This window comes from Rhipicephalus sanguineus, chromosome 11 (assembly GCF_013339695.2).
Source record: "Rhipicephalus sanguineus isolate Rsan-2018 chromosome 11, BIME_Rsan_1.4, whole genome shotgun sequence".
NCBI classification, from domain to species: domain Eukaryota; kingdom Metazoa; phylum Arthropoda; class Arachnida; order Ixodida; family Ixodidae; genus Rhipicephalus; species Rhipicephalus sanguineus.
The window spans coordinates 79,773,414-79,845,502 of record NC_051186.1 but is presented as its reverse complement, the minus strand read 5'-3'; the positions used below and the strand labels follow the sequence as shown (position 1 = coordinate 79,845,502).

Genomic DNA, 72,089 nt, shown 5'->3' with positions numbered 1-72,089 from the left:
AGTGGAGGGGCTCCGGAAATTTCGACCACTTGGGGTTCTCTAACGTTCACCTAAATCCATGTAACACGGGCCTCAAAGATTTCCGCCTCCACCGAAAATGCAGCCGGCGCGACCGGGATTCGATCCCACGACCTCCGGGTCAGTAGTCGAGCGCCATAACCACTAGACCACCGTGGCGGGGCAGAAAACAAACGCAAAAAAGCATGGAAAGACGCTTGAGCTTCGCTTTCAAGAGTAGAACGCGATAACGTAATCGGACCGTGTTCGTATCGCCTTCCCAATCGCTAGTCTTGCTTCGCTTCTCGGTAGACTCCAAAACCGTGCCGCAAGGAAATCCAAAGCGGGAAGCCCTCTGGCTCATATATCCATGCATGCGGCGCGATGAAACACGGCAAAGCAAGCGCGCCCTTGGGCCCTTTGCTGCCATGTCGCGAGTGATATACCGACGACAACTTTTCTTGGCAGTATACTGTGGAAGCTTCAGAACCGATACGCTTGGCTGCGCGCGCGCCATAAAATAGTACCTATTTTTATTTTCCAATTTTCAGAGTTACCTAGCTCAAATAAATACAGCTTTCTTGATTATAAATATAAAACAAGTATGGGAAGCCGTTGGTAGAAAAAAAAAATATTGTTCACTTTAAATCTTTTTCTTACTTATTTCATTTATTGGACGGCTCCACGTCTTTCGCACGCCTGTCTCGCAGTAAACATGACATCCCCAATGCCGGCTGGAGGACCATATGTTGGCGCAAACTCGCCGTTTCGTTCTCCCATAAAGATATACTTGACATGTGACCGAAAGTGGCTGTAAAAATAGACCAAGCAAGTTATCTGCCACGCGTATGCTGGGGTAAGCTACCGTCAGACTGAGTTGTCGACGAATGCGGCTAGCAGATAAGACCAAAGGTGCAACTGATATTAGCTGCAAGCTGCCGGACTACTTGCGTAGTAACACAAATGTGCGGACGCCCCCGCGTCCGTAGCCTTTGCTCCACTGCCAAGATAATTTGCAAGGCAGATATAAATAGGTCGCGAAGCTTCGGGAGAAAAGTGGTTCAGAATATACTGCTAGCGACATCAGCAAGAGTAGTTATGGGTGGTGCGATTGAAGCGCGACCAAGTGTGGAGGGAAGAAACACTAAAAACGCAAAAACCAAGTTTTATTCAAGGGCGAACCAATCTTTAGCAAATCACATATTTATTTCCCCAACAACATTATACACGTGCAATGTGCAAAGAATTTATGATAATGTTTAATTATTACGGAAAACCTTTTTCTTAGCGCCCTCTGAAGAGAGGCGCAAGCCATTACCATTCAGTGCAGCCCTTGCGGTGCATGGACAGGCGCGCTCGTAAAGTTTGCCCAAGGTTTGTTTACCTGCGACGACACGCCCCTTCACCTGTGTTGGTGTTCCGCACTTGCATGCGTTCTCTGAATTATTGTGCTGAGAATTTAATTTTTGATGTGCGCGGGCTTGTGAGGTGTGCTTCATCGTTGGTCAGCGTGTTCAGCAGTGTCCAACGGGCAAAGGGATGATGCAGATGATGCAGATAACAATTAACGCCGAACGCTTGCCTCGGTATCCGTGGAAACGATGTGCGGTTCGGAGTGCTGTGCTCGCTGGATTATCATGAACCAGCATTTCTGTGGCCCAGTTTCCTTCGTGAACACGCAGGGCCTACTTTTATTCCTGTTATTGGTGAGTATACATCGCTAAGTTGTCTACCGCGCTATAATTCGCATGCCTGTATGCGTTACACGTAGCGATAATTCATCGGAGCATACGCCAAACATGGTGCACATAGCGCCCGCGCACATTTTGTACTTATTACCACGCTTGGAAACGATGCTCATTGTGTGCAGTATAATATTACGTTATTGGGACCAGTGTATAACACTGAAGAAGACGAGCAATGCGTACTTTAACGAACCTGCGTATGTGCGAAGCAAGTACTCAATGCTGCATACATGACAGGTACGCTGCTACATGCTTTAATCCATCTGCGAAAATGCCACGAACGCCGAATCAAAGTTCCAAGAGTAAGTTTCATGGTAAAACCAAGGCGAGTTAAACGGCAGTACACTTAAACACCACTGCCTAGTCATGAGTCGATATTAGTTTTAGCTGGCGTTGACTTGAAGCGCACTCGTCAAGGGCTCGCCGGCTCGCCTTAGCGCGAGTCCTTAGCGATCAGGGGCCTACGAAAACTACATTTAGATAATATTTAGCGCTAGTGCCAACAAAATGACGTAACTTGTTTGCCGGATGTTGCGTCACACCCACTTTATTTTTTTGTTCTGCCGGAAGTGTTCCCTCCTCACATATATGGCGCTAAGCTCCACGGGCAGCTGACGAGCAGCCATTTGCTGAACATATGCTCTTCTATGGAGATTCAGTTGGGCATAGTCGGTGCACCATGGATGCCATCTTAGATCTTGCCACTTATGTGGATCGTGAGAGGAGCTGTTTAAGAATCGTTATTGCAGCATTTTTAGATATAAAGCGTGCATTTGACACAGCCAGCCACATTCATGTACTACATAGCTTGATTCAGTTTGGCATGGGCATAGGTGGCCGAACACTAAGATGGATTGCAGAATTCTTGAGAGACCGGGAGATCTTCATTGAGACTGCTCACGGCAAAATCAAAGAGGATGAAGTTAGTGAAGGAGTTCCGTAGGGTAGCGTACTGAGTCCATTTCTATTTATATGCGTTATGGCTGAATTATCGCATATATTGCCTGCCACTTTGAATTATTCACTATATGCAGACGACCTGTGCATATGGGCATCGGACTCGAGTCTCCAAGCAGTTCAGCAGAAGCTCCAAGCTGGCCTAACAATAATTAATGAGTTTTTGAAGAGCAGAGGCATGATTCTTTCTCACGAAGAAACAGCCGTACTCCCTTTCACAAGAAAATGCCTCAAAAGATTCAAGCTCGAGATAGACTCTCAACGTTTACAACTTGTGCAACAGCACAAATTTTTAGGGGTTATGTTAAATAGACGGCTGTCTTGGGCTCCGCATATATCACTAGGGGAGAAAGTGAACCTATCTAATTAATATTCTTCGTCGATTTGCCGGAGAGAGTGAGATGGGGTAGTTCATGTTCTTCTTTATTACATGTACACTCGGCAGTCCTTCCACAAAAATAGCTTACTCTGTCCTGGTTCTACATGGTATATTCCGTCACTTAGAGGAAAGAATTCAAAGAATGTCGGCCAGAAGATTTCGTATATGTCTTGGAGTATCACGCGCGTTCGCCAGGGCTTTGGTAATTGCCGAGTCTCGTCAGCCAACTTTACATGCCCTGAAATACACAGAAACTTGTCGACATTATTTTCATTTGGCAACTCAACACGCAAACTATCCTCTATACTGAGCTATTCATGAGAGAACCGCCGCAGGGATACATGAAAATATAGCATGATGAAAAAACTTACTGCTTACGCACGAGCACTGGTCTCCATGCGCATCTCATCCCCCATGGCGGCTCTCAATTCCAGAAATTGTAACTTATATTCTGGGATTAGCTCGTAAAAGTAAGGTGCCCATAACTGCGATAAAACAGTTACCCTTATCATGTCTTTATATTAAATGTGTAGAACATGTTCACGTCTACACCGATGATTCATGCTGGAATCAAAGTTCAACGTCGGCATTCTTTATACCTGCCTACGAAGAGAAGAAAAGCTTTTAAGTTCAGCTACTTTACAACATCCACAACGACAGAGCTTTATGCAATACTCTGTGCTTTGCGGTTCGTACGTCGACAGCCAGGTTCTCTTCGCTGGGTAGTTTTCAGTGACTCACAAGCCTCATTAGCTTTTTTTAAAGGAATCAGCTTAGGAAACAAACGTAGCGTGCTCACATACGAAATCCGAAAGACATACACCATAGCGAGAGATTTAAACCATAACATAATGTTCCAGTGGGTTCCAAGCCACTGTTAAAATCATAGGAAACGACACAGCTGATCGCATGGCACAAGCACCACAACAGAAAATTAATTTATCACTGCTACCTCTACTGATCAGTGATGCGCGATGTATGCTAAGTAAGCTGTGCTGTCGATTGTGCAAGGAAACTTGGTTCGCAAATGGTGCACAGAACTGTCATTTGTGTAGCGTTAATCCAGGCGTAGAACTTAATATTCCGATAAAGGTTGGCCGATCTGTAGAAACAGTCATTCATAGGCTTCGGCTTGGCACAGCCTATACAAAGACCTTCCTGTATCGAATAAGAAAATCTGACAGTGCTACATGCTCATTTGGAGAAGCTGAAGAAGACATAGAGCACCTTCTTCTACACTGTAAAAATTATGATGCTCCTCGAAAGAAACATTTACAAAAAAACGCCAGGCCAGCGCTAAAACCGCAGCACAGTCACAGCGAAAGCTGGAAGAGCGGCGTTTCTAGAGCCCGTTAAGCTCTCTTGGGGCTACAATACAAGTACACTAGAAAGGTACCCACTACGCCATAAATCACAATTTTTTTGAAGTTGGGAAGCACCTACTAAGCCATTATTCGTCATTCTGCGGAGAAGCGAGGCACCAGCTGCACGTCTGCAAGGCATTATGTGCACTTTGTTCACGCGACGACTGATGACGATGAAGAATTATGGCTCAGCCCTTTGTAATGGGTTGGAATCTCTAAACGGCCCACCAGTTATGTAATTTGCATAGGGAGACGCCCGGTCGCTATTTCCCTCTCCCGTCATGCTGTATAACATACGTTGACGTAGGAAAGAGACGGGGGGGGGGGGAGCGAAGGACTTTACTGAGACCCCGAGGAAATGGATCACGCGCTTATGGGCTTCCTTGGCAACCAATACAAGTGCCCTTGCGAGGAACCCACTACGCTATAAATCATTGTAATTTTACTGAGACCCAGAGGAAGTGGATCATGCGCTTATGGGCTTCCTTGGCAACCAATCCAAGTGCACTCGCGAGGAACCCACTACGCTATAAATCATTGTAATTTTTGAGAAGTAGGGCAGCAGGCACTCTGCCATTTTTCGTCATTCTACGGAGAGCGTTGGTACCTGCTAAACCCATGTAAGGCATTATGCGCACTTTGTTGATGCCGTGCCTGATGACGATGAAGAATTATGGCAGGGTCCTTTGTAATGGGTTGGAAGCATTGAACAACCTACTCGTTGCGCAATTCGCATTGTGTGACGCCTGGGTACAGAATTCGCGTTGTGCGACGCTTGGTGCTTATTTTACTCTTCTACCACGCTATATTGCATATGCTAATGCGGTTCCTTCCCGACATGAAGCCTTTTAGCAAAGCATTTTCAAGCACCGGCATGGCTCAGAGTTTGAATACTGGGCTCCCACGTAGAGGGCCCAGGTTCGAACCTCGTTCCATCCTGGAATTCTTTTCTCATTTAGCTTTTTTTCTTATTTCGAGCGATACTGGTTACGGACACCGGCGGCGGTGGCGGCGGCGGACAACTACGGCGCCAAAAACGGCCGGTGAAATGATCTCATAACAGCGTTCGCTGTAAAAACTAAATCATTTGGATAAACGGCCCCCATCAATAGCAAAAATCTTGGCCCCATGGCCAAGAGCAAATTCTCAAAACATTGCTGCACGCGCAGTAGTGCAATTTTCGGAGGAATAAGAAATATCACAAAAGTACTAAATCTGATAAAATTATGTTCGCGTTATTGTTAACCGGTATCCTTGGATACAATATTCTTATATTTTTTGTTTTAGCCGAGAATTCTTTGTGAAAACCTCATTGTCGCAGTTACAGTGCGGCATTTAAGAGACAATTCCTAAGTGAATGGTCGGCTATGACAACATTTTAGTGAGCTGTTATGTTTTGTGTGGACATTTCAATGATGTGAATACTCGTGTTTTGTCAACTTTTGTGTTGAATGGACAGAATATTCTATTGAAGAACTCTGTCCAAGAGGTTCAGACGGCTCTACGCTCGACGCCCGACCTTCCTTAAAATAGTCGCTGATGGCAGCATGGTATACCTACAGAACGTCTGGGTTACGCTCGAACTGCTGGAGCTGCCGCTTGAGCCTGGCTTCAGCCACAGTTCCGTTAGTACATCGCGAGATACCTGGCATCTCGACCATCAACGGTACTACGTTGCCTCCTGCGCTCTTGTGTACTGCCCTAGGAAAGGGGATGTGCACCGAGTGCTTGCTACCTTCGTCTTCCTCTTGTCCATCCGTTGTACCGATGGCATCCAACGTCCACTTCTCTGATGGGTTCACAGATCAACCTCAAAATGCCAGTCGTCGGAGCAAGCTGGGAACAATGCACTTGCACTGATGTTACGCGGTGGTGGAGGATGGCAGATGTTATGCGTGCATTCCTTGAATTACCCAGTTAAATATCGTCTCCACATCACATAGGTTGCCGGTAAAACGTTCGACACGTCCTGGAGCTTTGAAGTTGGTCGTCTTGAGGTTCGTGAGGAAATGCCACGTGGCGATTACGCACCATATTAAGAACGGTGCGTTCTATGGCAGGAATCTTTGCGGTACAAACATCTGGCCCCTCCAGAGCTTCAAGATTGACCTCCATCGGCTCAGTGCGGCCATAGAGCGGGACGTTTACCCTTCGGTATTGGGAGTGTCATGGGTAGTTCGACTCAACGAATGTAAAGACGCCTAACTCATTATTTCCAGTGCAATGCAGCGACAGCTGCTGCGACAAGTCTTTTAGGACACACGTTAGTGGGCTGCCGGTGTCAAGCAGCGTGGGCACTGGCGCGTGGCCACGGTTTCCGGACGCCCACACTGTGGATGGTTGAAGCAACACAGATGAGGAGCGCGTGCTGCTTGCACGAGCTGCTGTTGCCTGTTTTTCTCGTTGTGTGGCTGCCTCTCGGAGTTGAGCTCCAACAGGAGTAGTCCACTATGGATTGTGGGATCTATAGAGGGCCCCAAACATCGCACAGAGCAGCAACGTGACGCCCTGGGCATTCGTCGCACTTGAGCCAGGCTGCGGTGCGGAAGCTGCGAGCAATGTACCCCTGCGTTTCGGAAGTGAAGGAGCAGTTCTTGCTATGACTAGGTCTAAGTCATTGAGCAGCAGCCACTACAGTGGGAACGCACGCTAATTCCCGTTCATTCTGCTGACCGTGGATTCTTCTAAGCCTGCGCGGTTTGCGCTGGTTCAGGTCTCTGAGTAGTTTCCGCTATCTGCGCCCTGTGCACTTCATACATATTCGTGTCATCTGCGTACTCATGAGCGTCTCTCTAGAAGCTGCTGCGCTTGCGCTACCTTCGCGCGGAGGAGATATAAATGAATACGCTCTAACTCCAGCATATTTAGCAGCACTCGCTGCAGTGTTAACGCAGGCTGATTGCGGCTACTTCTACTGACCGCAGGTTGATTTTGATTTTTGTGCACGTTTATGTCACGATTCTTCGTGCGGCTGGTGCTCACTGGTATTTGGCTGATTCCCTTTTTTGTGCCCTCCCATGCCTAGTATTGCTGAGGTGTGCAGGACAAATGAAAATATAGAGTCCTCTGACAATTGGGCGAGTTGGTACAGATGCATGGCTTCAGAACGGCGCAACAAGGAAGACGAAAATACGAAAGATCACAGAAGTTCTGAAAAAAGGCCCTAAGTTTGCTACGGAGCCTTCGCTGTCCCCGGCAGAAAAGGTGACAGTTTCCAGGTCGGTTGCTCGACTTGTGCCAGAAGATGTTAGACCTCGGTTCATCGATGAAAGTGTTGATCTTATTGCCAATTCAGGAAAAAGTCGCCGTAGAAAAGTTAATACTAAGCCCGTGGTTGATTTCCTGGTTAAACGTGATCTTAGAGCGCTTGTCTCGGACAAGGAAGGCTTTTTTGTTGTGTTACCTGAAAGCATGTTTTTTGACAAAGCCTTTGTGGCTATAAACAAGAACTTTAAAGCGGTGTCTGTCAAATTGGAGGGGGTTAAGAAGAAGGCTGTTGAACTGTTGGAAGCTAATGGTATTGAAAAAGTAGCCTCTAGTGTGAGGAAGGCAAAAAGTTTGCACTTGAAGGTTTTTTTCATTGTAAAGACACATAAAGACGCTTTGCCGCTCAGAACGGTAGTTTCTGAAAAAGGTTCTTGGCAGTTGTGCTTGTCTCAGTTTCTTCAGAAATGCTTAAACCACTTAAACGTTCAGGATCCGTTCATGGTGTCTAATTCAGAGGAAGTTGTGCATTACTTGAAAAACTGCAAACCAGGCAAATTCCGTATGTTTAGTATTGATGCAGAAGATTTATATTATTCTATACCGCAGAGGGAATTGATAGGATGTGTGCAAAGATGCTTTGATTTGTACAATGATGAGTGTGAATTTGTCAATAAGTGCTGTGTTTCTGTCAGTTCCTTCCTAGAATTATTAAGCTGTTATTTAAGATCCACTGTTATAGGTTTTGAGGGTAGGCTGTACTTGCAAAGAGAGGGTATTTGTATTGGGTCGAGGATTGCCCCGGTTCTGAGCAATATATTTTTGGGTTGCGTTGATGAAGATATTGAACAGGAACTTGGTGGGTGTGGTGTAAAAATTTTTAGGTATGTTGATGACTATCTTGTAATCGTAGATGAAAGTAAAAGCTCCAGAACTTTGGGTGACGTACTTGACGTTTTCAAGAGGGTTGGCAAGGGTCTAAAATTCACGTATGAGGCTCCTCAGCAGAACGAGCTGCGGTTTCTTGATTTGATGTTGTCCGCCTCTCATGATCACATTTGTTGGGAGTTTTGGCCACGTTCTAAAAAAGAAATTTTGAGCTATTCGTCTGGCCATTCAAAAATTGTGAAAGATGGCATTGCTGGCTCTGTTCTACGGTCAGCTATTAATAAGACGTGCCTTCATAAAATAAATGACAGTGTGTCAAGACAGGTCGGTAGGTTAAAAAGTGCGGGGTTCCCGGATCATGTTTTGACACGTACTTGTGAAAAGTTAATTCGAGCAGTAAAACAAGGGGAGGGCAAGGAAGCAAAGAAAGAACAAATCGATGAGAAAAAGAAGAAATGTGTGGCCGTTGTACCGTATGTTCATGCTTTGTCCCATGGTTTGAAAAATGTCGCACGTAGATATGGGGTGGAAGTGGTTTTTTCGGTACCAAACAAATTAGGGGCTATTTGCGAACGTGTAGAGAGACAGGCAGAGGCCAAAAAAGAAAAAGAAAAGAGAGAAGGTTGTGGTGTTAAGCACAAAAATCCGGCTATCAGTTGTGCCACGAATGTGGTTTAGAGTCTGCCGTTGTCTTGCGGCTCTGCTTATGTAGGCCAGACGGGCCGATGTGTTAACGTGAGATTAAGGGAACATGCGGCCAACCTACGTTGTGATAGTTTTTCGCACATTTCTCAGCATTGTCAGAAGTGCGGCTGCGCGCCTCAGTTTAGCCTCACTAGCATCATTTCAAGGCATTATGATAAGACGACTCGGGAAGTAATCGAGGCATGGAACATTCAAAATAAAAAACAGTCTTGTGTCAGCTGTCCCTCGATTGCGCTACAGGATAAAGAAATCTTGTACCTGAATGGTTAACGTGCTTTGGGTTTTGGTTGTTTTTTTGTTTTTTGACGTTGTGTGTGGCCACGTGTGTGTATATATCTGCTCTGTGATATGGAATAAACTTTAGTTGTGAGTCGGCGCTTGTGTTCGTGTGATCTTTCGTATTTTCGTCTTCCTTGTTGCGCCGTTCTGAAGCCATGTATAGAGTCCTCGCTTGAAGGTAAACTTTATTCGGTTGTTGAAGAGCTTGCTGCTAAAAGTGGGTATGTAACTTCTGAAGAGGTCTTTACTGAGATTTCATACTTAAAGAAGACGAGTCCTGGCCTTGATGGAATTTCTGCACTTCATCTAAGGTTTGTTGCCCCTGTCATTTCTTATGCTCTAAGTAACCTAATTAACCTTATGTTCAAGTCTGGTATATTCCCTGGATGTCTAAGAAAGCTACGGTAATTCCTGTTCACGAAAAGGGTGACAAAGCGGAATTCTCTAACTATTGTCCCGTATGTATCTTATCTTCAATTAATTTTTGAAAAGTTATTAACCGTAATAATAGCTGACCTAACAAAATAGTTTGCAGAAACCTTCTAAGCTCGGTTTTTGTTGAGGGAGTTCGATCAACTTTGCTCTGCTTACTTTAACTGGCTGTATTAGACATTCACTTGATCTCGTATACTTTGTTGGCTATGTCTTTTTAGACTTTACTATAGCATTTGATAGAACGAAAAATAAAGCTTTGTTTGCTACACAGCAGTCACTAGGAAATACTGATCTAACACTTGGCTTGTTAGAAAGTTAATTAGTAACGAATTAACAGTGTACAGAGCTGGGGATTTTTCAGAAACTAAAATTATTAACCAAGAAGTGCCTTAGAGCCCCATTCTATGCACATATTGTTTTGCATTTATACGAATTGTATGCGCAACTGTCTTAATTGTACAGTAACTATACTATACGTAGATGATACGACTGTTGTCCTCTTTGATAAATATTTTTTCTTTTACTTTGCAACTAAAAAATGACCTGTCTAAAATTACTGATTGTGCAACGGAAATTGTGGGCTTTTAAATACTGCGAAGACGCAGTTCGTGATATTTAAGTATCATGAGGCGTAGCAATGGGGGGCGGGGCAAAATTTTCAATTTTGCTTGCGTAGATCTACACGCACGAACATACATAAAGTATGGTTGAACCCCCCCCCCCCCCCCGCCGACAAAAAGTTCTGGCAACGCCTTTTGCGACCACAACGCTCAATGGGCATGACATCCCTGCCATAGTTTGTGTGCCGTCCCTCTGTACTTATAGATCCCCGCTCTAAATTTTCTAATTACATTCCGATCAATAAAGAAGCAACAACATTTGGCACACGTGCACTACACATATACGTGCATTTTTTCTAGCCATGCATTACTACTATTAAACTTCGATTTCATTCATAGTCGCATCATTTATGGTATTGCTTCATCGAAAATAATTAGTACTGTCATCTTTAATATATGCAGCACATTGAAGATGAAGCTGTTGACATTATAATACGCTGTCATTGTCTCTCTAACACCTCCTCACAACTATGTAAACGCCACATTCTCCATGTTACTCATTTGTTGAACAGTCATTTAGCAATAATATTTTCCTGTTTTTACAACTTCGTTAGTTATGATTTAGTAGTTAATCGTACTAGCACAAGGTTTGCACGAAATGAAATTCTCTGCTTCATTCATGCCACACTAATAACGATGAAATGGCACCTTTCTTTCGTGCGCCTAAACTTTGGAACAGTCTACCATATTAAATTGTCATGTACTTTGTACTGACTTAAGTACCAACTGAAGACTTCTTTACTGTAAGGTTAACTTTATATAATGTTTTTTTTTTTTGCTAATGAGGAGCTGTGCAATTTTGGCATTGTTGTGCACTTACCTTGACCCTTTGCTTTTTATGTGTTTTCTTAATTTATTACTTTTCTTGCTGATGTCACTTCATTTTCTGGTCTGTATTCCACTTTCCTTGTTTCGACTAATCAAGGGTCCCGCTGCTGTCCCTGACTTTGGGACTCTCGTCTGCATATAACTTCATTGTTGTAAATTTCATGAAGGACAATTTTTTTCAGTGAAAACTGTGACTGAAAGCCGTTAGCACTTTGCCTTCCCTGATAGTGCGGCTCGGCAATCACGCGTCAGCTGCTTTCGTATGCCTCAGAGGGGACACACAGTCTGTCCAGGCGTTGATGTGGCACCTGACATGATGACTGTGCTGCCAGTACAAGGGCGGAAGGTACATAAGGCGATGTCGAGGTGTCCGCCGCCTTGCGATTTTTGATGGTCTCCCCCAAGTGTGTTTCTCGGCGTGAAGCTCGACTCTCTTCTCTACTTTGCACTTCAACTTTAAAGAATTTCAGGATAGCTTTTACTTGCTCTTCTTTCTTCGATTGTACTGCGGAGCCCACCACGTCTGTGCCAGTATTCATCATGCGCGTGCATGATGAATCATGCAGGCACGTCATATGCGTCATATGATGAATCATACGCGCGTCAGTCGTCACGCGCGTCATATGCGCTTATATGATCGCCATATGAGCGCATCAGCGCTAGGTACAAAACAACTGGCTACTCTACAGACGTCATTCCAAGGCTGTCCAGACAGGTGGTCCTGAATTGCATTTTCTCGTACAGGGCCCGCAGCCTCGAAACTTGGGAGGGTGACTCGACCGGTTAAATGGCAAGCAGGCTGTTTATGTGGTCATGAATGACGAGATCTGCTTCGGCCATATCTTTCGCGTAGCACCTTGACGGTGTTATTGAAGTTTCCTTCTGTGAGGCGTATGCCTCCGATGGCCAACTTCGTAGCGCCAGACAAGTAAGCCTTCAAGGGCTTAAACTTTTCAATATTGGTGCGATCAGGGTGCGTGTGAATCGTCAATCCGTAATGCTCCCAAAACACCTGCCACTCACGGTTCTCCTCGCTAAAAACAGGGGTACTTCAAGCTTCGGCAAGGCTACTCATAGGCCCGGTGCTCGTGGTTTTGACCTATAATGAGGATCTGACCAGTGATGTACGGGTGGTCAGCTCCCATGGAGTTGCTGGATCCATCACTAGATCCCGCTAACCTCGACTAATTGGCTTCGATGACGGCAGGATTAGCAGGAAAACGCGCATTCAGCGTGGACCGAAGCCTGCTATCATCCTTGGTGATCTTGTCACACTCAACAGCGCCCTTAATTCCTTTGTCAAAATCTTCACCGTCATGGAGGCCGGTGATCTGTTTGTCCAGTTTGGTGAGAGCTGAGTCTTTGCCGCGAAGCCCGTCGGTTATTTTCTGAAGGTCGATGGAGGATGGTTGCCTGCCATGCAGAAGGATCTCACTGGGCTCAGAAGGAAGACGGGTAATGGCACAACGAATGGAAGAACGCCTCGACGCCCGCGAAATTTCTGCATTCTTGGTATGGTATCAATGCGAAGGATGTCGAACTCCTCCCAGCTTTTCGGCACCAGTAATGTAGAGGCAGCGAAGAGACCGACACCAGCGTTACCCTGATCGAACACTTCTGTCTCTTCTTTTAAGTAGAGTAGAGCAGAGTAGAGCCTGGAAGCTGTGGCTCATACCCACACTGGGGGATTGGCCAAGAACCGGTTAGTTTTTAAAGGAAAAATTGAAATTGAAGTTCAAACTTTGTTTAATTAATACGAAAGAAGTATAAATGAATTAGAGTTAAAATTATACTACTAATAATAATATAGAATAGAACTGAATCAATAAAACCGATAATTTTGGGGGAAAATAGAAATAATATTTTGGAAAGGCAATCTTACAATCTAAATCTTTTTGAACCTTTAAGAAACTCCTGCAATGCATCAGCAATCTTCCCGCCACTGTGGCCCAGAGAAAAAGCCCCGAAAGACAGTACATTTTGTTCATTTAATTCTAATCGAAGCAGACGGAAAACAACACCTAAGGTATTTTTGCGCAAGGTGGAGTACCTCTTGCAGGAAATGAGAAAGTGCTTCGTTGTCTCATGTATTCCACAAAAAGGACAATTAGGCGATGCTGCCAGACCAGCTCTGTGTAGATAAAAATTTATATAGGGGGTTTGACAACGTAGTCTTGTGATTGCGACTTCTATTGCTCGTGATTGACATACTTTACTATTCCACTGATGATTTAAATGCTGGAATTCTAATATGGTCGTTAATGACGGTGCGGAAAATTCTTCTAACATCATTTTCCTCCTAAATCTAGCACCTGTAATGAATTTGGATGCGGGCAATACCTGAATTACCGGGCCATTCAATAATGACCTGGCTAGCGCGTCTGCCATTTCATTCATAAATATGCCCTTATGCCCAGGAACCCACACTAATTTGATGAACTTTATGTGCAGTGGAACTAATGATTTGAACGCATCCAAAACATACGAGTCCTCGTTTGCAGTGAGGGAGGAACATACTGATAGTGAGTCCGTCAAAATTATTGCGGAGCTTATTGATGCTTCTAATTTACGTAAGGCTAGACTGATGGCTAAAAATTCTGCTACAAAGATGGGCACAAAATCTGGAAGGCGAAGTGAAAACGACTAGTCTAGAGTAGGAGAGAAAATCCCAATTCCACATTTTTCTTCATTTTGGGAAGCATCCGTCGCTATCACTGTCTTAATTGGCATATGCTCCAGGTAATCACTTAATATATCGTTTAATAATCGATATGACATTAGTTTTGCATTTTTTGGAAAAATGTCATCAAACTGTATTTTAATAGAGTTGTTACTATTACTGATTATACACAGATCATTAATTTGAACGTTTATTTTGTCAAGAAGGCTTTCTATAACTAAAATTTGGGGCTTATGAAATCGCGGCCAATATAATCCAAAATACAAGTCAGGACGTGCAATAAAAACTGTTTCGGAACGTCTAACGGAGGATTCATACAGCCTTAGAAATGCCTGTACCGCTAACAATTTAAACCGAGTAGCAAGTGAGGGGAGTCTAGCTTCCATATACAGGACCTTTATTGCAACAAATTTAGGAAGACCTAGGCATAATCTCAAAGCTTGTCTCTCGAGAACTACAAGAGGATGAAGCTTGTAAGCAGCAGCCCCAGCGTATAATATGCACCCGAATTCAAGCACTGGACGAACATACATGCAGTATATTGATATAAGTGTATGTCTCCTCATACGTGCGCGCTCACGAGCCCCGTTTTCCGGCAGCTTCACCGTTTTCTTCCCGGATTGTCTTGTGTGCTGCATGGCATTTCCAGCAAACGCTTTTCCGCGGTAGACTCGGGAATGTCGGCCCTATTTCTGGTTTATTTACTACACGAACAAATATTTCCATTTATTAAGTCTAAAAAAGCACCTATCACGCTTGCAGAACTTCCTTACGAAAGTGACACGTTGTGATTGTCCAGAAAAAAAACAGAAGTTCAGGGGAAGATGAAAGCTTGAGGAGATGAAAAATTCTTGAACACGGGGTGTCACTGCAGCCAACGTTTCGACAAGCAGACTCGTGTTCTTCAAGGCTGCCGTTGACTCCAGTGAACAACGTTGACTCCAGTGACACACCATGTTCACGTGTTTTTCACGTTGTAATTGTACATCTCTAACGGCTGTGTGTCTTAACTTGGAACACAGCTGTTTGTGAGAACACCTGTGTTTTAGATGTTCTCATTTTACGTATCTGTTTCTGAGAGCACGAACAGATGTCCCTTCCTGCTATAAATGTCTCATTCATTATTGAATTCCGTGAGGTCAAGGCTGGGTAGCCTCTGTGATATGTGTGAGCTATGTGAGGCTTATGTATTTAAGGGACTTAACGATACTTTAAAGTCATTAGAAGCCGCTAATTTTACCAGGCTAGAAGTGAATATTTTGATGCTAGTAGCCGTGTAGGGTACGCCCAGGGCTGCCGAGAAAGAAATATGACTCTCTTATGGATTAGATGCGGTAAGACGCTTTTGTACGCTCATATTATTCATTTTTTCTTGGTTAAAACTGGACCATTGACTTGTGGTACAAAAACTTGGAGGGAAGGACTTTTGAGCTTCGCCTTCAAGAGTACAACGTGGTAGCGAATAGGACCGTATTCGCACTACCTTCTCAATAGCTAGCCTGAGTTCGGTTCTCGATGCATGCCACAAGGAAACGAAAGTTTGTGCGCGTATCATCCGCCGTTTGAAACTATCCTAGAATGCCTACTGCAAGTACAGTTGCGCAGTACCTACTACGCAATAACTCTTCCTTTTGCGATTCAGCGAAGTGCCCACTACGCGTCCGTAACGCAATACGCGAACCTACGCAGGTGCTCACTTTGTTGATGCTTTTGCAGCTGCTCATGATTAGTAAATATGTCTGAGCATTTTGTAATGGGTGGGCATTTAAAACACGTTCTCGTTGCGCAATTCGCATGCTTTAACACCTGGCGCGATTCTACGCTTCTGCCGCGCAATATTGCACGCGTTATGGAGACTCCTCCCACTACATGACATTCGTATAGTATCTTTTTTTTTTCGAAGGCGTCTCAAGCAATCACGTGGCTCTGTGGTAGAACGCCTGCTTGACACGCAGAAGGCCTGCGGTCGATTCCCGCTCAAATAGAGGACTTTTATTACTGACTTTATTCGCATCTTTCTCGATTTTTCTGTCACGGACAAAGCTGATTTTTCGCGTACAACCAACGACCGCGACACCACATCTTTTTTTTAAACGAGTTTTTCAGCGCTATCGCGTTATTTTTCAATTTCGATTCACTGTGTGCATCCCCAATGAAACAAAAATGATTTGAAATGTCAAAATATTCCTCCTTCAGTTACATGAATTTATTGTTATTGTTTTTCGAGCACGCTCACCTAATTATTAGATATTTACGATAATGACACGCACAAACGTAATAAGCGCCTGTCTGCCTTAGCGCTTAGAGCAGGGGTCTGAAGCTTACCTCAGCTGCAAGGCCGAAGTAACGAAACTTAGTCCCTGCAAGGGCCGATACAATGAAGAAGGTTCAACTAAATGTCTGCTGACTTTGCCGTTTGACAGGTCTTTCCCATATCTCATACATGCGTCATTTCGGAGAGAAATTTGGCGTCAGTATTACGCTACTTTATCTTGGACAGTTTGGACAAAACTATATTGACCTACATTTTACCCTACGCCTAAAGCAGCGCAGTGTAAAAATAATAAAGTGAAGACGTGTAGACGTGCAGTGGCGCTGAAGCCGGTAGCGGCTGTCATCGAAATTAACTGAAGCCGGCCACCATTGTTGCGAGCAACCTGTTCTTCGGCAACCTTGGGTCCCTGCGAAATCACACCGTGAGCCAAAAACGTCCTTTGGCCTTGCCCACGAAGTTCCTTTCTGGTGCGGAGAGCTGTACATTGCGGCTTGATGGCTCAAGAACATACTTACCAAGAAAAAAAATCCACGAATATCCACGAAGTGAATGATGATGAGCGGGCGAAGCACTGGGGATCGTTCGCTAACCGTGGATCTCCCGTGGCATTACCCTCTCGCGCACGTAAATGAGTGATATACAGTGTGTTTAATTGGTCACAACTCGTATGCCGTGTTCATTTGTGGATTCCGTTTTGCCTTCATTATTACTGATTTGTGGTCCGTGAAATGTAGAGTCAATGGTTCTTCGATCGGATCTAACCAGAAGTTGGCAAAGACGAGGTCGCGCGGCGCCACGTCCCCGAACGGTCTATTTTGGAACCATGTGCGCGCTACGCGCGCTCTGTAGATGGTTTTGAGCATGTTGACATCGCTGCGCTTGTTTTTTAGCAGCTTTCGAGCGGCGCGGCGCCGAGTACGGTGTATTTTTAAACCATATGCTCACTATGCTCGCCCTGTGGACGGTTTATGCACAGCTGTTTTGCACATGCGCTTCGACTGTAGACTACGGTGGACGGACGGACATTCTGAGGTCTTAAGGTGCTTGGCCCCTAAAATCTTGGACGAAGACAGTCACGTGAGGGTCGGGACGCCTGCGGCCTGCGGGCCCTGTGTTGGAGACCCCTGAGTTAGGGCGTCGGGACTCGGTATTGGAGGCCCAGAGTTCAAATGAAGCCGTCGTTACGTGGTTATCTAGTCGCATTTAATATACCATGGCCGTAAGCTACCAAGCAGATAGTTGTACTTTCGGCCGCAAAAGCGCGTGATGGAGCGACGGAAATCGGCATTGCTGCGCCATCTGCCACCAGAGAGCGTGGTGTCACGGCTTCCACGCATGGCCCGCTTTGCGCATGCGGGTCCTATCTTTGCTCTCGCACATGTCTCACTGCTCTGTTGCCCCGACGCACATTTCACTCTTGTGGCAGCCGTAGAAGCTCCGCGTCACCATCGCCGCTCGTCTGCTTCGGCACTGCGGTGGTTGACGAAAGCCGCCACGATGGTACAGCGGCTACGGTGCTCGGCTGCTTCGCATCTCTGCTTCTTTCAGGCGACTTCGGATTGTGTCGCATGATGCATGAGTCTCAATCTCTTCGTGAACTTCTGGGGCGCTAATGAACGAATTCACCACGGTCGCGGCAATACTTCGTGCATTATCATCTTCCGTAACCCTGGGTCGTCCATTGCATGGCGCGTAGTAGAAACCATAATAGGGGTAGCCCCAGGGCGACTTTGGTTGCCTTTCTTATCATAGTATTATGTTTTCGATTTCCACGGTTTTCAAAGTCAGTTACGGCCTGCCGTAAGCGATGCGGGTGGTCAGCAGAGCTTGCTTTATTCGTAGCGTGTCGTGTTCCTTCAGCACGATTCGTTGGCTTGGGATCCTCTTGACGAGGTGCGTGAATTGTGGTGGTGTCCGTTGGAGTCTCGGTAGGCTGGTAGCTCCCGTTCCGTCCTTGTGGATGTGAAGTCCAAGTGCTCCTGAGGTCTCAACTTTTGGAATCAATGTCCCATTGAGGATGATGCTAGATTCGGGCTTTTCGTATAACGGGTGGCCTGCCGCTCGTTCTTGCTTTGAGGACAAGGTGCTCGGACTCCTAGGGGCACAGTGGAGGCCGCAGCTTCAGAGATACCTTTTGATGGTATCAGACTTTCAAAAATCTTTATGCAATTGCGTTACGGAACTTGGGTCGCAGAAAATGCAAATCAGGTGTCGGCAGCGTTGTCGGTGAAGGAAAAATCAGATGGACGGAAAGGTAAAAATCACTGTTAGAGCCGTACTCAAACTCAGGCATTCTGCGTGGCAGTCAAGTATTCTACCAAAGAGCTACGCCAGTGCTTGAAGGTACTTAAAAAAAAAAAAAACACGTAATCGTGTCATATCGCGGCAACGCCAAATGTGGTTGCAGTGGTCGCTATCGGTTTTTATAACAATGTAATAAACATTAGGCAGCTTTAGAATAGCGTACTCTAAGTTGGCGGTCCTTGCGGTCGCCCACTATTTCCGTCACTTAATGGGGGCTCGTAAGAGGATAGCGTATAACGCACGCGCAGTGGTGACAAACCCTAACGCAAAGCTTTGCGTACGCTATTTTAAATCTTCCTATTAAATGTCCGCCGCTGTGGGGTAACGGTTACGGTGCTCGGCTGCTGACCCGAAGGTCGTGGGTTCGATTCCGGCCTCGGCGGTCGCGTTTCAATGGAGGCGATATGCTAGAGGTGCGTGCACTGCGCGATGTCAGTGCACGTTAAAGAACACCGGATGACCGAAACCTCGGGAACCCGCCCCTACGGCGTCCCTCATAATATTATCGTGGTTTTGGGTCGTAATGCTCCAAATATTAGTAATAAAGATTACATATTAGCTTCTATGACTCGCCGTGCTATGATGAACCATTGGTCAAACCGGAGGAATACGGCGGCACCGCTTCTTATAGTATGCACATGATCGCACCGTAGCGCGCAGTTCATTTCGATAAAACTGGCATCTGTGCTCTAACGTGAGTACCGACGTTACGTCGGACCATAGGATACTCTTAGTCACGTGGCTAAAATCACACTTTAGGTAACACTAGCCACGTGGCGTGTCCCTGACATAAACCATGTAAGTACTCACGTGACTAAGACCACGTAACATCACGTAATAGCTAGTCAAGTGACATGTTCCCGCCAAAACCATGTAACAGCTATTTATGTGACATGCAGGTTTGTACACTTTACTGAAAATAAGTAACCAATTTCAATTACTTCCTTTAAAATATAATTGATTACAGGGATAAGTTACAAGCCCATAAAGGTAACTGAGCAATTACAGAAGTGTAACCGATTACTTTTGCATTACTCTCCTTCAAACACTGGTTTGAGCAGCGAAATTTAAAACGAGGGACAAAAAGAAACAGACTAGGACGTCGCTGTACTAACAGCTGAAATTTTATTTCTATGCGCAGGGTTAAATAGACAACCGAAACACGCACTGTCACCAGCAAGTATTTAACAGTGATTGGTGCCTGGTGTCGTTTACACGAACTAGTTTTTCAAACGCCAGAGAGAAATCAAATCATAATCACAATAAAATGTAAGTGAATTACCTAGAACGTTACACTTTCCGAAAACGATCGATTATATTGCAAAATTGCATGAAAGCGTGATTAATCACAAGTAATCGATTACTTGTAATTAATTACACTTTCACGTAACTTTGCAATATAATTAATCGATTGCTTTTCCGACGTAAGTAACGCGTCACGTAAACTGTGTTGACATGTTCCCACCAAAAACCACGTAACAGCTAGACACGGGACTACAATTACGTAACATGTAGTCACGTGACTGAAATCACGTAACTACTCACGTGCCTAAAATCACGTAACGTCATGTAATTAGTAACGTGACATGTTCTCGCCAAAACTCCCTAAAAGCTAGTCACGTGACGAAAATGAAAACATCGCGCAACAGCTAGTTACGTGACATATTCCCCCCACAAACCGCGTTACTAGTCATGTGACTAAAATCACGTAACGCCACGTAACGGCTAGTCACGTGACATCTTCCCTCCAAAACCACGCAACATCTAGTCACGTGACATGTTCCCGCCAAAACAACCTAAAGCTAGACGCGTGACCAAAATCACTTGACATCACGTAACTGGTCACGTGACATGTCGCCGCCCAAACTAAGTAAAAACTAGTAACGCGAAATGTTCCCGCCAAAACAAAGTGACACGTGCGTAGTGTGGGGAACCGACCGAAACCGGAGAAAAATAGCCGAATCTAGCCATAGTTAGTACTACCAGCAAAAACTTAGCGTCTCTAGCAACCGCTTGGCATTTCTAGCAAAACTTAGCTAGGTCGAACTATAGCTTCACTATTGGATCCAGCCTTGCGCCACTAGTGCAAGCTGTGGAAGAAAATCATAGAAAGAGAAAGAAAAAAGTAGAGAGAGGGATAGAAAAAAGAGGAAGCGAGAAATAGAAAGAGAAACAAATGAGCCCGCTCCGCTCCGCGCTTCCTTCAGGCCTGGAACCACTCGCGCCAACCTGCCTTAACTTTTTACTCAAAATGACTTGGTTTGGAAATCTTTGAAAGTGTTTCATGAAACACTCGGTATAAGTTTATTCCCAATATTTGCTATAAAACACTTCAAGCATCAAAAATATACCGAGTGAACATGACGTTTTACAGCGTTTTATTTTTGCTACCTAACTGCGGCCATCGGAACCATTGACGACGGGAAATACTCCAGTCCCTATGAAGCCTTCAGCTATGAAGATGCCAACATGGTTAGTGCACCTAAAGTCTTTGAATACATGAGTTGTTAGTTATGTTGACCAGGTACTTATTGCTCATTTTGCCGTAATTGGTGATTGTCCACAAATGCAGAAGTAGATGAAAAAAAAATAAGCTGACATTCTTATTTATTTATTTATTTAGTTATCGCAAGTGCTGCCGGTCTGGAATTGAGACCTTAGGCAGGACTGTGTTACAAGTCAGCACAATAAATAGATACATTAAACACATACAAGGCGTTGCAGTGATATATCTACATGGATTTCAGCAAAACATCATTTAGCGAATACATAAGCGGAAATGCTCCGACTGAACACCACGATAAATATTGAATCAAAATGATAATAAAATATCAAGATAGAGCAAACACGTACAAATGCAAATCTTCAAATTAAGCATAACAACATTCCAAGCCACCCTCTCATAGATACAATGAGAAAGCGGCTTGTTGGTTGCGGTAGTTGAAAATGGCTTTTGATGCTAACGAATTTTTCAGAACATGATATATTTCTCACATACTACTAATCGCTCTTGAGATAGCGCTGCTGCGATCGCAGGACTTGCTGACAGGAATGGCGCATAGGATGCGGATCCTTCCACGTGAATAAATTATACTTAACTCGTCACCAGGTTATACGAAATGAAAGCTTCGCTACACTACCTATAGGCACCTTTTACTCTCACTCTTGATACATTTTAGTGAATTTGAGCAAACCCTCTATTTAAATTGCATAGTCTGAATGGACCAAAAAAGAGAATCAGCCAGGGGAAGATAGGAAAGGGCTACTTGTCTTTAACTTAGGGCCCGCTATTGCTTGGTAAGAAAGTTTTGTTAGTAATTTGTGTAAGCAAAAAATAGGCTATTTGGCTTCTCAAGCTGGGAAGTAAATGTTAGTGCCCTAGAGATACATACATCGGAGTGCGCCTTCAAGACGAAAATCTTAATTTTCATGAGTAATCTTATTTGCACTACTTCCCCGGCAAAATCGTAAAAAAAATAGTCACGGTTTCGCCGCAAAGCCGAAGCAATGAATGCGATAACAACAAATTTTAATGTCACAAGAAGAACGCCAAGCTGCTCGACACCTGCAGCGCGCCGCTCAAGCGCAAAGGACTCACGAAAACACACGCAGGATGACCACGAACTTACGGACGGTAACAGCTCGACAATTGCAGCGCGCTGCTCAAACACAAGGAAGTATGCTCCAAAAGAACGCACAGGCGTGAACTAACTGTCACAGTTGTTACTTCTTCGCGTTTGAGCAGCGCGCTACAAGCGAACGTTCCTAGATATTTTTTTTTTCTTAAAATCTTCGGCGCGTAGAGTGACCGCTTCGCGTCTGCTGCTGCGCGGTGGCGTTCGACGCATCGTTTACCCGGCGTTCCACATTGCGCGTGAGTACAGAACTGGGCCACTTTTTAGTGCGCGTCTCAAGGGCAGTTTTCAAACTGAAGCAAAATCTAGGAGCATTGTTTTAAAGCGCGCCATACGGGCAATCTCACGGGTGATGCTGCACACGCTGAAGCACGTGCCACCGTGATCTGCTTACCACCAGTATTCAATGGTGTATATAAATAGCTCGCCGTTAGTATTTTAAACAACCGGTAGATAGGCAGTAGAGAAAGGAAAAAAGTGACGCTTTGCAGAGTTGTTTAAAGCGGCGCGCTGCGGAACGAGGGGTCGCAGGTGCGGATCCCGGCGGCGCGCTTCCAAAATTTTTTCGTCTGATTTATATTTTTTTGTGTCTCTTATTCATTTATGCATACATATACATACCCGGGACATGACGACGACGACAAAAACCTGTCGAGAGTGTCTGTATAATTGCTATCACAACGAAAAAAAAAAGAGCGACAATAACTTGACGCGCTTACAACCCAAAGTACAGAGGTATATGCATCATGCTTTTATTAGTGGACGTGTATAGTCAGGATATAATGGACAGACCAGAAAAAGAAATCGGTAAAATAGAACATTATCAAAAGTCAATCGTTCAATAATTATCTGATAATCAGTCGGTAACGAAGGTAATCAGAAGGCATGGGAATTGAAAAAGAATCTGCGAATGGTGAAAAGTGTGGCAGTTCGTTATTCTATAATAATTACATCCAACATTTGTGAGTAATAAAGCTGATTGGAAACATTGGTGCGGTCGGACCAAGTTCGGTAAACATTATAAGGTCGGTCGATAAACGTTACGATGAATCACTGTGAGTTACCCTCTAATTATTTGGCATTGAAAATTACAAAAAATAATAAGTTGGAGAAGTACCCAAGCTCATACGTTTATTCAATTAAAATTTCATAACTTGCCCATTAGTCCAGCGTCAGCGGCGTGAACACGAGTGGCGTAAAAAATCATGACGTGATGACGCCACCAGATGACGTCACAGTGACGTCACGGATTGACAAAGTGTGACGTCTTCATTACGGCACTGTCATATGGTGACGTCATCCCATGACATCCTTCCTCGGTCTAAGATGGGCCAATAACGGAGGCAGCGCAAAACTAGCCTAGGTGCCCCCGGTCATGAAGGCAGTGCAAAACCACGTTAGTTGCAGAAGGCTTTCCCAGGGCTATGGGACAGGATCAACACATTGACTGAGAAGAAAAAGAAGATGGCTTTCGCGTGGAGTCGTCTTAATTGAATGCATAATGGACCCTGTGAGTTTTAAATGCGAATGCATTTCTTAGTCGGGCTGTGTCAGGCATTCGGCGTTGTCCGCGGCGCCCTCTCCCATAGCAACAGCTGCGACCGGAGCATGTGGTGCGAGAGAGTGTAGGAGAGGGCAGGTGCAGTGCTTCGCCGCTCCTTCTCTCGCCGTTCGCTCTCTCTCCCCCCTGCGCCCCACTCTCCCGTCCGCTCGCGCCTCACTCTCGACCGTTCGCTGGCTGGGCGCCTCTCAAGGCGATGGCAGAAGTCGGTGAAGGCGAATGTCTGACGGCAACGGTACCCTCTCTCGGCGCAAGAAATGCATTCGCATTTCCTGCGCAATTCGCCGGCCGTCACGAGCGCAGCAATCTTCTGCGACTCGAAACCTGCCCTCCGCCAGCTCGCGAGGGAGGAACGAGGCCCCCTTCTTGCTCAGCGTGCCGCTCTCAGCCTGCTGGCCCTCCAGGAACGAGGCTGTGATGTGGTCCTTCAGTGGCTCCCTTCACACGTCGGCATCGCGGGCAGCGAGGCTGCAGACGAACTCGCAAAACGAGCACACTCCGCCGAGACTTCGCTGACGGATTACGCCAGCTCGTTCGACTCGGCACGCAACAACCTTCGCCGGGAGCTGGTGCGCGAGCATCCTGACGCACGGGTCGCCTCCGGACACACCCCTCCACCCATCCCAGCCACTGGTTTCACTTGCCGCGAGCGCACGCTTCTTCTTGCCCTGAGGACCGGTTCTGTGTGGCCCGCGGAACGCAGGCATCGTCTTCGCGGCGCCGCTGCACCGAACTGCACCGATTGCGGCGCGATCGAAACCTGTGCCACCTATTGTTTGACTGTCCTCTCAACACTGCGCGGAAGCGGCTCGCCATGAAGTACCGCCTCGTCGGACTGCCGTGTGCGACCCTACAGGACTTGCTCCATCCCACCGGCCACGTGCACCGTCGCCGATCAGCCCTTGCGGCCGTACTCGCTTTTCTCGAGGATGCCGGCCTAGTCGAACGAATTTTCTAGCCGCTCACCACGGTGACTCGGACGCCCGTTCTCCTGCCCCCCCACCCCCTCACTGTTTTTTCCACACATACCTTTCTTTTTCTTCTTTTACCATACTCTTTTCACTCTCACTGTCCCTTTAATCCCCAATCCTCCGTGAGTGTATCGGTTGAGGTGTCCTCACTTGAGAGACAGTTATCGTACACTCCACACCCAATTTCCATTTTCATTTCTTTCTTCCTTTCAAGAATCACCTCCCCTCCCCCCCTCACGATTCCCTTCGGGGAGGTGGGGGCATTTTTTTTGTTTCGCATGGTGGTCATGCGATCGTAGTATATTGTATTTTAAATTACCCGATACACTATTTCATGTATCGGAAATAGAGACACTGATACAGGTCTTGCGAGACGTATGGCGATAAAAACACAAGATACCCAGAGAGTATCTAAGATACGTGTATCTTCGATACTGCCCAGCACTGTATGGCACCTAAAGTTGACGTCCGCATGAGGTAGAATTCATTACAGCCGATACGTTGCATTTAGAACTTCATACACTTTCTTACAGACCCCAGAGGTTACAGTGTCTTCCCGCTCCTGAATGGCTCCACCTGTCTTTTAACATACAACCACTCTCCCTCTCGTCCTCTGCTTCCGGTCTGACCGCAGGGCTTACCCCACTACAGTTGAAAAGAAATACCAACATCGGTCCGCCCAACCTGATACCCCTCTTTTATATAATCAACTGTTTCCTCTCTTATAGAGGTCTTCGGTCCTATCCCATTCCTTCATCCCATTTCTCATTCCTATTTTTAAACCACTGTACCCCTACTAAGATTCTTACAGGCGCTGAAAGGCAATCCTCATTGCCTTTCCTGTTTCTTATTTTGCGTTTGGAAAGCAGCAAAAGCGACACCACGTGACCTGGTGTCAACGACCAATCTCTTTAAAACTAATGGCAAATTTCACTGGTCGAGCTGGAGCAAGTTTTCGTGCTCCGCGGCCGAGAATCTGCATTCCATTGGTTGATTCGGAGCAAGTTCGTGTTTTCCACTGGCAGATTCGAAGCAATCCACTCCGCGACGGAGCGTTCCGCGTTGCTCCGTCTTGCACAGCCGGATTTCGCCGGAACTCCGGCAATGTGATGCCGTCATTTCCGGTACAGTCGGGCAACTAGGTTGTCTTCAGCGTTTTTTGAGGCGGTGCCTGATCACCCTGTGCACTTGTTTACATTCCTAAAATGGCGTCGTTTGACTTTGCTGGACGAGCTGCTACTTTGCTTCTTCCTCTAAGCGATAGCGAGATCACAAGTTCTGACAGTAGCAGCAGCTGCGATGACGACGAACCCTGCGTGCTCTACGAAATGATGTATAAAAAAATGCTCCCTGACCCGCTATGCGCGCGCCCGAACATCATCAGCTACGTCGAAGGAGTTGTCGCCTACGTCGAAGAAGAGATTTCTATGTGCTCGTGCCCATATTTGTCAGCGCAACACAAGAAAACTGCGCGCCTGCTTTACGCCACTGCATGGTCGAAATGCGCGCTTTCCAGCGGCGACCCATGGGAACGCACACAGCGGAACCAGAAATAGTTTCCGGAGCCGGTTTACGTGACGTATGCACAAACAACTTCCGGAGTGATCTCACGCGGCAAATTCACGTGTTGCACTGGCAGATTTGGCTTGGTGCAATCCAAGTGCTCGCTCCAAGATTTCGGCGGTCGCTCCGGATCTCCCAGTGGAATTCGCCATAACACGTTTAATATTTTCCACGAGCGCTTCTTGTGTATTAAATGCGAAGCAATTCTTAGCGAAACAAAGGCACTTTCACCGTATCTATCTATCTATCTATCTATCTATCTATCTATCTATCTATCTATCTATCTATCTATCTATCTATCTATCTATCTATCTATCTATCTATCTATCTATCTATCTATCATATCTATCTATCTATCTATCTATCTATCTATCTATCTATCTATCTATCTATCTATCTATCTATCTATCTATCTATCTATCTATCTATCTATCTATCTATCTATCTATCTATCTATCTATCTATCTATCTATCTATCTATCTATCTATCTACTATCTATCTATCTATCTATCTATCTATCTATCTATCTATCTATCTGTCTGTCTATCTGTCTGTCTGTCTGTCCTGTCTGTCTGTCTGTCTGTCTGTCTGTCTGTCTGTCTGTCTGTGCAGCCGCCTGCGTTGTGGCGCTTTCGTGGTCGTCTCCTTACATTGGTATGTACAAATGGAAATGGGGGGAACCATAAAGGGGTCATGAAGCACCCCTTGGGCTTGATGAAAACAAATTTACACCATCTCCCACTAAAGGGAACCATGTGAGGATGCGAAGCAGCTTATGTGTCGACTTAAAGTTCCGTTCATCACGGGCACCTTGCCCGATGTTAACGCGTCCTTGCAATTGGATCCCACCATAAATTCACTGTAGTTGCTGTTGCTGTTACTCGTCCTGAACTCTTGTTGGAGCACGCCACACGGGTTTATCGCGCGTCTGAAGAATCTCTTTCCCAGACGCCATCACGTCATTGCTGAGAGAGTGTAAGGGAGAGAGGCGACAGCGTCTTACCCTACCCAGGCCCTTACAACGGCCCGAACGCGCTAGCGCGTGCCAGCACACATAGTTTTGTCTGCGTTATGCTAAGCTAGGACAGCATACGGCAGCCCGATACCCTAAAGTGCGCTGCACGTATCACCATCAAGGTGGTCGAAGAACAACAGGAAGAACATTCTACTTGGCGCAAGCGATGCTCAGATGGCTATGCTAGGTGGTAGAAAGCGGACGCCACCGCCGGACACAGCCCCGAGCAAAATCTGCTTCGCATCTAGAAACACATCCTGCGGAAAGCTGACACAGCTATGAACTGCTAAGCCAAATATCGCAGTCGTGCGCGCCGCGTAAATGCTGGAAACGGAGCGCGAAACGCAGTCGTGCGCGGCGTAAATGCTGCAAGCGGAGCGCGAAATTGCTCTTTTCTCAGGCGCCCTCTTTTCAAACAGAGGCCGGTTCTCACTCTCGTCGGTGGGCGGGACGTCTGCCAGTTGACGTCGCGTATCTGCCTCTCCGCGTCGCAAAAGACAGCATCTTCATTGGCCGATAGCCGACATCAATCGAGAGCAGCGTTCGGATCAGATGCTATTCTTGCCACGGGCTTCCGCCACTTGCTGGTGCCGCACTCCTCAGTCTGCTAACTTTACACGGTAGCCACACTTGCGCACGCGAATCACAGTGGTAGAGCGATCGCGTTTCACGACGCGCGCTGACGTAACTTCTTTTCCCCGTGCCATCCCTCCCTGTGTAGCTTCCAGTACGCTCACTGGGACGAGAAAAGAGAGAAAGCGCTGAGAGCGTGCGCCAAACCCCCGTAACTCCGCTCGTTCTTCACTCACTCACTCACTCACTCACTCACTCACTCACTCACTCACTCACTCACTCACTCACTCACTCACTCACTCACTCACTCACTCACTCACTCACTCACTCACTCACTCACTCACTCACTCACTCACTCACTCACTCACTCACTCACACACACACACACACACAACACACACACACACACAACACACACAACACACACCACACACACACACACACACACACACACACACACGACAACACACACACACACACACACACACACACACACACACACACACACACACCACACACACACACACACACACACACACACACACACACACACACACACACACACACACAAACCGTGCCGCAAAGAAAGCCAGAGTACGGACTCCCTCTGCCTCATATTATTATTTGCATCTACCTCGAATTTTCGCTCACGGCCCACGCTGCTTTTTCGCTCAAAACCAAAGAAGCCGCCGCCGGCGACACTGACACCGGAATTTCTGCGAAACGAGCTCTTTAACGCCGTCGCGTTAAAACATAGAGAAGTAGAGGAAGTTTGCGACGGACACGATTCGCAGGTCATGACAAAAATAGCATGACTTCCCTGCCGCCTACGTCATGAAATCCTTTCCACCAGTCACGTGTGGCCCATACCAGCATACCGCGGCTCGTATTATACGTGTATGAGCCACAGGTGATTCACAGTGTGTATCAACCCCGACTTTAAAAAATCTTAACGGGACAGCGTGTAGGAATTCGTGCAAAGAAAAATGCGGTAAAGGGTGCTACTCAGCAGCCTGTGCCAGAAATATCCGGAACAGGCTGCTGCTCGCCGAGAGCTCCGCTCGTAATCAATTCTCACAATGCGTAGGATCTGCCAAAATTTTCCAAATTGTTAATATTTGGTGCACTCATAGGAACTTTCTCTTTTTGCTTGTGTAGTTGCGTTACTTCTTGTGGAATTCGACATTATATATTGAGTAATAACTAGCTGATCATTATTTCAGGGTTCGTTCTCATGTACATGCATTGTAGCACTTTATTTAGTGATATCTTGATGCTATGTTTTTCTATATGCATTTTTCACATTTTAAAGACATTCAGTAGTTTAACTGCCTGCCTATTTCTAATCACTTATTGTAGAAGTTATTGCTTGCCTATTAGTCGCAACTTATTTCACTAATTATTCGTAATGTTTATTATGAATAAACTTTATGAATGTTTGCGCCTTCATCGATAATATTACGTAATTAATACACAATACCCTAGATGAAGGTTATTAGGTGGATTTTCGAAATAAAAATAAAAATAAATCGGTCATGTTACAAGGAGTAATTATTTTCAGGTGCGTGTGTGATATTAAAGTAATGAATCAACCCAATTTTTGTGATGCTCATATCGTAAGCTAAAACAGATATTAGCAGAAATTGAACTTATGACTCACTGTACTGTATTACCTTGTGCTAGCTATGATGTGCGTTGCGGCATTTCACATTTCAATTAGACTCAGCCAACGAGTACTGCTGCAGCTTAGGCTACTGTACCTTCCGTAAAATGTACCAAGTAAAATTTAGTCAACTGAATTTACAAGTTAAATTTTTTCATGCGTCATGCAGTCTTCAATGTAAAATCTTGTCGGGAATCACTAAAAAAAGTGCGTAATATGTTGTGGTTTTCAGATTCTCAAATACAATGGCACAATGCGGCTTTTTAGGACTTCACGTACTTGGACGCCGCTAATAGCGATGTGCTTGAAATCAAGATATATTTCGAAAAATGGGTCCAGCTATTTACGAACTGCTGATTATTACGCAGTGACGAAAGTGTAAGAGCAACATTTTCATGTAGTAGCTTCTGTAAGCGCATCTCGATCAGTATGTAGTTGTACGTAGTATGTAGGTCACCTTATGTTTGATATTAATGATTTATTATTTGGTATTGCTGCTGATATCTTTCGGCGCTGCAGCCACGGGATAATACAGCTAACAGAAATCAGTTGCGTGGAATTAATCACATAATAATAATAATAATAATAATAATAATAATAATAATAATAATAATAATAATAATAATAATAATAATAATAATAATAATAATAATAATATAAAAATATCTAGGGTTTTACCTGCCAAAACCACGATATGATTATGAGGCACGCCGCAGTTAAAGGCTCCGCAAATTTCCGCCATTTGGTGTTTCTTAACGTGCAATGACATCACAGAATTTAATGACAGCAATACCATGATCTATACATTTCCGTATGCAGATGGCTACCGCGACACACAACAGCCAGGCTTTTTGTTTTATGAAAAGCAAGTACCAAATTGTCGATTGCGTCATTCATTGGTGTGCTCGTCTCGTTTTGGTATATTTTCTCACCACTGAGTCGAAGACGCTGACTTCCTCTAGACAGCCGAGAATTCGGTGTGTCGTGTTCTTATAGTGATAAAATTGAATAAATAAGCAGATGTCCACGTATTCACGTTCTTCATTCTAGTTATTTGAGCCATAGGCATTACAGGAGGAGAGTGAAAATGTAAAAGAAGAGTGAAAAGACTAATTATTGTACAGAGTAACTTTTAGAGAGTACCAGCAAAATTAAGTGAAAGGACAGCGATGTGCGAAATAAAAAGAGGATAACATGGTATGTGTGGGTGTCACGCAGAGCGATAATGTAATGTTTGTCAAAAGATGGGGTCAAAAAGTAAGTGTGGAGATGTAACAACACATTAAGAAAACTGGAGAAAGTCGCATAAGGAATCTTTGAAACGGTCAGACTGAAGAGTAAGATCAATGGAGGTGGCAACGCCATCTATGTCATCAGAAGTTTACGGAGAGATGGGGAAAACATGTTTTTGCGTGGCAGAATCTCAACTTTCGTATGGCGTCACTGTGTGAGATAGTAACGAATTGGCCACCTAGAGAGGCTCCTGCCGGAGTACAGGATCACCAAGTAGTTTATGAAAGTGACAGATATGTATGAATTATTGACGCGATGATGAGGCTGACTACTGCGGATTACATTTCATTTTGCTGATGGTTGACGCGGTATTGAAGTGCGAGGATGTTAAAACGAGTGAAATTGTTTCGCACCATTTTGTCGTGCTGTGCAACATTCTACTCCTTCAGTCTACCTTTCAGCGCACACGTCAATTGCCCTACCAGTCTCCGATTACGCCGTGATCATATGAGACCTTTGTGCTAACACTACCATTGAGATGTTAGAGAAAGTATAAAGTAGAGCGGTGCGTTTCGTGTAGAATAACTATTCGAGCACTTCAGTTATGGACCTTGTAAACACAGCTGAGCCTTCACCTTTATTATTAATGTACAGTTGTTCAAGGCCTAAGACTTCGTATAAACTGAATAACGGCCATTATGAAGTCAACGTAGCCAATACCTCTTTCCCTTACTTCTGGCTACCCTGCAAGGACGAGGCGCTAGTTTTTGCCTAACTCCTTTTCACACAAAAAATCATTGCTTGAGGTTTCTATTCTTTCCTCGCACCATAGTCGACTGGAAGAAAGTAATACGACAGCTTGAGCGCCCTCATTGCCATTGTTTTCCTCAGAATTAAAGGGTGCAGCTCGTGTTGAATTGTTCTGCTTCAACTGTATACGTACTTGCATTCCGTTGTCACTGCTTTCCACCGAACAGCAGTAAGAAACCCTTTCATCTGAGCTTGCACAGCACTAATGTCGCAACTTTTAATGTATTTGTATTTCGCGCGTCCGTGACTGCTCGCACACATCGCATCTAGAGTATAACCTATATCAAAAGTGTGCATGTATTAAATGCGAAGCATTTCTTAGCAAGCCAAGTAAACATTGACACTATCTATCTATCTATCTATCTATCTATCTATCTATCTATCTATCTATCTATCTATCTATCTATCTATCTATCTATCTATCTATCTATCTATCTATCTATCTATCTATCTATCTATCTATCTATCTATCTATCTACTATCTATCTATCTATCTATCTATCTATCTATCTATCTATCTATCTATCTATCTATCTATCTATCTATCTATCTATCTATCTATCTATCTATCTATCTATCTATCTATCTATCTATCTATCTATCTATCTATCTATCTATCTATCTATCTATCTATCTATCTATCTATCTATCTATCTATCTATCTATCTATCTATCTATCTATCTATCTATCCTATCTACGTCTTGGTGCTGTCGTGGCCACCTACTTAATTTGGTAGATACGAACATTGCCATAACAGGTCACGGGTCTGTGAGGAACACGATTCGCTGGTGATGACATGAATGTCACTTCTCTGTTGCATACGTCATGAAACCTTTTCATCGAGCCACTTTTGGCACATATTCGCATATTGCGGCCCGTGGTATAGTGGTATGCGCCGCAGGTTATTCGTAGTCCATATGAACCCAGACTTTGGGAATATTACCGTGACAGCGTTAAGAGGCCTGTGTCACTGAAAATGCGGTGCCGGCGTCAGCAGCGTTGTCAGTGAATGGAAATCAGCAACCTTGAACTTTGATTCTAAGGGCGCGGTCGTGATCACTGGCGCACGTGCTATCTCGGCAGCCGTCAGCGGACGCTCGTATATGCTTCTACGTGCTGCGCTCTCAACGCGAAGTGACTCTGCGGAAAGAGCATCTCTGCCTGGAGCGGCCGTATTCTCTTACACCAGTGTTTGTAGAGTTACACGGATCCAAAAGAATTAGCTGCCAGCCTCACTTCGTATAGCATTACAATTTGTTGCATTCATCGCGTCGCCATTGCGGTGAAACTGTGACTTTTTCGCATCGCCCTCTCAATCGCCTAGCCTGGTTTTGCATCTTGGTGGACACCTCAACCGGGTCGAAAGGAAAGCAATGGCTGTGTGCGTAACAGTGGCCGCTTCAAACTATTCTAGGGGATGTGTCGGTGTACGCAACCTGTGGCTGTCACGTTGTTTTGATGGCGTGTGTCCGGTCTGTTGTTCAGTATTTAGGTAGTGATGCCAAATCATTATGGAAATTACGTGATTGAACAGCACGTCTAAATGGTAAAGCTTTGTTATCAAAGAACTGTGGAAGTAGCCACTACGCGTCTTTAGGGAAAGAGGCGCAGCTGCACCGCTGCACACCTCAACCATGATGCAAGGAAAGAAACGTCTATATCATTTGAAGCTATCATAAAATGTCCGCGGCAAGTAGAGTTGCGGAGTGCCTACTGAATTATTCTTCCTTTAGAGAATTGCCGCAGTACCCACTACGAGTCTGTAAGACAACACGTGCTGTTGCGCCGCTGCACACTTTGTTGATGCTGTTGCTGATGGTGGTGATTATTTATGCTTGAGCTCTTTTCAATGTGTGGGCCTTTAAACCAACCGCTCGGTGCGCAATGCATGTTTTCACGGCTGGCGCCATTATACGCTTCTGCCACACAATATAACACGCGTTAAGGAGAGTACTCGTATGACAGTCCTCGTACAGTGGTAGTACACCAGCTGACCACGCAGAAGTCCTGGGTTCGATTCTCATCGAACAGGAGTTTTTCATTATTTCTTATTTGCATATGTCCCGAATTTCAGCTCACGGACTACGCTGGTTTTTCGCTCAAAATCAACGACGCCGACACCAGAATTTGTGCGAAACGAGCTTTTTAACGCTCTCGCGTTAACATTACAAACTTCAAATGTAAGATATAATTGGTGCGAATTAGTAAACGAACAATTAATATAAACACTCCCGCAAACTGGTACGAAACTGAACGTTGTGGTACTTGTGTCATCCTGACTATGCCGACTGCACGGAAAAGGCCTGTCCCATGCTTCGTTAATTAGCCCTGGAACTGTACTTGCTGCTGCCACCGTTATCTCTGCCATCTACTCAATCTCATCTGCCCACCTAACTTTCCGAGTCCCCCTCGCGCGCTTGCCTTCTCTTGGACTCCTGTCTGTTGGTCTTAATGAACAGCGGTTATTTCGCTTTCGCGCTACATGCCTTACACGTTTCTTCTTGAGTTCGCATATATATTCGTGGGAGCAAGTGCGCTCAAGAAAGACCTACAATTGTGACCTACAATCCCAGTGCTCCGCAAATCATTTTTCATCACTGCAAACTGGTAATGTTTGTCATTGCATCTATCATGTGGATTACCTAAAATTTCTAAAATTATAGTTGTAGAGCAAAGTGCAATATTTGCCAAACTGGGAAAGAGTGACCTAATAATTTATTTAGACGCATGAGAAGAACATGTCGGTGCATCCACAGCAGCCACTACTGCACGTGATAGGATGAAAAGCAAATTTAAAGTAACTGCGCAAAGGCCCATTATTCTTTACAACGTTTCAAAACTGCATGTATGTTTATTGGCCAAACATGCTCTCTCTCACCACAAAGCGCCAAAACACTGCATGACAGACCTCTTGTATAAGGCACTCTTCTAGTTTGCTTTTGTTATTTCAGGAATCGAAAACCGACCATCAAGCACTTGTACGTACCTCATAAGGCATGCTTTAATATGTGCATCCGTGCTGTGTTTGTTTGGCATATCGGGCAGTATTTCACATGCTGCGTGTTCCGGCATGCCACGTATTAAGCATTGCATTTGTTTTGGTTAAACGACTTTCACTCACGCTAGGTGCCTTACCTAAAATATGCTGATAAGAAAATCCACAGACCAGAAGAACGGCCACGAACATTACTGTCATTAAAGTCAGTTCTCATTGCCAAATGGGACAATGTGAGGACGAAAGAACCATTTTTATATGAAAAAAAAATCGTAAACAGTGAGTGGGTGCTCGCGCCGACGTTTCGACAAGTGGACTTGCCTTCAAAGCTGGAACCCTGCCGGCGGCAAGTTATCTTTTCGTCCACTTGACCTTCTTCACATTTAGATGCTAATTACTACAAATAATATCATGTATACTTTCCTTGCATTATTGTCTGTTAGTTCTCATTAATATAGTGTGAAACGAAGACAAACGAGCCCTTAAAAAAGTCATCTTCTTCCCTTCTGCTAGTGTGTGAGTGATTATCCGCCTTAGTGAAGCATGATATATGTGGTATGACTGAAGCTTTTATTTAGGATGTGCCCATGAATTGCATTATGATCCGTGATTCCTTCATGTCATATCTGAAAGCTAAATGAGCAAGACTGTCACTAATGTACACTATGTCAAGTATGGAGTTCTGCCGAGTACTGTTATGAACTCATTGTATTAGGTTATGTGATAAGGAACGAATACTTGAATGTTTGCAGACAGGGGTACTACAGTCGGAACGCATAAGGGACGGCCAGAGAATGCCGGGATCATTAAAGTCGCCTAGAGGAATTAAGCTTGAACAATGACGATTATGGTCCTGAATTAAATGAGAAATGTTATGAAACAGATCGCTAGGGCCAACAGGGGGGCAATAAATGCCGCAAATCGTTACGTTCTGCGTATTTAGTAGCAGCTTGCACCAAGCTTATTGAACATTAGGAGGACCTGTTAAAACCTTAAAGTTAAAATCTGAACGTAAAAGCAAAGCGACAGCACCACCTTTCCTATTCTGACGGTCATACCGGACAGGAATGTTACCAGGAGACGTGGATTCAGAGGCGTGAATTTCAGCATGAAGCCATGTTTCTGAGATGCAAATAACACGAGAACATGTGGAAACCAGCGAAAATAATTGCGGGAATTCAATAATAATGCTTCTGGCATTAAGATTCAAAAGCGTGAAATCTGTGGCGGGTTGAAGGGATAGTCGGGGTGACGATGAAGATGGGTTGGTCAATCTTGCGTCAGGATCTAAACCTCGAGTGATTACTTGTTTCTCTGAGGTACCGTCCCAGTGGTAACGAATATTATCGATAAATAAAGGGCCAACCTTAGTCTTAAGGGAGCAGTGACATAAAATTCCGAGTTCGGGCTGTGGCCTGTACTTGATGGCTGGCATGCATAAGTTTTTTTTTTGGAGAAATACCAATTGCGTCAGTTACCTGGCGGTTATTTTATTTCGAGGGCGACAACGTACGAAGCGATCAACGGGGCGTTCAGCACCCTGTGACGTCGACAGTACCGGTATCACGCGTCCAGCGGGCCCCCAGGCCACGCCCCAGGTGCTGAGTGACTATGCGTTAATAACGATCACGTCGGCGATCTCAGTGTTGTCATCATGGTGCCGACTGGCGGCGACGCCTAGCCACGGCTTCACTTCGATTGTCCGGGTTTGTTCGCCTCAAATTCTGCGCCTTCCACGCCGCATCGAATGATATGCCGTGTGCTCGTCATCGTTCGATAATTCGGAACAACGATCTCAACTGCATTACGTGCCAACATGTGGCCGAAAAGTTGTGCGCTGCTTACGCCGGTGGCTTTTGAAGTACCGCAACAAGGAATGTCGTTGTCGCGGAAAGCTCCAAAGGTCGTTTATTAACCCTTTGCGGTCCAAAACCTTTACCCACTTTCCGGCTCTAGCGGTCCGAAACTATTTCGCCAGTTTCTGGCGCCGCGAATAAAAACACAAGCTGTGGAAGAGAAACGCACAGGATATTTATTTTTGCTCCTGCATTCTGCAGGCAACTCTTTTAGTGATATTTGGGCAACGTATGATACCGCTCAAAGCATTCCCCTGTGTGCAGGCCAGGGTTATTACTGCAGGTTTCCACCGCCGCCGCCGTCGTCGTCTTCGTCACTCACTTCTGTCGAATCACTGTCATGACTGTCTGGTGGAGGCACGTAATTCTCTTCCTCACTAAAGTCATCCTCGCTTTCGCTAAAAGCACCGCCGTAAAACGCACGCGGTGAAAACGTGGCCATGCTTCTCAGCGAACCGCGCGCGCGAGTGGGTACGCTCTAGGCCCCGTGCTGATCATAGTGCTGCACCCTAGTGTCAAAAAAGTAAAACCTCAACAAACAAAGCTCACTTATTCCTCAAGAGATGGCCCTTCATGTATACAAAAAATGCGCGCGACTCGCGGTGAGAAAACAGCAAAATTTAAACCACGAACACCCTTGTCGGGCGGGGCCCGACAGCGGACCGCTACGGCCGTGTTGCGTTGTCGGGCGCTGCCCGACAACGGACCGCAAAGGGTTAAAGCTTCTAGGTAGGACTGCGCATGCAATTTAAGTCTCCTGTACAGGCGTTTCCGCGACGCATTGCACGTTCGCCTTACGCACCCTCGGACTGTGCTGCATCTTCGGAGGTCGATGGTGACATAAGTGAGACGCGCTAACACGGGCGTCTGACTGGGGACGAGACGCGCGGAGCGTTGTTTGTGTTTCTACGTGTGTGGGGTCGGGTAGTGAAAGAACGCGAGCCCGATGGAATGCAAGATTCGGCAGACGCGAACAGAATTATGAGCAGTGCGGATGGACGTTGAAGACGATCATTTCCGTTTAATAAATCGTTTGTTGTTCTTAGCCGCCGTACTGCTCATTTTAGGGGCGAAGCTCCTTAAGGCGGCACCCGTTCGTCCCTCGTAGTAGTAGTAGTGCGTAACTATTCGTAACGCTAGTACCAGATCTTGACCTCCAAGGTGGTGCCGGTGGGAGACTTTTCCTGTGCGTTGTTGAACAATAAAAAATTCGCAGCGTGCGCGTTAACTAAAAGCCGAATTCTTCTGTCTCTCATTCCCCATTAGCAGCCATTGGCATGTTCCAGTAGGAAACGTTAGTAGAAGTAGAAGTGTAAGTGTTAGCTAAAAGCCGACTTCTTCTGTCTCTCATTCCCATTAGCAGCCATTGTTTACCTCCAAGGTAGTGCCTGGTGAGATTTATCCTGTGCGTGATTAAACAATAAAAATTTTGTTCAAAACGCCGTTGATTGATGAAATAAACCAACGAAAGACGCCAGATGTTTTCTAAAAGCAAAACGAAAGAACGCCAGATGTTTCTAAAGCAAAACGAAAAGACGCCAGCTGCTTAACGAAAGACGCCAGATGTTTTCTAAAGGAATGGTTTTCTAAAGAATGAAAATTCACTGCGTACATGTAAAATTAAAGTGAGCTACAAGTCGTCATAACTCATCGAACCTTTAGTATAAACGCGCCCGATCTCACGTCGGTCATGATGTACTGGGCAGAATTCACGGAGATTCACGGTTTACCGATGAACCTCCGCAGCTTCGCCCATTCATCACCATTCACTCCGTGGATATGCTGTGATTTTTTGCACGTTGGCTTCACTCCCTAAACCGAGTCGTTATTTTTTTCTAAGGAGGCAAAACTCTTGACAGTATAATGAATGCTTGACAGGCGGGTGTGTCGTAGAAATTTCGCCGAGAGAATGTGCCTGCTGCGCCGCACCCTAACTGACACTGCTGCACACCCATCGTTACTCTGCACGCACACGCGGGGCCTCGATTTAAAAGATGCGCTCTCATCATCGTAAAAACTTGGGCGCACGTGATCTTGTATGGTTCTACACCGCATTGCGGCGCTAGTTTCTTGGGATTTCAGGCGCGCTTTTGAGGCATTTTGAAAGACTCAAAAATTGGTCATAATCAATGACGCTAGCGCTAATTAGACGATACGTTAGGGTATTTATTCAATTTCGGGATCATCAGACAGAAAGCAACCAATTAACGCATAAGATAGTCACGGCCGCTGATATGGTCAGTTTGATTTGCCGGCTGATCTACATGTGCGTCTTGCCTTTTCCGGTTTCTCCCAGTGCTCTGCATCACGCCACAGGAGCGCCACCACACAATGCTGAGGCAAGCGGCGCCGTGTGAGCACGCTCCGCCAGTTGCGCTCTCTCCGTTTTTGCGTTATTTTTTATTGCGATAGCAATTATATGGACACTATCGACTTTTTTGCCGTCGTCGTTGCCGTCATTTCCCATATAAACTCCAAATTGATGACACCCCCGCTCATCATATGTTGTACCGCGGGTAGAAGGGCGCGAGCGGGGGCGATGAACGCGGCTGAAGCTGAGATCAAACGAGCCGGCCCAACTCCGACGCTCGGAGGGTGCATGCGATAACATCACCCCGCTCGGGAGGCCTGCCGTCGCAGCAGAGAGGAAACGCCCCGCCCGTCTTGAATGAGCATGAAAAGACGCGGGGGGGGGCGGGAGGGGGCTTCAAACTTTGATTCTAAGGGCGCGGTCGCGATCGCTGGCGCTCGCGATATCTCGGCAGCCATCAGCGGGCGGCTCGCATACCTTTCGCGCTGAGCTCTCAACGCGAAGACACTGTGTGGAAAAAGCATCTCTCCCTGGAGCGGCCGTATTCTCTTACACCGAGCGTTTTGTAGAGTTACGCGAGATTGGATCCAAAAGTGTTAGCTGCCAGCCTTACTTCGTATAACACTATAATTTGTTGCTATCGCGTTCATTGCTTTGCCCTTGAGCTGAAACTGTGACTTTTTGTAGCGTTAGCTACACTGCCCTAGACGAGCCCGTTTCGCGTGCCTCCTCAAGAGCCGTGCTGCGCATGCGCGAGGATCTGTGATGTCACGCACCGGAGCCGGCACCTCCCGCGCACTGCGCCGCCGCCGCGCGCGTCTCGCGGCCGCAGGAGTGACGTCGTAGACTTTCCAGAGGAGTGACGTCGTAGCTGTGGCAGACGTATTGGCGCCAGCGCGCGCGCAGCTGTTCGCCTTCGCTGTGCAGTCGCCGTCTGACACTGCACTGGAGCCGCTTGATAGCGCCTCTGACTGGCGTTTGCCAGTGTGGTATAGCCATGGAGAAGGAGAGCGCAGATGCTGCTCAATGGCGCAGAAGAGCGGAAAAGCTTAACTCATCGTATCCCGAAGTAGTTGCCCGGCAAAATAAATATACATGTGCCACATAATACGTATACCTAAAGCCCCTATACTTCGTAAAAGTACCGCCATCTGCTCTCCCCTCCGCCGCCTCCTCTCCTGCGCGCTCTCGCGCGCGACCGCGGCGCCCCCTCGAACGCGCCACGCGGACGCGTGAAGCTTTCAGGCCGGTTGCGCGCTGGCGCTGCCACTTCAGCCACCGCTTTTCTAGTCCAGCCGTGGTCGCGTGCCATGTCTCGCATACGGCTGTGTGTAATGACTCTATTATTTCTGCGTTCATTTTCTCAGTTGGTGTAGGTGTGCGCACCATCTAATTCCCTTACAGCGCGCCAGGAGAGCTGCTAATAATATCTGGGGTTTAACGTCCCAAAACCACGATATGATTATGAGAGACGCCGTAGTGGAGGGCTCCGGAAATTTCGACCACCTGGGGTTCTTTAACGTGCACCTAAATCTAAGTACACGGGCCTCAAACATTTTCGCCTCCATCGAAAACGCAGCCGCCGCGGCCGGGATTTGATCCCGCGACCTTCGGGTCAGCAGTCGAGTGCCATAACCACTAGACCACCGTGGCGGGGCAGGAGAGCTGCTGCAAGCAATGTACAATTTGTAGCAAATTGCATGTCGTTTACGGTTCTTTTCGGAGCGCAGCGTTTCCCCGTGTACTTATTGCATCGGCAAGAAATATTTAGATGGCAGCTGTGATGTCAAGCCACGCCGTTTGGGAAGGAATAGTTCCCGTGCATATAAACTATCTCTATCATATATAACTGCAGCAATGCCTGCAATTCCCATGAAGGTGCTCGATCAAAATTTCATGACATTTCACATATGTTACTTCTCCTCCGCCTGCCCGCCGCGGTGATGTAGCGGTTTCGGCGCTCGCCTGCTCACCCGAAGGTCGCGTGTTCGGTCCAGGCCGCGGCGGTCGCAATTCGATAGAGGTGAAATGCTAGAGGCCCGCGTACTGTGCGATGTCAGTGCACGTTAAACAACACCAGATGGTCAAAATTTCATTTCCGGAGCCCTACACTACGGTGTGCCTCATAATCATATCGTAGTTTTGTGAAGTGGAAGATTTATGCTTCAATAAATTCAGTTGTTAGTCTGCGCTCGTCCTGTGCACTACTTCTTCTTGTGTTCCGTCAACCGCGCAGTTTTTTACCATTCTATGTCATACCAACTAGCCCCCCAACGCACTTTACTCAAGTTAGGTGGAAATCTTATCACAGCAGCAAAACACCATAAGCGTCGGAGAACGTTCTAAACATGAATGAACGTTTATTAAAATAAGCGCATGGCTGCGCTTTAATTGAAATTTTAAATTTATTGCTTTGATCTACTGCACGTCAAACAGGCATCTGCTGCAACTACCGCAGCGTGTTGAAACTTATGCGCTAAATCTGTGACACGATAATTCATGATGACACGCCGGCCGATGAGCCGCGGTCCGCTGAACTAAAGCCCCACTCATGTTCCGAATTTGCAAAAAGTTCTGACTGTCACCCAGAAGTGGTTCGCCAAATTAGACAATATGATAGAGGAGCTGCACGCAAATGCACTGCTTTCGATAAATCCTGCGCGCTAGGTCCTTTTTTTTTTGCTATCGCACTTTCATTCCGACGCTCGCTCCGTCTTCGCCCTTTTATCCGCACATCACAGTGAAAGGTTAGTAGAATATGTGGAACACAACCTAGTGTTCTAGTGCACGACATTCGTTCTTTCAGAGTTATTAATATGTGGGGTTTTACGTGCCAAAACCGTGATATGATCAGGAGGCACGCCGTAGTGGAGGCCTCCGAAAATGTCGACCATCTGGTGTTCAAGACAGTCACTTGCTCGAGAAAGTGACTGCATTGGTGCATGACAAATAACACGAAATTTCGCGTGACATTGAGTAAGTAATACACCACATATCTCACACGGCAAAGCAAGACGCCTGTCAAGAGTAAAAACGCACGAGCACTTATCTCACAAAGCCGCGCCGATCTCGGCTCGAAGTTTGCTCGACCGATTCTGTGGAGCCAGATTTTGCGACGACCTGCATTTTCTTTTCCGCACGGAATGCAAAAAAACTTTTTTCCCATGGGTGTCACAGTTATGGCAGCCAAAAGCACAGCAACCCGGCATCGCGACAATACGAGCGAGATGCACACGTACGCTTCAAACTTCGTGCACTTCACATGGGGCGAACACACAGCGCATGGCACGTCGGAGCGCTCAACATGGCGCCGAGAGGCGAAGGAGACAAAATACCGAGAAAGAGGGCGCGCGCTACCACGTGACCGCAGTCGCCCTATCAGAGGCGTGGAGAGGAGGAAGCGGCGTAGATCAAGAGAAAGCTGTACTTTTCCGAAGGTATAGGGACTTTACGTATACCGTGTGTGCGTCGTTGGAGCAGCAGTAAGCGTGATAAGCTAATCCTAGACAATCAGGAAAGCCAAGAACAATCAGCTGAACCTTTGCTAACGCTACGTCATCCTGGCATAGCCGAGCTAAGCCACTGCAACATTTTTAGATGCGAAGCATCTTATGGCGGAGTTCAATCCGATGGTGGTGTGCGGCGTGACCACCCCTACTGCGCATGCGCGAACCCTCTCCACGTGCCTCCTCTCCCACTTCCTCCTCTCCCACTTCCCACTTAAGCTCCACTCTCCCACTTCCCCCTATCTCCTTCCCCTCTCCAACTTCGCCTTTCCCACTTTCTCCCTCCCCTCCCCCTTCCCTATCTTCCCCCTCTCCACTTCCCCTCTGAAACGCGGGCTCGACATGCCGAAACGCTGCTTCGCATCGCCTCATGGTCTCCTTTAGCGGAGATGGTGGGATTTTTTTCTTAACAGCGGAGCTGTCCGTAAGCCACCAAGAGAAAATATCATGAAGGGGAACGCGCTCTCTTCGTCACCTTTTTTTATCGTCGTTGTCTTCATCTTCTGCTTCGCTCCGAGAACACGTGCACCGATTTCTTCGGAGCGAATGGCAATAACTCTGGTTGGCGAGACAACGAGTACAGAGAGAGAGAAAGAAAAAATAGAAATAAAGAGAAATAAAAATTCTGGGCGAGGTGAGATTTGAACCCGCGTGCCGAGGATCCGAATGCGATTGTCTTAATCACTCGGCTATACAGGCCAGAGCATAGCGTAGCCTTGTAAAGTTTAGTATAGCAAGTGGGTGGGAAAGGGAAGTAAGGGTGAGGAGGGAAAGGAGGAGGGGAGAGAGTAAAGCATATCATAGAAAGAGAGAAATAAGAGGAATGGAAAGAAAAAGAAATATAGAAGGCGAGAGAACAACTACGGAGAGAGAGAGAAAGAAAGAAGCAGAAAGAAATAGAAAGAGAAAAAACAGAGGGAGGCAGGGAAGAAAGAGGAAAAAAGACAGAAATCCTAGAAAGAGAAACAAGTAGATAGAGAGAGAGAAAGAAATAGAAAGAAACAGAGACAAAAGGACATAACAAAAACACAGAGAACAGGAAAAAAGAAATAGAGGAATAAGGAAAGAAAAAACGCCAGGCCTGCGCGGAAAGCGCAGCACAGTCACAGCGAAAGCTGGAAGAGCGGCATTTCTAGAGCCCGTTATAAACTCTCCTGTGGCTACTAATGCAGGTACATTAGCAACGTACCCACTACGCCACAAAGCGTAATTTTTGGGAAGTTGGGAAGCACCCAGCACGACATTATTCGTTGTTCTGCGGAGAAGCGAGGTACCATATGTAAGCGATTATGTGCAGTTTGTTGATGCGGCGGTTGATGACGATGAATAATTATGGTTGCGCCCTTTGTAATGGGCTGGAAGCTTCAAATGACCCACTAGTTACGTAATGCATATTGTGTGACGCCCGGTCGTTATTTAACTGTCCCACCACGCTTTACAACACACTTTACAGCAACAGCCAGGGCTACCTAGGTGCCCATCAGCGCCGCTCTACCTTTAACATTGTACCTCCAGTGAAAACTACGCAATCTTTTTTAGATGCGAAGCAGCTTATGGCGCAGTTCAATCCGGTGTGCGGCGTGACCACGCTTGCTGCGTATCCTCCTCCCCCTCCTCTCCTCTCCTGCGCTCCCCCCCCCCTCTCGCGCGACTCATTATCTCCTGCGAAACTCCACGATGAGCGCCAGCGCATGCGCTTCCCCTCTACCTCTCTCTCTCCTCTCCTACGCATCCCCCCTCTCGCGCCCCTGTCGACCGCGTTCCCCGCTCGTCCTGTGAGAATTAAGGCCTGAACACACGTACGCGTTGCAGAGTGTCAGCGCGGGACTTTCTGACGCGGCACCGCGCCCTCTCACTATAGAGAGAGAGGGCGCGCAGCTGCGCGTAGCCACGCGCCCTCTCTCCCCATAGGTAGAGGGCGCGGCACTGCGTCAGAAATTCATGCGCTGGCACGCTGCAACGCGTACGTGTGTTCAGGCTTTCAACGGCCAAGCTAGAGGGAAGACAAGACGCGCGTAGCCTTCCTCTTCGTGTTCCACGACGCTTTGAACGGATGGATGGAGCTTACGGCGCGGGACTTCGCCCCAGCTTAAGAACCTGGCGAGCCAGCTCCTAAAAAAAACGCCAGGCCTGCGCTGAAACCGCAGCACAGTCACAGCGAAAGCTGGAAGAGCGGCGTTTCAAGAGCCCGTTGTAAGCTCTCTTGGGGCTACAATACAAGTACACTAGAAAGGTACCCACTACGCCATAAATCAAATTTTCGTGAAGTTGGGAAGCGCCTACTAAGCCATTATTCGTCATTCTGCGGAGAAGCGAGGCACAAGCTACACGTCTGTAAGGGATTATGTGCACTTTTGTTGACGCGACGACTGATGACGATGAAGAATTACGGCTCAGCCCTTTGTAATGGGTTGGAAGCTTTAAACGGCCCACCAGTTATGTAATTTGCACTGGGTGACGCCCGGTCGCTATTTCCCTCTGCCGTCATGCTGTATAACATACGCTGACGTGGGAGAGAGACGGGGGAGGGGTGCGAAGAACTTTACTGAGACCCCGAGGAAATGGATCATGCGCTTATGGGCTTCCTTGGCAACCAATACAAGTGCACTTGCGAGGAACCCACTACGCTATAAATCATTGTAATTTTTGAGAAGTAGGGCAGCAGGCACTGTGCCATTTTTCGTCATTCTACGGAGAGCCGTGCTATCTGCTAAACGCATGCAAGGCATTATGCGCACTTTGTTGATGCTGTGCCTGATGACGACGAAGAATTATGGCAGAGACCTTTGTAATGGGTTGGAAGCAATCAACAACCTACTCGTTGCGCAATTCGCATTGTGTGACGCCTGGTTATAGAATTCGCGTTGTGCGACGCTTGGTGCTTATTTTACTCTTCTACCACGCTATATTGCATATGCTAATGTGGTTCGTTCCCGACACGAAGCCTGTATAGGAGCCTTTTTGCAAAGCAGTTTCAACCACCGGCATGGCTCAGAGGTTGAATACTGGGCTCACACGCAGAGGGCCCAGGTTCGAACCTCGTTCCATCCTGGAATTTTTTCTTATTTCGTTTTTTTTTTCTTATTTCGAGCGATACTGGTTACGGACACCGGTGGCGGCGGCGGCGGTGGCGGCGGTGGGTGAAACAGACGCCGCTTGCCAAGCATCGTATCATCACCGAGCCTACCGAGAGACCTGTTCGACAACACGCCTACAGGGTGTCGCAAAAAGAACAAGACGCCATACGTCAGCAAGTCCAGCAGATGCTCAAGGACGACGTCATCCAGCCGTCGACTAGTCCCTGGGCTTCCCTGTTGTGTTGGTGAAGAAAAAGATGGTACCCTGCGCTTTTGCGTTGATTATCGAAAGTTGAACAAGATCACGAAGAAGGACGTTTATCCTTTACCCCGAATAGATGACTCCTTGGACCGCATACGGAACGCTCGATACTTTTCTTCCATGGATCTACGCAGCGGCTACTGGCAAATTGCAGTTGACGAGCGTGACCGCGAAAAGACCGCTTTTATTACTCCTGACGGTCTCTACGAGTTCAAAGTCCTTCCTTTCGGCTTATGCTCAGCGCCAGCTACTTTTCAAAGAATGATGGACACGGTTCTTTCTGGGCTCAAATGGCAATCATGTCTTGTCTACCTAGACGACGTGGTGGTCTTCTCTGACACCTTTGAACAGCACATCCAGCGCCTCCAGACAGTTCTTGAGGCGATTCGAACAGCCGGACTTTCTCTCAAACCTGAGAAATGTCATTTTGCCTACGAAGAACTCAAGTTTCTTGGTCACGTCGTGAGTCACGCTGGTATCCGCCCAGACCCTGAGAAAACAAGCGCCGTCGCCGCATTTCCCGTGCCAACAAACAAGCGCGATATACGCCGATTCCTGGGGCTGTGCGCTTACTACCGACGCTTTGTCAAAGGTTTTTCCAAAATCGCTGAACCCCTCAACCACCTTACGAAAGAAGGCGTACCGTTTGTTTGGGGTCAGGAACAGCGACATGCCTTCGATACCCTGCGAAGCCATCTCCAGGCTCCCCTGTACTCGGTCACTTTGACGAGACCGCTGCCACAGAGCTACACACCGATGCCAGCAACGTCGGGCTTGGAGCTGTATTAGTTCAATGGCAAAATGGCCTAGAGCGTGTGATTGCCTATGCCAGCCGAACATTATCATCAGCAGAGAAAAACTACTCTGCAACAGAAAAAGAATGCTTAGTTGTTGTTTGGGCTATAACAAAGTTTCGACCATACTTGTACGGACGCCCATTCAGAGTAGTTAGCGACCACCATTCTCTATGCTGGCTCGCCAATCTCAAAGACCCTTCAGGTCGTCTGGCACGGTGGAGCCTTCGGCTGCAAGAATTTGACGTTACCATCATTCACAAGTCAGGACGCAAACACACCGACGCTGACTGTCTCTCACGTGCACCAGTCGGAAGTGCCAACGCAGACCTTGATGAGGACGACACTTTCCTTCCTCTGTATCAGCAACCGACTTGGCTCAACAACAGCGCGACGACTTGGAGCTCAGCCCACTAATTGACTATCTGGAAGGGCGCACATCTAGTCTTCCTCGAAATTTCGCACGCTCGCTAGCCTCCTTTTGTTTCCGGGATGGAGTCCTTTATAAGAAGAACTTCGACCATACGCAAGCTACTTACCTGCTAGTTGCGCCGACCTCGCTTCGTGACGATATTTTACATGCTTGCCACGACGAACCATCGGCCGGACACCTTGGCTACACGCGCACATTGCAACGAATTCGTCGCTCCTATTACTGGCCACGTCTCACGAAGACTGTCAAGCATTACGTTCGCACATGTCGCGACTGCCACCTGTCCGACCAGCGGGACTGTTACAACCAATCGCCACACCGAAAGCACCATTTCATCAGGTTGGCATGGACTTGCTCGGATCATTCCCCACGTCTGCGTCTGGAAATCGGTGGATTGTGGTCGCCACCGATTATTTAACACGATACTGCGAAACAAAGGCCCTGCCCAAAGCTACCGCAGCTGACATCGCCCACTTTTTCGTCAACAATATCGTCCTCCGTCACGGAGCGCCAGCTGTCATAATTACTGATCGTGGAACAGCTTTCACCGCAGAGATGCTACAGGAAGTCTTTAGGCTCAGTGGCACAGAACATCGCAAAACCACGGCTTATCACCCTCAAACAAACGGACTCACTGAACGGCTGAACAAGACCATTGCAGACATGCTGTCAATGTATGTGGCCATTGACCACAAGAACTGGGATGATATCCTCCCTTACGTAACTTTTGCTTACAACACTGCGGTGCAAGAAAGTACAGGTTTCACCCCATTCCGCTTAGTGCATGGTCGAGAGGTCACCACAATGCTCGATGCAATGCTCCTCCCCGACAACCAGGGACTGTTTAACACGGATGCTGCCACGTTCGCTCAACGCGCCGAGGAGGCCCGTCAACTCGCCCGATGCCGTATTGAGAGTCGCCAAACTGCAGACGCACGCCGCTACAATCTCCGGCACCGAGATGTTACCTTCAAACCAGGCGATGAAGTCTGGGTGTGGACCCCCATCCGACAGCGCGGCCGGTCAGAGAAGTTACTGCGGCGCTACTTCGGCCCCTACAAGGTTCTACGCCGACTCAGCGACGTAACCTACGAGGTTCTCCCAGAAGGCACCCCAAGACGTTCCCGTCGGCTTCCACAAACTGATGTGGTTCATGTTTCAAGGCTCAAGCCATATTTCTCGCGTCGTCAATCGAACGTCGAGTGACTTTGACTACAATGGCCACTTAGCTTCTTTCTTTTTGTTGCTTTTCTGCTTGTTATTATTGTGTCCCACTTTCTCTATTACTTCTTCAGTGACTGCAGCATGTTCATTTTGCCTTACGGGCACAGTTGTTTCGTTTGTACAGTGACGTTTTGTTTTTCTTTCCTCCTTTTTTTTAGTGCGCATAACCAGCATCGAGACGATGCTTTTGTGAGAGAGGGAGTAATGCCACATGCCATCATGTATGAGCCATCCGCTGTGGCACGTACACGCGAGTGGAAGAAGAAGAGAACGTTGTTGTTGCTGGTCTGGTTCTGGGGAAGACGTCAACACCTGGCTGTCTGTCTTATTTCGCCCGTGACAATATAGAAAGAGTGCACTTTGAAGTGTTAGAAATTATTACACGGGATCAGCAGAGCAGAAGTAAGCGTTCCTCTTTATTCTGTCCATGTACCTTCGTTCGTGTACTTTGCATATTTTGCTTTCTAGGTACCATAATGTAATCATAAAGCTAACCGAGTGGAAAGGATTGTTAAGTGCATCAGGTTCGAACGTCAAGAAATTGCTAATGTTAGTAATGTCGTCTATAAATGTTATTTTCCAAGCATTTTTAGAGAGTGAGTAAATGAAATCACTCCATCTCAGCTAAAGGGGACCATGAGGCGATGGGAAACAGCGTTTCGGCATGTCGAGCCCGCGTTTTAGAGGGGAAGGGGAGAAGAGATGTGGAGAGGGGAGGGGAGAGGAGAAAGTGGGAGAGGGGGCGGGGCAAGGTAGAGGGGAACTGGGAGAGGATGTGTGTGGAGAGGGTTCGCGCAAACGCAGTAAGGGTGGTCACGCCGCACACCACCACCACCACCACCACCTGTTTGAACTCCGCCATAAGATGCTTCGCATCTAATCAACCATGCCTAATACGTTTAGTCGCAGTAGCTCATGACTGAGTCACCTCAGTCGATGTGCTTCAGCTTATTCTAACCACAATCAACATATTTTTGTAGTGCTACTTACAAAAGATCGATGATTACCCACATTTTTCATTAATTATCAATCATGAATGACGTAAAGAAATTTTTGTATTCGTGCTTTACATTAACTAGCTATCTGGTGAACGACAAAACTGCACACAGAATTTCTTTACAGCAACTTAACGCTGCAAGTTACTCCAAGATTGCCGGGGAACAGTCAAGGATTTATTACTGTGAAAGGAATTGAGCAAAAGCCTGATTTACCATCTGGTAAGCTTTTAATGAAATACTCTGATGGTATTCATATTGCCAAAGTCTGTGTTATCTAGTAATTGAATCATCGGTAAAGAAGTCTCCTGCGTAAAGAGTGTGACATTGTACTAGCGAGATATTGCTATTTATTAGCGAGTTTTAGTATAGCGGGAAACGCTTACGTTAGCGTTAGCGTGCGTCTCAACGCTAACGCTAAAACTGAACTCGCTGCGTTCCAACTGGTGGTCTTTTAGTACAGCGGAAGGCATTCCCGCTAACGCTAACGCAAGCACATACGGCGCCATCTAGACATAAAAACACTAAATGCACTGTAGAATCCACAAAAGCGCCACCAAGGCGAGCTGATCCAAAGTCACCACTGTTGAGTCTCCATGTCGCGTTTGCAGAAGTGTTGAATTCTGACAGGGGCGTAGCCAAGGGGGGGGGGGGGGTGGGAGTTGGGGGTTCAACCCCCCCCCCCCCCCCCCGAAATTTTTCAGTTTTGTTTGCGTATATATACACGCACACATAAAAACGCACGCACGAACATACATGAAGTATGGTGATCCCCCCCCCCCCCCCCGCGAAAAAAATTTCTGGCTACGCCTCTGAGTTCTGACACATTGGTTTCTGTCGACATGCCGCGTTCGAGAATTCTTCAAGACCCCTATTACCTGGCCTTTTTAAGCTGGGACGCAGCACGAGTCACATTCATGCACTGCCGCGAAAGGCATGAAGGGAAACGAAGCCTGGCGTGTATCTGCTTGACTTGTGACCGTATCTTGGAAAGAGGCGACTAAAGACAGCGTCGCCATCTCTGCGCTGCTACAGAAAACATGAGCCAACCTTGCAAACAAATCTTGCTAAGCCTTCTGCAGCGCGAATCCACTTTGCATCTCAAAAACGGAGCTATTTTATCGGCGGTACACGGTTGGCGAAGCCTCATTACTCAAATCTAAATCAAATACGAACATTTTTAGGGAATGAATAAGTTTAATAATGCAGTACGATGGCTACAAAGATTCGAAGTGGACGGCTCTCGCTTCAACACGCACCGCCATCTTGCCCTACGTACGGGATCCCTTGCGTGTGTTAGCGTTGAACGCTATATTCCAGAAATAGCGTTCGTACGTAAGAGCTCGGGCTACGTTTACGTTCTGCTCATGCGCAGTTAGGAGCACGCAACGCTAACGCTAACGCTAAATCCTTGCGTTTGCTGTTATCCGCTATACTAAAACTCGCTATTATATGCCTTTTGAGGAAATGTATTTCATTTCATTCCTTCTGAACACAACGTACATAACAAAATCCTCTGTATAATACATATGTGACAACAATATTTCTCAAACAACGATGTGGTACATATATTAAGCAAGGCGGAAATAAACGAAGTACCGTGCTCTCCGTAGCATTGAAGGTTCCCTTATTCACACGCCTTTTCGTCAGTACGTCGTTAAGAGTTACGCTACAATTAAGTCTGAATGGTCCGTTTAAGACGGAACACTTTTATGATAACCCAGCTAGCACGCCTTTACCAGTAAAATACATGTTTATGCGAAAGTGTTTTCACGAGAGACAAGGAATGCGACCGACAAGAGCTATAAACACCTCACTGAAACGAAACCCTCCCCAAGAAACGAAAACCAAAACATGAGCCAGCAAGGACGACATAGAAAACTCTCGTTGTCGTAAAGATAAAAATAACAGCAATATACATCCTATTCATGTTCACTGAAGGACCAATACCTCTCACAATGATCTCCGATTCGCCCTCTGTTGCGGCGAAGTCATTTTGTGCCTGCATGTTTCTTCATTTCACCAAATTGTGACCTCATGGAATGTGTTTGTCATTCTGGATGTTAATTCCGTTCTTCAAACGGACAACCGCTTATCTGTTCTTCGCATTACGTAACGTGCTCCGGTCCGTTTGCGGTATCATATCAATTAGGGCACTGTATACCTTTGTTTGTTCTCTGATCCACAGCGTCGACGCCGGTCACGGTAGTGAACCCTACTTGTTCAGGTCACGGTAGTGAACCCTACTTCTTCGCCTGTTGCGCTGTCCCAGTGCACCACTGACTTGTTTTACTGACACCGAATCACTTTCTGTGATGCCCCTCTACACAAAGTCGTTACCTTTATCTACTAGTACTGATTCCCATACTACCCTGGCTGCTTTAACTGCCGCAATAAATCCCGATCTTACTGCAGCGCAAAAAAGAACATTTAGCCCTACTCGAAAAACGCAGAGCTTCATATGATGTCCATTGAAAGCTCATGGGCTGTACTTGCGTCGCGGTGTATTGCACCGAAACTGAAGGCAAATGAAGTGTACGCCGCCATCCATATCGCGTGTCTTCCGCGGAGCGTAAAATCATCGAGGGGAATGTTGCTGACTTACTCAAACGAGACGTCATCGGGCCATCGTCCAGCTCTTGGTCATTTGCTGTCGTGTTGGTCCCGAATAAGGATGGTTCTGTACGGTTCTGCGCTGATTATCGAGCTCCTAATAAGATCACGCGCAAAGACGTGTACGCGACGCCACTAATAGACCACGCACTTGACTTCCTCCAAGACGCTGAATTTTTCTCAAGTCTTGATCGCCGGTCAGGGTATTGGCATATTCCTATGCACGAGGCGGACAAGGACATGACGACATTTGCAACACCAGGCGGGCTGCATGAATTCGACGTAATGCCTATCGGTTTATGTAGGGCCCCTGCCACGTTTGAACGTATGAGAGACAGTGCAACGCGGCCTCAACACTTTTGTGACCGCGCAAGAATTGGTTTTTTTTTTGGGTAGCCCAGGAAGTATATTTTTTCCTACTACACAAATTAATTGATGCTAAAGTGTAGAGTACCAAATCATAGAGGGAGAATTGGTCTTTCTAACAGTTTTAATTTTACACAACAAATGCAATTCAAATACTATAAAACAAAGAAACATGCATCAAAAAGAACAAAAATCATCAAAACAGCAATGCTACTCTGCACAGGGTAAGCATAAAAAAACCGAAATATACGCTTTGAACGCAAACCCCTTATAGAATAATACAGCAAATATAAGCTCTGTAAGTACAAAGTTTATTTACATGCATACAAATATATAGACACTAGTGCTTCTCATGCCACCGCGCGAAGGAGTTTCTCCTCGCGCTGAAACAATTCCCAGTAAACCATGAATGTCCATTAGATATCCATAGAATGCTAGTCTCGGGATATTCAGTACATCTTCTGGATATCTACATTTCTCCACATGACATTTCACGGATGTACTATAGATCATCTAAAATGCACCCAGATCACGCTCTCAGTACGTTGTATGGATATTAAGGCTGGATGTTCTGTACATTTAAAAGATGTTTTCCGAATAGGCAGCACACAAAAGGGCAACAAATATGCACACATAAAAGACGCAAACACAAGCGCTGACAGCGCTTGTGTTTGAGTCTTATGTGTGCGTATTTGTTGCCCTTTTGTGCGCTGCCTATTCGAAAATCATGGCTCACGAACTAGCCCATCAGTACATATTAAAAGATGTTCATTCCTTAAACTCGCATCCACGTGACGTCTAGCGGCTTGTGAGGTGCACTAATTATGGCTCTCAAAAACGAACGCTCGACAGACTGTAGGCCACAATACTTTTCGCTCACTTGAGTGCTCGCTATATGTACTGTTGTAACCTGAAAGTAACTGTTGCGAATCACTATTTTGTAAATTTTAGTATTTATGATTTTGGAAGTAGGTGTAGGTGTCTCGGCATAAAAGAGCAGTTGTATTGTACTGGTTCTTGGATGTGGGCGCGAAAAGACAAGGACGAAGGGAGGAAGACACGTTTGTTGTCAGTAGCGCCAGTGTGTGTGTCTTCCTCCCTTCGTCCTTGTCTTTTCGCGCCCACATCCAAGAACCATGACAGACCAACAAGCCCGCATCGCTACCCTCGTGTATTGTACTGCCTTCTATGGAGAGCGCGCTGCATACCTCACATTGTTCCTTTTAGGTATATAACACATCTGATAACACAACAAATGTGCAATACTCTTCTCAGGCTATTGCAATGTTTTGTTACACACAATGAGTACAATGCATTGCCCTGAAAGATTACTGCACATACAATCATAAGAGTGTTTCAATACTGGCGAAATGACAAGAGAATGAAGTGAGTCGAAAGCAACAAGGCAGTATCACAAAAGTTTATATGAGCAAAGCAATGCTGTAAACCATAGGAGTACTCTCAACGTGTAAGAACACAGGCTAAATATCTAGAGACGCAGATACACTCAAAGAAATGAGGCGGTGTGATAAAAGTGAACTGTGCACCAGCTGAAGACTAAACCGAAACTGTCCACCAGCAGTCCCAACATAAGTCCAGAAAAAACAAACTGTCTGCCAGCACTCTCAACGTAAGTCCAGACAGGCTCCTCGGCCGAATGAGTGTGGTCTTGTGGGTCACAGGAGGGGCTACTTGATATGCTCAGTCCGATCGCTGTGTGCCTGGATTCAAGTAGAAAGGAAGGTAAAAAAAATAAAGCCGGTACAGTAAAGGAATCGAGAGTTCATGAAACTGCTTGAACCAGAGAAACTTGTCGCATTGCTCTTTCTATTTTATGCCTTAAAATGGCTATCTTGCAAAACACATCAATGGAGCCCCAATTCTATGACTTTGAGAGGGCACCCAAAACTATCGTAAATTGAAAAAGTATTAAGATACGCAGAGACTGTCGGTCGTTCCCCCAAAAAATGTGACATGAAGGCGCACTGCTTCAAGAAAAGTAGATTAAATTCTTAAAAAAAAAACATGACAGCTAAGTAATTAACTGGAGGAGGTGAAAGTTAATTATTATCCAATGTAATATGTCTTTTCTCCAGGATAAAATGAGTCAGGGCATTAACTGCAGTGAAGAGTCAAGTACAAAGCTGAAACCTGCTACAAACGGCCTTACATCAAGGGTGTCAAGTGTGGTGTCATCATGATTAAATGGTGACGGAGAACATTTCTTGAAAGCTTGAGAACATTCATACTGGACACGACTAAGCATTGTGTGTGATGCATTAGTTCCCAATCAGGTGCAAACAATGAAGCGCTGCTTTTATTAAAACTGCTAACATGAAAGGAAAGGTGTGTTATGCACTAAATACGGCTACAAACGCTGTATTATATATATATATATATATATAGGACAGACGATTACTTTTAGGGCTCGTTTTCTCTGCGAGACTATATATATATATATATATATATATATATATATATATATATATATATATATATATATATATATATATATATATATATATATATATATATATATATATAGATTTCCAAATACTAGCTTTCACACAACCTCGATGAGGTCCGTGTAGATTGTTTAGGTAACAGCCTTTGAATAAGCATGCGATCAAGCAGTATTCAGGAGCGAATTAAGGAACTGGATCACTGACTGCAATGAACTGCAAGAGAATTTCCCCATTCTATGAAGGCAAACTGTACTTTTCCCATTTTCTAATTTTCAATATAGGAGCTAATCAGTTCACCTAGCCGGTATCGCTACCTTACAGGGGACCCGCAACACTTTTTGAGCATGGTCAGAAAGCGCTGCCAATAGGTAGTCGAGGCTCCCGAGAACACACAAGCCAAATATTATATCGCAGCACGAGCCCTGGATTGTACATTAAATTCTCAGTCACCTAAACATTGCTCCCTCTTCTCTCGACAAATGATGTGTTAGTCCACAAATCATAGCGTGTATGTGCACAGTTCCGCCATTGGCTGATTTGAGCATGGCGCTTATTCCAACTAAGCTTTGGCATGCTAGGGAAAGAGACAACAAGCAAGCGCACACAGCTAAACAAATAAAAACAGAACTACAGCTGCGACATACCACGAAAAACAACGCTAACAAATGCACAGTACTACAAAAGGACAGGCTAAACTAAGCTTATCATGGCTACTCTGGCAGCTACAAACCATTACATCAAGGAAACGAAGCAGAAGTAATGATGTCGATATCACCGAGGCATGCACGGCGATACAGAACTGTGCGTTTGGGAAAACGCGACTGCGAAATAAACAAAAACCTTTATTCACGCATTACACAACGGCCTTATTCACTAAAGGAAACCATAAGAGAACGTACCTTTGCTGGCCAATGGCCCACTGCCGGGGGCGGACAGGGTTCTTGCTGTACGCGACACAGTACCCAACAGTGGTCTACGTCCATGCCAGACGACACGGTATGAACTATGGGTTTAGGAACACGCAACTGCGAAAAGAAACAAAAACCTCTATTCACGCATTACACAACGGCCTTATTCACTAAAGGAAAGCATAAGAGAGCGTAAGTAGTACGTACCTTTGCTGGCCAATGGCCCACTGCCGAGGCGACCGGAGTTCAGAAACTCTTCTACTGTTCTTGTTGCACGCGACACAGCCAGAGAACATCCACCACACAACACCCAACAGCGGTCAACGTAAGTGCACATACGTCAGATAAAAAGCGGCGGACAAACGTCGCTGCTGGCAGCGTTGGCCCTGGCAGGACCAAACCTCAAGACCCAACCACGACTGGTCCAAACAAACATGTACGCAATGTGCGTACATGCGAAAGAAAACGTGATGGCGATGGCGGTGATGGGGACGACGTCGACGCGTGTCACAACCATGGTCACAACTTAGGGAAAGATTATGTACAAATTCATGCTTTATATTGCCGCTCATTGTAATTTAGAAGTAACTGTACTAAGTTTTTACAACGTAATAATTTTTTTGTACAAATCATGGCGGCCATGACGTATTTTGCGTTGCAAACGGAAGTAAGCATAGCCTTTGAGACTTAAAATGTAGGCTTCAAGATGTGGGCCGGGATCAACAAATATCACTCTCCCGTTAGAACGGGCGTCCGTGGATGGCCAGATAACATCACAAAAATAACACAAATAAAATGCACCGATGGTACAGTGTGCACAACTCATACCGTACCGACAGACACGGCGCCTTGCGGCGCAGAGCCGCAACCACGGTGCAGGGAACATGGCCTCCGAGATTGGCAGGCGCGTGCACCGCCGGTAATGTCGGAGGCCACGCAGAAAGGAAAACCAAAAAGGGACGGGAAAAAAAAAACCGCGAGCCGCTTAGAGGTGGGGGAACACGCAGCGCGCGCCTTTGGCAGCGTTGAGGAGCAGACGACAGCGGTGTTTTCATCAGCAAACGCCCAATTTATTCCGTTCTTTTTCTTTCTCTTTTGTTGCATCCGTTTCTGCGAGCTAACGCGAGGAATCAATGCCAGACTTCAGTGGATGCGCCGATTTAGTGTCGTTGAAACATTCGTTGATTATTTCTAATCCCTTGAAGGTCGGTGTTTTGTGAAAAATAAGCACAAATGTGCACCGTCTGTCACTGACGTCCAAAATGCGTCCATCGTTCACACAGCGTACATGTGCATTGTACGTCCGTTACAATAAGCCTTTGTATATCTTTTAGACGTCCACATTGCGCAAAGCGAAAATTGGACATCTTTCAGACGCAAATAAGACATCTTCTTTCGTCCTAGATGTTTGGATTATACCGCTACGTACCATGGACATTAGTGGTTTACTGGGTAAAGGCTGGCTGCACATGTTTCGCAAAAAACATTTTTTTTTCTGCTCCACTTTCCTAGCATAGTTTGCAGCTCTGGTATTTTTCATTTTTTTTGTGGTTGGTACTGGTGACCCTGAAACGTCTTCCCGTGCATTCGTTGAAATGAACAGTGTATAGCCCGTTCCGAATCTAGAAAAACCCATAATATGTACCCTCATTTGACCCCTCTGTACCTCATATACTGCCCAATACAATACCGACCTTCAGATTTCACCATTTTTTCATCCACGCAAATGTTCCGACGCGGTTGAAAAAATTGCGCTAAAGAATCGTTAATGTGTTGCAATAGAGAAGACACGTGGTGAAGCTTCCCGTTGGATGCGACGGGGGTCTTCTCCGGATCAGAGAGGCTCAAGAAGACAAGCAACGCCTTGAACCTTTTCAGTGGCATCACTGATGGTGGACGATGGCCTGGGAATCTGTGTCGTCGGCACCAACAGCAGTGCAGGCGCGGGAATTGAGCGATTCCCATGTACACCAGAAATCCGACGAACTTGAGCTTCTCCTCTTCAATAACCTCCCTCCAGGATCCGTTTCTCTCATTGCACGTTGGCTTTTCGAAAATATGCGTCCACGTAATACTTTTCTATGTGGTTGCATATATCTCTGACGACTTCTGCCGGTGAAAAACAACACGAAGAGCTCCCGCGCGGCACTCCGAAGCGCTGGATTAAGGTCCACTCCGCGCCGTCTTCGCGGAGAGAACTCCGCTATTTCTGCAGCCTGCGCCAAATGCTCCCGCCGGAATGAAGTTAACATCTTGCTGATAAGAACCGTTACCTTTACTACGCACCGGATGCGTTTACATCGACGCGCGGCAGCGATTAAACGGCCAGAGGAGAGAACGAAACTTATCGCGGACACCTGCTAATGTTCCGGGGCAGTTTGACGCACTATCGCCGTCCGTACTGAAGTCTGACGAATCGAAGTCGTCTTCCGAGTTCCGAGTGTGTACTGCTACCATCATCCAGAGATTCCCGCTCAGATTAATCGGAATCCGTAGAAATTCGCCGCTTTCGTGGAGCACTCGTGAGCGACATCGACGCCATGTCTGAAACAATGAGCGCTCACCTAGCCGACTGTGAACGAGCTTTAAAAATCTCCCCGCGGAGAAAAAAAAAAGAAACTCACAAGGAAAACTGACTAAAAATATGCTCTTTTACCCTTTGGATTGCGTTAGTTGTCCTGGAGTGCTCCGAGAGCGCCAAAATTTGAACTTGAAGTCATCGTTACTATACTAACGATGGGAATAGGCGTGGTCACGAAGGTGTTAAGTGCAAAACCTGACTCTGTTATCTAGATGGCGTCGTTGTTTTGTAGCGTTAGCTACACTTGCCTAGCCGGAGCCGATTTCGCGTGGATTCTCATGAGCCGTGCTGCGCATACGCGAGGATCAGTGATGTCACACAGCTGGCTCACCAGAGCCGGCATCTCACGCGCTCTCCGCCACCGCCGCGCGCGACTGCGCCGCTGCTGGTCTGCCTGTTCGGGAGGAGTGGTGTGGTAGCCGAGGCAGACACACTGGCACCAGCGCGCGCGCAGACTCCACCACCGCCGCGCGCGACTCGCCGCTGCTGGTATGCGCATTCGAGAGGAGTGACGTCGTAGCCATGGCAGACACACTGGCGCCGGTGCGCGCGCAGCTATTCGCCTTCGCTGTGCAGTCGCCGTTTGACACTGCGCTGGAGCCACTTGATAGCGCCTCTGACTGGCGTTTGCAGGTGGGTAACGCCATGAAGAAGGAGAGCGCAAATGCTGCTCAACGGCGCAGAAGAGCCGAGAAGCTTATCTTATCGGATCCCGAAGTAGTTGCCTGGCAATTAGCGAATCAGCGTACGAAGAATGAACAGAAGAAGGCTCATAATCCTAGACAATCTTGAAACCTAAGAATAATCAGCTGAACTTTTGCTAACGCTACGCATATCCTGCCATAGCCGAGCTAAGCCACTGCAAATTTTTTAACAGCGAAGCTGTTACAAACAACGATCATCATCAACTATCATCATCGTCATGCAACTATTATCTTCATAAACTGGTATGCGCCACAGAAATTGGGTAAATCCTACTACTCCCCACTGGTGTACTGAAAACGAAGAAGAAAACTATCGTCATCAACCAGGTATTTGGCACCCTGCGGCCTATCAGAAAAGCTATCATCATCATCATAAACAGGCATGTGGCACAGAAATTGGGTAAATTCTACTGCGCACAACTTCCACTAAAAAGGAAGAGAGCAACAGTTAGTCCAACAAATGGCTGCGAAGCGATTAGTGTGAGCATTATTAATGCGCCTCATCTTACAATCTGCACATTCTCATCATCGCCAGTCTAGGCTAGGTTGTGGGGCTAAGGCTCGGCGAATAAAAAAGAAGCGAAGAGTCTGTCGACCGAAACGTTGCTTCGCAATATTGGCACTCCGCAACTGATTAACTTTCAGAATAGAAAGATCGCTCCAGGGCCGTAGCCAGGGGGGGGGGGGGGGGGTTGGGGGGTTCAAACCACCCCGAAATTTTTCAGTTTTGCTTGCGTATATATACATGCGCACATACAAACGCACGCACGAACATACATAAGGTATGGTTGACCCCCCCCCCCCCGAAAAAAATTTCTGGCTACGCCCTGATTCGCTCTGTTTATTTCTAAGAAAAAAATTCGATTAAACGTGTTTTTCAGACGCTAATTGATTTTAATATACCCGTATACGGGTTCCGATGGGGGCACGCCAACAGATCGATGATAATTCTTACGCTTTATGCTGCAGCTCTCGGAAGCCTTCTTCTGAATAAGGAGCGGACGTATCCAGTTCTTTTCGCTGATCCCAGATGTTTAATCATCGGATATTACAGTGCCCTTGGTAAGAATGCTTTCTAATTTCTCGGAGTAAGAAGAGTTCTGGCGAAAAAAAAAAAGACTCGCAAAGCTCTTGTGAAAAAATGTGATAATTTCTAGTGCGGCATAGTTTTCCGAGTGTAGCGTGCTGTACGCACACTTGTCCTGCTATGTCGGCTCCACAAACAAACACGAGAATAGCCGTCTCTAACACACATATATGGAAGCTTCTCGAATAAGAATTTTTCTCTGGTGCTAAACACAGAGCATATTCTTTACAACTTTTTCAAACACATTATATTTCCTATAGAGGCTTCTATTCCGGCCATAAGTAAACAAGATCCGATGCAGTGACCATAGAATGGTAAGATCTAGAATTCATCTAGACTTGAGGAAGCAACGGCAGAAACTGATACGCAAGAAGCCGATTAATGAACTAGCTCTGAGATGGAAAGTACAGGAATTCAGGGTTTAACTTCAGAATAGGTATGCAGCTTTAACCGAGGAAACCTAGTCAGATTAGAGTCTTTTTAGCAAGTTACGGAAATACGGTACGCAAATACGGTAAGACAGTACGGTAGCGTTCCTCCTTTCCCGCTGGCTGTGCTTTGGCCGCTCAACGACCGGGAAAGTAGGAGCGGTACCGTACTGCCTTACCGTATTTGCGTACCATATTTCCGTAACTTGCTAAAAGACTCTAATCTGACTAGTATCATTAAGGAGTGTGCAGTGGAAGTCGGGGGTACAGTCGTTAGACAGGGCACTGGTAAGCTATCCCAAGAGACGAAAAACCTCATTAAGAAACGTCAAGTCATGAAAGCATCAAATGCAACAGACAAAATGGAGCTGGCGGAGCTTTCGAAATTAGTCAATAGGCGTAAAGTAGCCGACATAAGCAAGTATAATATGGGGACAATTGAGCATGCACTGAAGAACGGAATAAGCCTCAAAGCTATTAAGACAAAACTGTGCATAGGCAAAAATCAGATGTATGCATTAAGGGACAAGGAAGGCGAGGTCACCACCAATATGGATAGAATAGTTGAGGTAGCGGAAGAGTTCTGCAGAAATCTGTACAGCAGCCGAGACAGTCAGGATGATAACGTAAGAAGCAGCAATAACGCAGAGGAATCTGACATCCCACCAGTATTGACAGGAGAAGTAAAGAAAGCCCTAAAGGGAATGCAAAGAGGCAAAGCAGCTTGTGAGGATCAGGTAACATCAGACCTGTTGAAAGACGGTGGAGAGATTATGTTAGAAGAACTGGCCACCCTGTATACGAAGTGTCTCTCGACGGGGAGGATACCAGAATCTTGGAAGAATGCCAACATCATCTTGATCCATAAGAAAGGGGACGTCAAGAACCTGAAAAATTACAGGCCCATCAGCTTACTGTCCGTTGTCTCCAAGCTATTTACAAAAGTAATTGCTAACAGAATTAATAGGACATTAGAGTTCAATTAACCAAAGGACCAGGCAGGATTTCGTACAGGCTTCTCAACAATAGACCATATACATACTATCAATCAGGTGATAGAGAAATGCGCGGAATACAACCAACCCCTATACATAGCCTTCATAGATTACGAGAAGGCATTTGATTCGGTGGAGACATCAGCAGTCATGCAGGCACTGCGGAATCAAGGCATCGACGAAGCCTATATAAACATAATGGAAGAAATCTACAGCGGATCCACAGCCACTATAGTCCTCCATAAAGAAAGCGACAGAATCCCAATAAAGAAGGGCGTACGGCAGGGAGACATGATCTCTCCAAAGCTATTCACCGCGTGTTTACAGGAGGTTTTCAGGACCCTAAATTGGGAAGAATTAGGGATAAGAGTTAATGGAGACTTTCTCAGTAACCTCGATTCGCTGATGACATTGCATTGATGAGTAACGCGGGAGACGAATTACAGCTCATGATTACTGAACTGGATCCGGAAAGTAAAAGAGTAGGTCTGAAAATTAATATGCATAAAACTAAAGTAATGTGGAACAATCTTGGCAGAGAACAGCACTTTGCGACAGGTGGCGAGACACTGGAAGTTGTAAAGGGGTACGTCTACTTAGGACAGGTAGTAACCGCGGAGCCGAACCATGAGAGTGAAATAAATAGAAGAATAAGGATGGGATGCGGCTCATTCGGCAAGCATTATCAAATCATGAATAGTAGTCTACCACTATCCCTCAAGAGAAAAGGTATATAACAGCTGCATCTTACCGGTACTTACCTACGGATCAGAAACCTGGAGACTTACAAAGAGGGTTCAACTTAAATTGAGGACGACGCAGCGAGCGATGGAAAGGAAAATGATAGGTGTGACCTTAAGAGACAGGAAGAGAGCAAGTGGGTCAGGGAACAAACGGGGGTTAAGGATATCTTAGTTGAAATCAAGAAGAAGAAATGGATATGGGCCGGGCACGTAGCACGTCGGCAGGATAACCGGTGGTCATTAAGGGTAACTGACTGGATTCCAAGAGATGGCAAACGCGTGAGGGGGAGACAGAAAAATAGGTGGGTAGATGAGATTAAGAAGTTTGTAGGAATAACGTGGGAGCAGAAAGCACAGGACCGGGTTGATTGGCGGAACATGGGAGAGGCTTTTGCCCTGCAGTGGGCGTAGACAGGCTGATGATGATGATGATGATTCTGGCCATTACGATGAGATTGTGAATTGCGTCCAGTTGAGTGAATATAATGTCGCACATATTTATTTACACAGCTGATATATAATTTTTTATTTTGTAATGCCTTTAGGCGCTATTAAGTTTTAATAGTGTTGAAATACTACGTGCACATTCACAATTTGGTTCATTCAGCATTTTCGAGCAATTAGTAAAATGTATTTTCACACGGACTGTAATTGACTTCCGGATCTTTAGCTCCTCGTGGACACCTTTTTGGTAATGTCTGCCCATTGGCTCTAATTGTGCAATAGATATATTAATTTCACTGACATCAAGGTGTTGAATTTCGAGCTATTCGCATGAACCCACTTTTAATGCTCCAGGCAATCAACATCAGTAACTTTCAACAACATCAGCATCAGATATCGCCGTTTTCTCCCTTTGAACAGCGTTGTTTTGCTCTCAGTTTATGTGTACGGACACCTAGAGACTATGCCATCTGGGAAAAAGCAGTCAAAGTTATTGGCGACATGGTAGTTTACTGCTCCGTGCCAGAATGCGCTACGTACGAGAATGACTCACACGTGAGCTTTCACTTTCACCGTTATCCGCTTTGCAAAAGCGTGATACCGCTGTCACCTGACATTCCTTTATTGTTATTTCTAGCTCATCGCTTGATTATATATGATGTTTGTAAAATGAGCCCATCCAGTGTGACTTCTTTATGTTGCTTTACGCTACAGGCGTCAACAAGGCAGCTTCAAATACTGATTTACCTTCTATAATTGTCAGTGCTTCACGTCACAAAACCACGATACGATTATGAGGGACGCCGTAGTGGAGGCTATGGAAATTTCGACCACCTGGGGTTCTTTATCGTGCACCTAAATCCAGTTACTCGGGCCTCAAGCATTGATTCACCTTCTAACAACAGCTTCGAAATGTCATACTGCTTATCAATGAAGTTGTAAACGCTGGACACTGGTATTTTCACTGAAACATAAAATTGCCAACACAGCTATCTGACCTACTTGGAATCGGTTCATGCTTATGAAGCACGAAAAAAAAGGTAAAAAAATACGGGGACGAAGCAGAGATACACACGGAACCAGCGCTTGTCCTCTGTGTATCTATGATATGTAGAAGATGCAGCGGTCGTTCATTCCGAAGCCTAATGGGCTCGCTGCGTAGAACACTTTGTATGGGCCACCATTCGCAACTGTGGCGAAGTGTCGCCCAAGTAGGCAACATTGTTCGTGGCTCTCTTGACCTTGAGTCCGTAGATAAAGAACGCCTCGCCCGCAATACGCTCTTCGTTTGCACATGCCGCAGCCAACCCCCTCCTCATAAGCTGAATCTCCAAGATGGTTCGCCCAGTGGAAGGTATCTTGGGGCCTTGTTGGCCTTGTGCAGCATGCGCATGCGTCACCAGCATAACTCTCACGGAAGAAGACGCTGCTGATGTACGTTAATAATCGGTAGGGTGCTGTCCGTGGACACTGACCTCAGAGATGAGCCTCGGCCAAGCGTCTGCGTTGGCAGTTCCTGCAGAAGCTTGTCGTTGTAGTATCCCATCGACGATAGCCCGTTGAAAACCAACGCGCAATGTGTCTCAGTGCTCTGACCGGCTAAGGTAACTCTGCGAATGTCTAGAGGCAGTCGTGACTCTGTTTCCCAAGCATGATTTATAATGGTGGAAGCAATGATTCCAAGCGACAGCGCTTTTCCATACCGAACGGAGGCTAAGCACATCAGGCGTCCGTCATCGCGTGAAATACTGTTGTGTTCATATTCATTCATTCACGAAACGCTAACGTCTGGTTCTTCTTTTGTACAACGGGCAAGGAAATTGGTACAGTGTGAATGCACCTATCATCTAATATCAGTGGTGTTTATGTATGCTCGCACTTGCTCCAGTTTCAACTTTTGGCTCGTACACCGCACGCTCAGTGCCCCTTGCTCTGAGCTACTACGATAGACATGCACGGAACGTTGCACTAGCAGTTTTGTGGGACTACCTATATAAATACGTGCGGAATAGAATGAATAATTGAAGTTAGTGCTGCTAAAACTAATAAATGGAACTTGCTCTTTGAGATATTCTGAAGCAATCCGCACTTCTTGCAGTTTTAGGAAATGCTGGCCTTTTTTTTGTCTGATTACTTTCAGGGAGGTCCTTCTGCATGCTCTTCGTGACTGATGAAGCTCTTCGTAATCCATTGCGCCACTGCAACTTTATGCTGCTCTCCATGTGCGGAACTCCAGCCTATAATGCCTATACGTATGAGCACCATGTGTATGCATTCTGTAATGCCTCCGATGGTCACAGAACACAAAATATTGTATGAGCGAAGCCACTTGAAGTACGTCTTTTCAAAGGAGATCTCCTGTGTACATAAAAGGATAAATGCGCGCTCTTTTCTCTCTGGTTCTCTGAAGTGAAGAGAGGCAGGCTGTCGTAAGCCACGCTAAGGATCATGTCGGAACACTCTATGTATGCAGCAACTAACGAGTAATAATCAACTATTCTCACAGATAAGCGTCTCGACATTATGGTACTTAAAATGAAATTGCTAAGTGCTAACACTGTGCTTCAAAATCCGAACAAAACACGAAATGTGCTCGTAGATGATGAAAATAAAGACGTTTCTTAAAAACTCACTTTGAGCCTTCCTGCGCAGCGTCATCATTATAAAGGCACGGCGCAAGGCTTCTTTGTTTAAATTTGATTATAGAATGAATTCATCGTCGGTTTCTGTTGCCTCACGAAATAATGAAGCTTTTCGCCTTCGTCAAGTATGAGCATATCTATCCAAAGTTATCGCGCGAACATTCGCCCTCCCTCTAATTTCGTCGCCATGAGTGCTCGGAATGCTATACAATAATAGACAGTTACAGTTTAACGGGCTTAGCGGAATAGCGGGATGGAAATGTGCATGTGCAGTACGCTAAATGCCCCGTAGCGTTTAGCGTACGCTGTTTTTACGGTTTAGGCGGTGCACGTAAAAGATGGCAGCAGTTTCGGACGCCCGATTCGAACTGAAGTAGGCGTAGCTGCTGAAGGATTCACTTCGTTCACAGGAAACCACTGTGTTAAATGGCTTCGCTTGCCATCAGGCAGCTTATTACTTTTTTTAACATAACTTATTTCTTTTTTTTTTTACTTGAAGCAAAGGCGATATCGCGAGTAATTTGTATGATCACATTTGCTGCTTCTACAGTGTGACGAAGAAGTGCTGTTGTCTGATATATGATCGTTGGTGCTGCATTTTTTGCAAGTTTCATTGCCTCAGAAAGAGCGAGAATGAGGTCTGAATCTTCGGAACATGAAACATCGTCTGGAGTTGGGGATGCCGATTCCTAGATTTCGTTTCACGTAGCCTGTCTCAAGCTAGGTGGTCATTTCACTGTTTACAAAAGTAATTGTATCGCTTGTTTGAGCTGGAACTCTTGATGGTTACATTGAATTCCAATTCGCAGTGCTTCAAAAATATTTCGGCCCCGCAAACCTTCGATGGGTTCTTCATTACTCAGGCTTAGGAAATCTTCGTGTCTCACACCCGTGCTTGTGTTTCGTGGATGGCGTGCTGTGTCATTACCAATACATATATTTGGAGATAATTTTTGTACTTGTTCTTTATCAATTATTTTCAGTGGACTTCACTTGACATTATTGACGCTGTTTAGTTCGTTGCAATTTTTCAGTAAGGTACTTGTCCACCTGGAATGAGTATAGCTATCTGACAGGTGTATTTTCACTTCAAGTAACGTAGGAATTTGATATTATATTGCTTCGTAAGCAAGACTGAAAACTTGCTTCGGTGTGCCCTCTCTGGCCGATTTAAAGCTACGCATGCTTAACAAGTCACAAAATGCAGTTGTTTTGCAACAGCGCCGACTGTCCATCACAAAGCCCAACGTGGGGGTGTGAGACAGCTTGTATGCAACAGCTGTGCCGAACTCTACTCGTTCCCTATCACTATAGGCAAGTATGGTATGACCAAGGCAAGGCTGGAAACACACACAAGGTTAACCCTTGCCGTCAGGGAAATTGGAAGTAAGTCGAAGAGAGAAGAGAACAGGAACAATTAAACTTGAGAGAGAAAGACGAAGATGTGGGAGATAGAGGGAGAGACAGGAAAAAGGTGACTGCCTATTTTACCTGAAGTGTTAAGCCCAGTGGTGCTGTCTACATGAAGCGATGCTCAAATGGGTGTGCTACCGCCATAAGGGGTCTTGCAGCTATAAACAGATAGCATCGACGAAGCCCCCAAGACATGGCTCAGGAACGCACGGCTACACGTGGGATGGGTTCAAACCACCCCTCCCACGTTTTCTCGGGTCCGTAGTGACGCTGCTCACTAAGTGTCTGCCAAAGCAGGCGGCCCTGCGGGGCTGCAAAGTAACGTAATACTGAAAGCTGCATCGGCAGTATTTTTAAACTATCCCTTTTGTTGATATTGCTATAGCTACGTAATGAAACGTTGCGTTTTACATTTTCGCCCTCAGGTAGTTTACGGCCAGGCCCACAAAGAGCATGCCACCGGCGGTGTCCTGTCCTGGCCACGGTGTTTTCTTGGAGCAGGCACCTTGATTTGTATTACGGCTTGTAGCTATGCATGATGTTATAAGCGGCTAAAATGATTTGGATGATTTGCACTTACGTTCAACTGTTCATACCTATACTGCCTATATATGACCTTTACAACTATACTACGTACTAACAAACAAATATCGCTTAGACTAAACTGTACATACGGTGCCTACTCATTCAGCTATCGCTATTATCATCATTGTGAAAACTTTGGGTATTTTTTTCGCTTTGTTGTACAGCGGCGCTTCGAACTAAGTGACATTTGGTGCGCCAGAGTGCACTCGTTCAAAATTACGCTAAATTGGCTCTTGTGACAGTGGCGTTGGCTGCAATTTGTCTGCGGTATATCAGTTGCAGCACTGTGCCTGACGCCTGTCGTCTTCTGTTATGCAATGCACCAATGCTTCACATCACACTTTTTTTTATTTGCGACATAGACTTGCCCTTAAGGCATAATATTTGTTGCGTATATTTGCATTAAATGTGCGCAGCTAGGCCGGTGTTGTGTATGAAGGGAAGAAGTGTCTCGTGGAATGTGTTGTCATGTATCCATCGGTGATAACTGTTTGTGTCACTGTAGCGAAGGCCAGCTTGCAGGAGATGACGGGAGCGTTACGGCTGTAACCCTTGGCATGTCCATATAAGGTGGTATGCATCTGCTTGCATCACCGGCACAGAACAGTACGGGCATGTAGCACCCACTGGTAAATGCGACCAGTTCCATGTTGAGATAAAAGCCGGGGTAAGGGCCACCCCTGCCCGAAGCCTCACATTCGTCTTGTTTATGCCATCATATCATAGGTGACGTGATGATAGCACAGTGTGCGAAGCACGTGAAACCGCCGTGGCTGCGTACACGTACGTGCGCCGCAGCATATGATCCTTGCATTGTCTGCTTATCGGTACTGCCTACGCATAAGCTGTTATCAGCTCCTCAAAAAGAAAAGGTCACGGTTCTGGGCGCAGAGCGCCGTATTGTTATTGCAAGGCCAGATGCAAGCTGCAACGACTTGGAAAGATCCGCGATTCTCCATTTCATCCTCTGTTGGTGAGACGAAGTTGAGGCACTAGATCAGTAGTTCAAAATTTAGCTTACCTCATACTACGATGACCAAATGCCTAAGTCCCTGATGACTATTGCCTAAGGGTGTTTTAAATAGGGTATTTTAAAGAAAACAATGATCTTCGTTAGATATTCCTCGAGTTCATGAATAATTATGATAATAATACGCTTATTTTTGTGTTTCAAGCGGGAATTCGAGCTTAACCCTTTGAGACGCTTTGTACACATTTGTGTACACCAGTTGCCTTGTGCCATTTGTGTCGCCTAGTGGCTAAGCAACAGAAAGATACACCGATGTTTGGATGAAATGAGCCTCCAGCGCAATAAAGGTCTTCATTTTCCTTCATTTCGCAGTGCACTGTTGCATCTGATCACTTTGCTGAAGGCACTACCACGTTCAACGAGTCGTTCGACGTGCCGCTTTCTGCGAGCAATGGCAAAAGTTTTATTTTTCTTTGCTCGGAATGAACATAACCGAAAAATAGTTTGCAGCTGTATTTCTAGACTGAGATTTTATGATGTTTATGCAAAATTTGAACATGAATGATCTCAGGATAAATAGATATTTATTTACAATTTAATTCACGTTAATGCCTGTAAAACGCAGAAATTGACCTATTATGACAGTATTTTTGTTGCAATAGATTAGTTGACTGCCTTGCAGTAATGTGCAAATCTGACGCATTTACAGACAGTTCTTCATACGTGGCATCTGGAAGGGTTGATTGGAAGGTAGCCTTAGATTTCGTTATCTCTCTCTCTCTCTCTCTATATATATATATATATATATATATATATATATATATATATATATATATATATATAATATGCCTAGAGGGATGACGCAAAGCGATTTATTGACAAGCTGACACTGACTGCCTCTCTCGGATTTCTCTTGCGATTACCGACTGCGATGCTGAGAATTTTCATGACTGTCTCGCTGCTGTTAAGGCCCGAACACACGCACGCGTTGACGCGCTGCAAACGCGTACGTGTGTTCGGGCCTTTACTGGCACGTTCCACGACGCCGCGGACTTTCAGCGAGAACAACAAAACGATCTCATCCTGTATGCGCTTTTTGTCGCCGTTTGTACTTCTCAAGGCAGCGGTCGCTTTAATGTTCCTGAAAAGTTACTCTAAAAGACTAACTACTGCAGGCATGGAACGCATTTTTTTTTTTTTTTTTTGCTAGTGGTCCATGAAAGTCTCAGGTCAGACGTTCTATGCGCCATGCATGACGACGCAACATCCGGCCATGTCGGCTTCGTAGGAAACGGTGCACCGCATGCAAGAACGCTTTTGATGCCCAAAGATGTACGAAACAGCCGAGCGCTATGTCGCTAGTTGTGAAATGTGCCAGCGTCACAAAGGACCGGCCGCCATAGCGCCTGGTCCTCTTCGGCCATTGACACCAACCAGTATACCTTTCGAACACGTTGAAATTGGTAGTTTGGGTCAATTCCTTTATCAGACAAGAGAAACCGCTGGTCTCCCACAACATTGTGTTGTAAATAAATAATAAATAAATAATAAATAAATAATCATCTGCGTGGACAATCTTACGCGGTATGCCGAAACAGCAGCCCTCGTCTACCCTGTTCCACCGCTGCTTGCGTGGCGGTCTTCTTGCTGCATTCTGTGAACCTTCGCCGTGGCCCATCGCGTGGTATTATCAGCGACCGTGGCCACCAGTTCACTGCTGATCCGTTGAAGAATTACTTCGCATGTGCAATAATTCCACACGGCATCATCCGCAGACAAACGGCCTCGTTGAATGAACAATCCACAAACGGAACGTTGAGCAATACGCGTGCCATGAACGTCTCCTCCAATCATAAGAACAGGGACGACGTACGTGCTGCCTTTTGTGACTTACGCGCACAACACGGCGAAACAAGAAACAACGGACGGTAGCCCCTTTTGTCTCCTGTACGCAAGGTTACCGCGAGGCCCTCTGAACACTTCCCTACACTTCATTCTACACAGTCACGATTCTGTGTCGAAGACATTATGCCTCGCGGAAGATGCCCGTCGAATAGCTCGCCTTCCGACTCTGGCCACACAACGGCGTTGGAAGGAGCGATACGACGACCGTCACGAACAAGTATCGTTCGAAAAGGGTGACTTGGTGTTGCTTTGGACACCGCAACGCAAGCGTGGATTTTGTCAAAAGCTCTTGGCCCAATATCTAAGCTCATTTATGGCTGTGGGGCGTCTCAGCCAACACACGTAACAGCTCGCCTCCTTTGCAATCGTCGGCGATCAAAGAGAAGAGGAGGAGAACGAAGGGCTTCGCAGGCCCGGAGAGCGCCATATATATATATATATATATATATATATATATATATATACATATATATATATATATAAGATCTTGCAGACCCGAGCACAAAGATGGCCTCTCGCGAGGAGTGTCCCTTTCGGCACAGGCGATGAGGCCTTGCTATATTCTCTGATCCGGTGCTCTGATCAGCCTTTCCCACGTCTGTTGTGAGGCAGCCGGCTGGAGTGATTTGTTAGTTTAATAAGGAAAAATAATCTAACAAGCTCTAATTCGCAGTATAGCGGATCATCACCGACATCCGTGTAACGAGGAATTTTGTGCACACTGATGGGCATTCACTCTAAAGATATTTGTTTTTCGTGAACACAGTTATCATTACATGACCCTTTTATGGTGTGGAACGTTTCTATTGGTGAGATATATTTACCAGAAGTAAAGGAGAATTGCAAGACATCTGTACAGACGCGAACAAATCGGGACACTGATTTATCCGGGTATAAGTATTGCTATTTGCTATATGTATTGCTAGATATTGCTATTTAACCTGCAATGTTTCCCTGCTCCGTGCGAACAGCTTCAATGAAATACAAGCCACCGGATATGATTCAAGGCAAACCTACACACGATTTGTGAGAGAATTTCCTTATATGACGTAAACTGAGGGATGTTATTGTTGTACACGCAAATGTTAGCCTTAACAGCTCGTTTCCTTCTATAACTATGCCTTGCCTTGTTTCAAAGCGTGTCAATACGGCACATAAACAAGCAAAACCGAAGACCCGCCTGGAACCTATATACTAGTACTCCACAATTCAGACAAAAAATATAAGGTTGCATGTTAAATACGAGGATGTATTTCATAGAGTTTATAAGGTATTTTTCTTCTTCGTGACCCTGCATACCATCAGCACGCTATGATGAGGGCGCAATTTTACTAAATTTGGAGGCGTTGAAGCCTCGAAAAAAAAAAAAATGCAGCTTTGCATTGGTGGTGCCAAGCCTGAGTGGTTACGATACGCGCCAGCGGATCGTGGGTACGCGAGTTCCAATCCCGCCTCGTCAAGAAACTTTTTTTCGCGAATTTCTTTCTACCTCTTTTTTTCCCTCTTTCTCTTTCTGTATTGCTCTCTCTCTGTTTTTCCATCTATTTTTTTCTGTCTATTTCTTTCTCTCTCTTTCTTCCCTTTCTTTCTCTCTATTTCTTCCTATGTTTTTTTCTCTCTCTCTCTCTGTACTTGTTCTCTCGCCCATCAGAGTTATTGCATCCCACGCCGGAAAAATGGGTGCACGTGTTCTCGGAGCGAAGCAGAAAATGAAGAAGAGGACGAAGAGGGCATGCGCCGGTTCATGATGGTGATAGTTTACTGTTCACTTTGCACGGACTAACGGTCGGGTGAAACACTGTTAAAACATCACTCATAGTTAAATGCCATGCTGGAATGTCTCAGTGCTGCGTACGCAATAAAACCATAGCAAACTCGATAATAGGTGTGTAAGTGTTCAAACAACAGCTTCGTATCTGCTACACAGCACGTGCTACAATCCAGTAGAGGAAAAACACGACGCTTCTACAGATCAATGCCGTGACCTGGGGAAGAAAACGGATAAGTCTGTAACATAGTAACAGCGATATGCCCACTGCTGGCAATCTACTGGCAGTGTTCCGATCGCGTTATGCTCGTAGTGTTCTTAGTCCCTGATGTT

The 72,089-nt window shown here is 46.0% G+C and overlaps 1 protein-coding gene across 1 annotated transcript; it reads left to right on the top strand.

Moving 5' to 3' along the window:
• The first annotated feature begins 15,300 nt into the window (after window positions 1-15,300).
• LOC119373982 (uncharacterized) lies at window positions 15,301-65,068 on the top strand. The gene is made up of 7 exons (XM_037644043.1): window positions 15,301-15,415; window positions 21,035-21,132; window positions 29,875-30,020; window positions 34,638-34,664; window positions 49,267-49,361; window positions 59,746-59,838; window positions 64,614-65,068. Exons 1-7 carry the CDS (start codon window positions 15,391-15,393, stop codon window positions 64,790-64,792), a joined length of 663 nt encoding a protein of 220 aa, XP_037499971.1. The 5' UTR covers window positions 15,301-15,390; the 3' UTR covers window positions 64,793-65,068.
• The last annotated feature ends 7,021 nt before the right edge of the window (window positions 65,069-72,089 follow it).

Excerpts from the sequence above, each read along its gene's own strand:
- LOC119373982 (XM_037644043.1), top strand. The coding sequence starts at position 15,391 with ATGACTCTCTTATGGATTAGATGCG. Across the intron at positions 21,133-29,874 it reads GCTATGAAGATGCCAACATG|ATTCTCAAATACAATGGCAC; the intron begins GTTAGTGCACCT and ends TGTGGTTTTCAG. Across the intron at positions 49,362-59,745 it reads AAAGCCTGATTTACCATCTG|CTCTCGGAAGCCTTCTTCTG; the intron begins GTAAGCTTTTAA and ends TTTATGCTGCAG.